This window comes from Myripristis murdjan, chromosome 24, assembly GCF_902150065.1.
Source record: "Myripristis murdjan chromosome 24, fMyrMur1.1, whole genome shotgun sequence".
Classification (NCBI taxonomy): domain Eukaryota; kingdom Metazoa; phylum Chordata; class Actinopteri; order Holocentriformes; family Holocentridae; genus Myripristis; species Myripristis murdjan.
This window is the reverse complement of record NC_044003.1, coordinates 119,761-190,124: the sequence shown is the minus strand read 5'-3', so window position 1 is coordinate 190,124 and position 70,364 is coordinate 119,761. Positions and strand designations below refer to the sequence as shown.

Below are 70,364 nucleotides of genomic sequence, written 5' to 3'. Positions count from 1 at the left end.
CCGTACATGTTACTGTTACTGTTACTGTTACTGCTACTAGTACAGTTACTGATACTGATACAAAGTTACTGTTACTGCTACTGTTACTGTTACAGTTACTGCTACTGCTACTGTTACAGTTACTGTTACTGCTACTGCTACTGCTACTGTTACAGTTACAGTTACAGTTACAATTACTGTTACTGTTATTGTTACAGTTACTGTTACTGCTACTGCTACTGCTACTGCTACTGTTACTGATACTGTTACTGCTACTGTTAGAATAGAATAGAATAGAATAAGACTTTATTAATCCCCCGGAGGGGAAATTCAAATTGTCACAGCGGCAAAAGTAACAGATACATACAAGACACCATATACAAACCGGACACACAATCACAGTAGCACTGTGCATGATAAATAAATAAATGACAACAGTATGGTCACAGACCATAAATAAATAGGTAAAAGCACTACGGTGCTGGGGGCCTGTCCCTGTAATTACGTGTGTACATGTATGTTTGTGTGCGTGCGTGTTCGTGTGTGTGAAGCGAGGGGGTGTTCAGGCACTGTTGTACAGTCTGATGGCTGTGGGTACAAAGGAGCGCCTGAACCGCTCCGTCCTGCACCTGGGGAGAGTGAGCCTCTGGCTGAAGGTGCTCCCCCTCAGCCACAGCTCCTCATAGAGGGGGTGGGAGGGGTTTTCCAGGATGTTGTTCATTTTGTCCCTTATCCTCCTTTCCGCCACCACCTCCAAACTGTCCAGCTGCAGTCCAACCACCCGGCTGGCCTTCCTCACCAGCTTGTTGACCCTGTGCCGCTCTCCCTCCTTGATCCCTCCTCCCCAGCACACCACAGCAAAAAACAGAGTGCTGGCCACCATGGACTGATAAAACATGGCCAGCAGCCTGCTGCATATATTAAAGGACCTGAGCCTCCTCAGGAAGTACATGCGACTCTGGCCCTTCCTATATACAGCATCAGTGTTGTCCCTCCAGTCCAACCTGCTGTTGATGTAGACCCCCAGGAACTTGTAGGAGTCCACTATCTCCACCTCCTCCCCCTGGATGGTAATAGGGGTTGGGGGCTTCCTGCTCCTCCGGAAGTCCATCACCAACTCTTTGGTTTTGGTGATGTTGAGCTTGAGGTGGTTCTTCTCCGACCAGTGGACGAAGCTCCCCACCATCTGTCTGTACTCCTCCTCATTGTCCTCGCTGATACAGCCCACAATGGAGGAGTCGTCAGAGAACTTCTGGAGATGGCACATTCCAGAGTTGTAACTGAAGTCCGAGGTGTAGACTGTGAAGAGGAACGGTGACAGTACTGTTCCCTGGGGGGCACCGGTGCTTCCCATCACCACATCAGACCGTGCGGACTGCAGTCTGACGTACCGTGGCCTGTTGGATAGGTAGTCTGTAATCCAGGCCACCATACTGTGGTCTACCTGCATGGTGTTGAGCTTCTCTGCAAGCAGCAAGGGCTGGATGGTGTCAAACGCACTGGAGAAGTCGAAGAACATCACTCTCACTGTGCTCCCCGACCCCTCCAGGTGCGAGCCCGCCCTGTGCAGCAGGTAGATGATGGCATCGTCCACACCTACTTTGGCCTGGAACGCAAACTGCAGGGGGTCCATGGAGCTGCTCACCTGGGGCCTCAGCTGCTGCAGTACCAGTCTCTCAAAGACCTTCATAACATGTGAGGTCAGCGCCACTGGCCTGTAGTCGCTGAGAGTTCTAGGATGTTTCACCTTTGGTACTGGGATGATGCAGGAGGTCTTCCACAACTGAGGAACCCTCCTCAGTGTCAGTGAGAGGCTGAAAATGTGGTGGAACACCTCTGCAAGCTGTCCTGCACATGCCTTGAGCAGTCTGGGGTGGATGTGGTCTGGGCCCATTGCCTTGTTGGCACGCAGCTTGGATAGCTCCAGTCTCACCTGGCTCGATGTAAAAGCTGGACTGGGGGGGTGGAAGGGGGTCGCCAGGCAGTTTGGGCGGGAGGGGGCTATGCTGCCTCCTGCACTGACCCCTGCAGCAGCTGTGGCAGGTTGGGGAGGAAGAAGGGGAAAGGGGAGAATAGCAGCCGAAGTGTGGGTGGGGACAGGGGGGTTGTGGATTGGGCTGTTAGAGGAGACATGCCCTGCCAATATCCCGGTGGTGTGGGCTGAGTCGAACCTGTTAAAATACTGGTTTAGCTCATTGGCAAGATCATGGCTCCCCTCCACAGCTGGACCAGATGAATTAAGTCCTGTGATCTTCTTCATGCCCTTCCTGTTACTCCCTGTTACTGTTACAATTACTGTTACAGTTACTGTTACTGTTATTGTTACAGTTACTGTTACTGATACTGATACTGTGACAGTTACACTTACAGTTACCGTTTCCGTTTCCGTTACTGCTACTGTTACTGTTACTGCTACTGTTACAGTTACAGTTACAGTTACTGCTACTGTTACTGATACTGTTACAGTTATTGCTACAGTTACTGCTAATCCTACTGCTACTGCTACTGCTACAGTTACTGTTACTGTTACAATTCCTGCTACTGTTACTGTTACTGCTACTGTTACTTTTACTGTTACTGTTACAGTTACTGCTACTGCTACAGTTACTGTTACAGTTACTGCTACTGCTACTGTTACATGTACTGTTACTGTTACATTTACAGTTACAGTTACTGTTACTGATACACAGTAACTGTGCAGTTACTGTTACCGTTAGCACAAGTGGTCTGACCTGGTGGAAGCTGGCAGCGGCACTGCGGCGGACGCTGACTTCAGGATCGCGACATAGACTGGAGAGGGATGGATACAGCTCTGACAGGAAGTGGGCGGAGTCAGCAAAAACAACCATGGCCTAGAGACACACAGGCAGAAAGAAAAACAGAAACAGTAAAACAGAAAGTTACGTACAATGTCTGGTGGGAAAACAAAGCACAACACAACTTAAAGCTGTGGGCTATGGTGTGTGTGTGTGTGTGTGTGTGTGTGTCTGTGTACCGGCAGGTTGAAGCAGCAGTTGCAGCGGATCAGCGTGTACTCGCCGCCTTCTGTGTGGCCGCTGTCGGGCTGCAGGCCGATGACGCAGAGCGCCTTGAACCTCTGCAGCAGCCGCCCTCGCTGCTCGTCTGACAGAGACGCTGCAACACACACACAGTACTCACTGTGTATACACACACACACACACACAGTACTCACTGTGTATACACACACACACACACAGTACTCACTGTGTATACACACACACACACACACACACACAGTACTCACTGTGTATACACACACACACACACACACACACAGTACTCACTGTGTACACACACACACACACACAGTACTCTGTGTATACACACACACACACACAGTACTCACTGTGTATACACACACACACACACACACAGCACTCACTGTGTATGCACACACACACACAGTACTCACTGTGTGTACACACACACACACACACACAGTACTCTGTGTATACACACACACACACACAGTACTCACTGTGTACACACACACACACACACACACACAGTACTCACTGTGTATACACACGCACACACACACAGTGCTCGATCTTTATTTATCACACTCAGTATTCGCTCTGCTTCATTCATCAAGACAACAGTCACACAACTTGAAATCAGTGTCAGATCAGTGTGTATGTTTGTGTGTGTGTGTGTGCGTGCGTGCGTGCGTGTGTGTGTGTGTGCGTGCGTGAGCTGACCTGCCAGTCCGTTGCAGAGTTTCCCAAACTGGAAGGACAGAGACGCCACCAAGACTTCATCAGAGGAGGAGGAGGAGGGTTCACACACCAACATGACCAGAGGAATCAGGACATGAGCTCTGTCATCTGAGGAGGAGGAGGAGGAGGAGGAGGAGGAGGAGGAGGAAGAGGAGGAGAAGGAAGAGGAGGAGGAGGAAGAGGAGGAGGAGGAGGAGGAGAAGGACCTGGACGTCAGTTTATGATCTTCACTCTTTTTGTTTGGTTAGGTGATTTGCTGAATTTGATCACCTTTTCTCCTGCAAGTTAAGGGTTAATTCACCAGACAAAAGGATTATTTGAACATGATGTTTGAATGGGGGCGGGGCATCGGCCAGGTGCTGACACAGCATTAGCAGGGCTTTAGCAGGGCAATGGCGCGTTAACTGGGCGTCGGTGAGCCATTAGCGGGGCGTTGGCGAGGTATGTGCAAGACACTGACGGGGCGTTGATGTGGCGTTGGCAGGTGTTGATGGGGCGTTGGCAGGTGTTGATGTGGCGTGGACAGGTGTTGATGTGGCGTTGGCAGGTGTTGATGTGGCGTGGGCAGGTGTTGATGGGGCGTTGGCAGGTGTTGATGTGGCGTGGACAGGTGTTGATGTGGCGTGGACAGGTGTTGATGGGGCGTTGGCAGGTGTTGATGTGGCGTTGGCAGGTGTTGATGTGGCGTTGGCAGGTGTTGATGTGGCGTGGACAGGTGTTGATGTGGCGTGGACAGGTGTTGATGTGGCGTGGACAGGTGTTGATGTGCCGTTGGCAGGTGTTGATGTGGCGTTGGCAGGTGTTGATGTGCCGTTGGCAGGTGTTGATGTGCCGTTGGCAGGTGTTGATGGGGCGTTGGCAGGTATTGATGTGGCGTGGACAGGTGTTGATGTGGCGTGGGCAGGTGTTGATGTGCCGTTGGCAGGTGTTGATGTGGCGTTGGCAGGTGTTGATGTGGCGTGGGCAGGTGTTGATGGGGCGTTGGCAGGTGTTGATGTGGCGTGGGCAGGTGTTGATGTGGCGTGGACAGGTGTTGATGGGGCGTGGACAGGTGTTGATGGGGCGTGGGCAGGTGTTGATGTGGCGTGGACAGGTGTTGATGGGGCGTGGACAGGTGTTGATGTGGCGTTGATGTGGCGTGGGCAGGTGTTGATGTGGCGTGGACAGGTGTTGATGTGGCGTGGGCAGGTGTTGATGTGGCGTGGGCAGGTGTTGATGTGGCGTTGGCAGGTGTTGATGGGGCGTTGGCAGGTGTTGATGTGGCGCTGGCAGGTGTTGATGTGGCGTGGGCAGGTGTTGATGTGGCGTGGGCAGGTGTTGATGGGGCGTTGGCAGGTGTTGATGTGGCGTTGGCAGGTGTTGATGGGGCGTGGACAGGTGTTGATGTGGCGTGGGCAGGTGTTGATGTGGCGTGGACAGGTGTTGATGGGGCGTGGACAGGTGTTGATGTGGCGTGGGCAGGTGTTAGGTGAACAGCAGGGACAGAGCTGCGCGGCTCCACTCACCGCTGTCGATGATCTCTATCAGGTTGATGATGGTGTCGAAGGCGGCCAGGCGGACGCTGCTCTCCTCATCGGCGGCGAGCTCCACCAGCTCGGGGAGAACCTCGGCCTTGGTGTCCTCGGTGCTGAAAACAGGAAGACAGCATGTAGGTATAGATGTTTGAAAGGGGGCGGGGTCAGATGTGGGCCTGCGTTGAGTTTAGTGAGGTTTACCCAAGTCCCCTGGCGACGTTCTCCAGCTGGCGACACATACAGGAACGCACCTCGTACTCCACATCCTGACACAACGACCTCGCCAGAGGCAGCAGCTCCTTCTTCACTCTGACACACACACACACACACACACACACACACACACACACACACACACACACACACACACCGTGTCAGCAGAGCCCTGCCATGCCATGATACTGTAGTGTCACAGTGTTACTATGTTACATGATGTTGCTGTATTGTGATAATCATGGAATCATGACTTTATGCCACATTAGACAACAGTTAAGTTCCAGTGGCTCAATCTGATTGGACGAGACAGTCCATGTCGCTGCTGTGTGTCGCTCTGCTGTAATGATCACTAATAACATCAACAGTGAATGAGGAGCTGCTGCTCTGTGTGCGGGGGGGCGGTGCCTCCCTCAGCCCAGGTGTACTACACAGCGTACTGTGCTACACAGCATACTGTACTACACAGCGTACTGTACTACACAGCATACTGTACTACACAGCGTACTGTACTACACAGCATACTGTACTACACAGCGTACTGTAATACACAGCATACTGTACTACACAGCATACTGTACTACACAGCGTACTGTACTACACAGCGCACTGTACTACACAGCGCACTGTACTACACAGCGTACTGTACTACACAGCGCACTGTACTACACAGCGTACTGTACTACACAGCGCACTGTACTACACAGCGCACTGTACTACACAGCGTACTGTACTACACAGCGCACTGTACTACACAGCGCACTGTACTACACAGCGTACTGTACTACACAGCGCACTGTACTACACAGCGTACTGTACTACACAGCGTACTGTAATACACAGCGTACTGTACTACACAGCGTACTGTACTACACAGCGCACTGTACTACACAGCGTACTGTACTACACAGCGTACTGTACTACACAGCGCACTGTACTACACAGCGCACTGTACTACACAGCGTACTGTACTACACAGCGTACTGTACAGTTTACTCACATGTGGGAATCAAACTTGCAGGCGACTTTTCCCAGAATGCGGCAGCTGGCCAGACGAGCCTGAACCGACTGAGACAGCTGGGACTTATAGACCAGAGGGTTCAGGACCTGAGAGACAGACAGGCAGAGAGACAGGTCAGAGAGACAGACAGGCATTAATCTTAATACATTTAAATGTTACTGTTGTTTTAATGCTTATATCACTGTTACTGTTTCTGTCCAAATATTTAAACATGTATTTAAATATAACATTTTCCATAAAGAGCCACCACATCTGACCTGATCTGATCTGATCTGATCTGATCTGAACTGATCTGATCTGATCTGAACTGACCTGATGTGATCTGATCTGATCTGATCTGATCTGAACTGATCTGAACTGATCTGAACTGATCTGATCTGATCTGATCTGAACTGATCTGAACTGATCTGATCTGATCTGATCTGAACTGATCTGAACTGATCTGATCTGATCTGATCTGATCTGATCTGATCTGATCTGAACTGACCTGATCTGATCTGATCTGATCTGATCTGACAGGCAGGAGTTAGTGATGGAGCTACTGGGCGGTGCAGACCCGCCCCTCTGAGCGTCTGCGAGCTGCCCTGCAGGTCCCGTGTGGAACGTGCGGTCGCCCCGAACCAAAAACCTACCGTACGTTCTATGTTCTGTGTTCTGTGTTCTATGTTCTGTGTTCTGTGTTGCAGGTGTTCTCTGTATGCTGACAGGCTCTGGTTCTCATCTCCAAGTTAAACTGTGCAGCTGTGCAGGTCAGTGTGTCTGTGCAGGCGAGGCCCCCTGCTGGTCCCTGGTGGAAGTGACCAGCCTCGGCACGACCTGCCGCGAAGCGCCTGAGGTCGGATTCAGGCGCCGCGGTCAGGCTCCGCCTTAACAGCTGTTGGGTTCAAATTTATTGAATGTGTGCTTGTTGTCTGAATTGTCTGATTAATTATTTTGTGCTGATCAGGAGCAGCGCTGCTAATTTCTTTGTACTTGTACAATGACAATAAAGGCTTTCTGTTGTGTTCTGTTCTAACGCTGATAAATCTGTCACTGCTGATCTCACCGTGCAGCTTACTTCTTCACTTGAAGGTACAAATCACACACACACCTGCTGAGTTCACAGACATCTGAAACTCATCTGCTCACACCTTTACCTCCTCTGGCTCTGCAGTGAAACCTGCTTTGCTGTTTTGTTTTGCTGAAGTCAAATGAAAATCATTTTGAGTCCATTAGGGTCGTTTTTCGTTTTCCAGCATCCTGCAGCAGAATCAAACATCAAATGCAGCTTCACTGGATGAAAATGGAAAATCAAGTGAGGGGTCTGCTGCCGTTCTCCGTCTCTAGTTTTACTATAGTTTCCGTCTCTAGTTTCGCAAAACAAAAGACGAGACCAACTTTGTTTTATTTTGCTTTGCTGACGGCCAAAAGAAAATCAATTTTGTTCGTTTTGGTCACTTTTTGTTTTCCAACAGCATCAGGAGGACACGACGCACAGATCAGGCCTCTCTGCATCACAGGGACCTCTGCATCACAGGGACCTGCATCACAGGGACCTCTCTGCATCACAGGGACCTCTGCATCACAGGGACCTCTGCATCACAGGGACCTCTCTGCATCACAGGGACCTCTCTGCATCACAGGGACCTCTCTGCATCACAGGGACCTCTCTGCATCACAGGGACCTCTCTGCATCACAGGGACCTCTGCATCACAGGGACCTCTCTGCATCACAGGGACCTCTGCATCACAGGGACCTCTCTGCATCACAGGGACCTCTGCATCACAGGGACCTCTGCATCACAGGGACCTGCGTGGGAAAGGTGCCGGCCCGCTGGGACCTAACCCTAACCCGGGACGCGGGCGGCTCTGCTGCGGGTAAGAAAGCTCTCTGCAGAGCGGTGAGGACGGCAGAGAGGATCACAGGCTGCCCACTGTCCTCTCTGCAGGACTCTGCTGTCTCACGCTACATCATCAGAGACCCCGCCCACCCCGGCCCCCACCTGTCTGACCTGTCGCCCCCTGGCAGGCACTGCAGGTGGGCCAGGACACGCCCCCACAGCAATCTGCACTTTATGATGCACATTTTATGATTCTGTTCTATGTTTTATTTAATATTGTATTTTAACTGAATGTCCTGTGTTTTCATGCACCTATCTATCTATCCATCTATCTATCCATCTATCTATCTATCTACTGTATCCATCCATCCATCTGTAGTGGTGTTGTGGGCGTGGCTGGACAGCGGGTTAGGGTTAGGGTGTTGGTTTGTGTTTCTCTGTCTGAACGTTGGAATGAGCCGTTTTACACAAAATAAAAAAGATGGACTAACAGCTAACTTCCCCTGTGGGATCAGTGAAGTGGAGGAGGGCATGAGTGGGCGGAGCCAGAGGCCGCAGACACAAACAGGACGTTCATTCATTCACTGATGAACACATGACTGAGACAGGATGTGGGGGGGCAGTACTTCCTGTTTGATGGTCTCCTTGGGCAAGGCGTTGATGGCGGACAGCAGCGTCTCCAGCCAGGCGTTGCTCACCACTGAAACACACACACAGGAAGTCACAAGTCGTCGTCAAGGCAACGCACGCCATGGCTCCGAAAAACATCAAGTCTCACTGTTCATCAACCAAGCCCCCCCCACCCCCCCACCCCCCTCACCCCGTCATCAACAGTCATGATATGCAAAATAGATTTTTCATCTTGATTGTGAGGAAATGCCCTGCAGCCGCAGCTTTTCTACCTTCACAGTTTATCAGATTTTGTTTGTCACTTTAAAGGCGTCATATTTGTACCGCAGCAAAGGGCCTTTTTAAACCAGAGCTAACAAAAACTTTTTAAAGAATATAAGATGCAAACAAACAATTCAATCCCACATGGACTAAATTTTCTGTCTAACTGATTAATCAGCTATTGGTCTCATCAGGCCAATTAAAGAGATAATTCCACTAAAATAAATGACACAGGAAACTGAAATCTGTGATCTGTGTAGAGAAGCGACTTTACCTACAGATTTAATAAAAACCACTCAAGTTGAGAAAAGTCCATTTTCCTGCGAGGTGAAGAGCCCCAACACCTGACAGCTCCATGTTACCACCTCGTATTACAGGTTATTACAGGTTATTACAGGTTATTACAGGTTATTACAGGTTATTACAGGTCCAGAGGTTCCTCTCCTTCACGTTCCTCTGCTCTCCTCCCAGAGCGAGCAGTGGGCTTTCAGAGCTGCCACATCACTCCTCCTCCCTTTCCTCCATTCATTCCACTCTGATATGAACATGAACTTTCAGAGCCTTCACACTTTCTTCACTCCAGTTTTCCATCAGCCCAATAAAGTCCTCCACATGAGTTTTCCTAAAAGCAGCAGCACTGTTGGCTTTTCACGACTTTTTCACACTGAAACGCTCCCTCCTCCTCCTCCTCCTCCTCCTCCTCCTCCTCCTCCTCCTCCTCCTCCTCCTCCAGGGAAAATAGTCCCTAAGTGGGGAAATGTTTTGCTTTCCACAGCCAATCATCAGCTGTGTGGTTTCTGAGTGTTGAGCAGAACATTATGAGGCGGCTGCTTCAAACACAAACTTACAGTCTGACTCTGAGCTCTGGCTCTGGAAATCTTTGGTTCCTGCAGGATCTGATAAACGGTTTGTTGACGTGAGAACAGCCTCACATCCTCTTTAAGGCTCTTACAGGTTTTTCTAAAACTGGTGAACCGAAGAGACTCAGCTGTGAGATTACACACACACACACACACACACACACACACACACAGGGTTTCTGTTCTTCAGATTGGATCCAGCAGCATCAGTCATCAGTTTAATCGTGTTAATTTTTTTTAAACTGCAGAGTTTTTTTTGTTTGTTTGTTTGTTTTTTTAATTTCCTGGAACTTTTCCTGCAAATTCAATTCACCTCTTTCAAAAACACTGGAAAAAGGTGATGAGTAAATGAGCAAGAAATGACCTGAAGCTTACCAAGAAATTTGTAGAAAACTGAAAAGAAAATCAACACAATTTTTAAAATGACAATAACACAATATTTCTAATTATTAAAACGATTAAATCATATTTGGGCGTCAGATCACTGATGCTGCATCAGATTATTCCTCATTTTGCTGTGGATCTCTGGAGGACCCTGCAGGACCCCCGAGGGGCCCCGGACCCACTTTGAAAACCCCTCAACTGCAATATTTGTCTTTTTTTGTGGTAACAGCAGCAGTTCTAGACAGGAAGTGACATCACAAATCAGGGCAGCGGGCAGTGAGAGAAACAGGAAGTACTCACCAATAAAGACTGACAGGAAGTGAAGTCGTAGATTTGAGGGGTTTTTCACAGTAATTTGAGTTTCTGCTGCGTCTCAAACAGCCGAACCTGGTTCCTTCCATGAGAACTCGGCTTTTATTTTGTCGGTGAACGCTTTCTGTCATTTCCAGATTTCAAATTAAAAGAACCTGGTATGAACTTTGTACTGTTAGAATCAAATGGAAAAGATTAAATCAAATTATTGTTTTTAAAAAGAAACTTTCTGGGTGGATCTGACGACTTTACTTCTTCTTGGCTGAAATAATAAACGTTCCGCTCTGTTCTCGCGGCAGAACGTCTGCTTAGCGCTTCGTGTCTCACCTGGTCAAATAAAGGCAGAATAAGGAGGAAAGCGTGTGCTGCCCCCGGTGGCCGGCGTGAGTACCTGCGTCTCTGTGGTTGAGGTTGAGCAGGACGGTCTTCAGGATGGAGAAGGTGTGTGTGTGGATGAGGACGATGTCGTCCTGCAGGATGGTGAGGAAGGAGGCGGCGGCTGCCAGCTGGATCTCCGCCCCGGCCAGGTGAAGCACTTCCTGCACACAGAAACCCCGCCCACTCAGGAAGTGACATCACATTTTAGGGTCCTCACCCTGAGATCCACCAATCACAGCTCAGCACGTTCAGAACCACTAACCCTGTTTTACAGCAGGCTTTTATTTTACAAAGGCCTTTACTGCAGGCTTTTATTTTACAAAGGCCTCAATTTGTAATTCCTTCTATCTGATAAAAATATCTGCTCATGTTTTACTTTGAAGTCTCTTTTTCTGTTAAAGCTGTTTGCTGTTTAATAATTTCCCAGTTTGGGATCAATAAAGTAAATCTATCTATCTAAAGGTTGTTTTGTTGCGTTCTGCTGTTGATTCAAACTCAATTTCTGTATCCATTTCAAATTAAAAGCCCCCAGCCCGATAACAGAGATTTTAACATATGTGGATATTTATTTTACAAATATATTTATATGAAATGAAAACGTTGCATCTGCAGGAGGGCCATAACATTCTGAAGTTCATGTGACGTCCACAGGGGGGCGCAGGAAGGCCAGCAGTCCAAATCAGTGTACATCACGTGGCTGTGGCGACATTAAACTTTATAATAAAAACAATAACTAATAATAACTGAGCTGGCTAGCCCTGATTTTATATCAATCAATCAACCAATCAGATGTTATTTGTGCAGCACTTTTCATACAAAGAAAATGCAACACAAAGTGCTTCACACAAACCCCTCCTCCACCACACACACACACACACACACACACACACACACACACACACACACACGTTTCCCAGCTCGTCTCTGACAGGTCAGATGTGTCCTCAGTTTGTTAAGTGTCTCTTGTTGGCGTGTTGAAAAACATGTTGGCGTGTTTTGGAGGTCACAGGTGATGTCAGGTGGACCGGGTGCTGCTGCTCAGTCGTTGTGTTTCCTGTTGTCTTTGTGTGTCTGTAAGCCCCGCCCACCACCTGCTGCGGCTCATGAGTTTCTCAGGGTACCTACCCGGACCTTGGGCACGACCCGGCGGAACGTCTCGGCCGGGTTCTGGCGGACGAGGCTCGGCAGGTTGCTGATGACGCTGGCTCTCTGCACTTCCTGTCCCAAACTGCAGGAGACAGGAAACAGAGCTGAGACACCCAAGCCTCTTACAAGACGCCTAAATCACATCCTGTGTTAACAGTGTGGTAACCACGGTAACCACAGTTAGGACCTGTGTGTGAATGTGTGTGTGAATATGTGTGAATGTGTGTGAATGTGTGTGTGAATGTGTGTGAATGTGTGTGTGAATGTGTGTGAATGTGTGCGTGAATGTGTGTGAATGTGTGTGAATGTGTGTGTGAATATGTGTGTGAATGTGTGTGTGAATGTGTGTGAATGTGTGTGTGTGAATGTGTGTGAATGTGTGTGTGAATATGTGTGTGAATGTGTGTGTGAATGTGTGTTTGTGAATGTGTGTAAATGTGTGTGAATGTATGTGTGAATGTGTGTGTGAATGTGTGTGAATGTGTGTGTGAATGTGTGTAAATGTGTGTGAATGTATGTGTGAATGTGTGTGTGAATGTGTGTGAATGTGTGTGTGAATGTGTGTGTGAATGTGTGTAAATGTGTGTGAATGTGTGTGTGAATGTGTGTGAATGTGTGTGAATGTGTGTGTGCATGTGTGTGAATGTGTGTGTGAATGTGTGTGAATGTGTGCGTAAATGTGTGTGAATGTGTTTGAATGTGTGTGTGAATGTGCGTGAATGTGTGTGAATGTGAATGTGTGTGTGTGAATGCGTGTGTTGAATGTGAGTGAATGTGAGTGTAAATGTGTGTGAATGTGTGTGTGAATGTGTGTGAATGTGTGTATGAATGTGTGTGTGAATGTCTGTGAATGTGTGTGAATGTGTGTAAATGTGTGTGTGAATGTGTGTGTGAATGTGTGTGAATGTGTGTGAATGTATGTGTGAATGTGTGTGTGAATGTGTGTGAATGTGTGTGTGAATATGTGTTTGAATATGTGTGTGAATGTGTATGAATGTGTGGGAATGTGTGTGTGTGTGTGTGTGTGTGTGTGTGTGTGAATGTGTGTAAATGTGTGTGTGTGTGTGTGTGTGTGTGTGTGTGAATGTGTGTGAATGTGTGTGAATGTGTGTAAATGTGTGTGTGAATGTGTGTGAATGTGTGTGAATGTGTGTGTGAATGTGTGTGAATGTGTGTGAATGTGTGTGAAATGTGTGTGTGAATGTTTGTGAATGTGTGTGTGAATGTTTGTGTAAATGTGTGTGTGAATGTGTGTGAATGTTTGTGTAAATGTGTGTGTGAATGTGTGTGAATGTGTGTGAATGTGTGTGTGAATGTGTGTGAATGTGTGTGAATGTGTGTGTGAATATGTGTGACTGTGTGTGAATGTGTGTGAATGTATGTGAATGTGTGTGAATGTGTGTGTGAATGTGTGTGAATGTGTGTGAATATGTGTGTGTAAATGTGTGTGTGAATGTGTGTGAATGTTTGTGTAAATGTGTGTGTGAATGTGTGTGAATGTGTGTGAATGTGTGTGTGAATGTGTGTGAATGTGTGTGTGAATGTGTGTGAATGTGTGTGTGAATATGTGTGACTGTGTGTGAATGTGTGTGAATGTATGTGAATGTGTGTGAATGTGTGTGTGAATGTGTGTGAATGTGTGTGAACATGTGTGTGAATGTGTGTGAATGTGTGTGTGAATGTATGTGTGAATGTGTGTGAATGTGTGTGTGAATATGTGTGACTGTGTGTGACTGTGTGTGAATGTGTGTGAATGTGTGTGTGAATGTGTGTGAATGTGTGTGTGAATGTATGTGTGAATGTGTGTGAATGTGTGTGAATGTGTGTGTGCATGTGTGTGAATGTGTGTGAATGTATGTGTGAATGTGTGTGAATGTGTGTGTGAATGTGTGTGAATGTGTGTGAATGTGTGTGAATGTGTGTGTGAATGTGTGTGAATGTGTGTGTGAATGTATGTGTGAATGTGTGTGAATGTGTGTGTGAATGTGTGTGAATGTGTGTGTGAATATGTGTGACTGTGTGTGAATGTGTGTGAATGTGTGTGTGAATGTGTGTGAATGTGTGTGAATGTGTGTGTGAATGTGTGTGAATGTGTGTGTGAATGTGTGTGAATGTGTGTGTGACTGTGTGTGAATGTGTGTGTGAATGTGTGTGAATGTGTGTGAATGTGTGTGAATGTGTGTGTGAAAGTGTGTGAATGTGTGTGTGAATGTGTGAATGTGTGTGAATGTGTGTGAATGTGTGTGAATGTGTGTGTGAATGTGTGTGAATGTGTGTGAATGTGTGTGAATGTGTGTGTGAATATGTGTGACTGTGTGTGACTGTGTGTGTGAATATGTGTGACTGTGTGTGAATGTGTGTGAATGTGTGTGAATGTGTGTGAATGTGTGTGTGAAAGTGTGTGAATGTGTGTGTGAATGTGTGAATGTGTGTGAATGTGTGTGAATGTGTGTGAATGTGTGTGTGAATGTGTGTGAATGTGTGTGAATGTGTGTGAATGTGTGTGTGAATATGTGTGACTGTGTGTGACTGTGTGTGAATGTGTGTGTGAATATGTGTGACTGTGTGTGAATGTGTGTGAATGTGTGTGTGAATGTGTGTGAATGTGTGTGTGAATGTGTGTGAATGTGTGTGTGAATGTGTGTGAATGTGAGGTAAACACTGTGAAGCGCTGGGGGTGGTCAGGTACGAAACGCAGCCCATTTACATTCCCGTTAAGTCGCCCTGTTTCACCTTTCCACCAGGTGGCACTAGCTAACTGGTTTAATCTGGTTCAATCTGGTTTTGCACAGCCAGCTGCATGTGCAGAGGCTTCCAGGCGACCCGACCGTGAACGGACCAACAACTGGAACTCATCGTTTTGGTCCGGTCCATTGGAGCAGCGGCGTCGGCGGCGAGGCGACGATAACCTGACACATGACCTGAGATAAATGAAGATCTGCATCTGGAATCCCAAACTGAGAAAAATCTGATCGCTTGAGATTCAGTTCAAGTTTCTGGTCATAAAACGGAGATCTGAATCTAAAACTGCTGATCATCTGGCAGCGAATTTAACCCTTTAAACCACCGAGAATTCACTGGAAGCAAAGAAGATTTGCATATTAGCAAGAAATGACCCGAACATTCCCACGAAAAAATGTGAAAAAATAAAAAATTAGTAAAAGCTTATTGAAAAATGGAAAAATAAATACAAGACAGTGTTTACATGTGGAAACATGAACATACTGTTAGAGCACTTTGACCCGACAGCCGGAAACAGGAGAACACCTGACAAGGTGAGACTCTGCAGGATGTTCTGTTTCCAGGACGGGTGACATGTTTCCAGGTGATTCTGGAAAAACTTTAAACACTTTAATGTGTGTGTGTGTGTGTGTGTGTGTCAGAGTGTGTGTGTCAGAGTGTGTGTCAGGGTGTGTGTCAGGGTGTGTGTCAGTGTGTGTGTCAGAGTGTGTGTATCAGTGTGTGTGTCAGAGTGTGTGTCAGAGTGTGTGTCAGGGTGTGTGTCAGGGTGTGTGTGTCAGGGTGTGTGTCAGGGTGTGTGTGTCAGAGTGTGTGTCAGGGTGTGTGTCAGAGTGTGTGTCAGTGTGTGTGTCAGAGTGTGTGTATCAGTGTGTGTGTCAGAGTGTGTGTCAGAGTGTGTGTCAGGGTGTGTGTCAGGGTGTGTGTGTCAGGGTGTGTGTCAGGGTGTGTGTGTCAGAGTGTGTGTCAGGGTGTGTGTCAGGGTGTGTGTCAGGGTGTGTGTCAGGGTGTGTGTCAGTGTGTGTGTCAGGGTGTGTGTCAGAGTGTGTGTCAGGGTGTGTGTCAGAGTGTGTGTCAGAGTGTGTGTCAGGGTGTGTGTCAGAGTGTGTGTGTGTCAGAGTGTGTGTCAGGGTGTGTGTTCCCACGTCCTCGTCTTCTTGTCTTCTTGCTCGTTACTTTAATTTCATTTTGGTGTTTTTTTTCATATTTTTCTGTCTTTTGCTGTTTGTAATAATAATAATAATAATAATAATAATTAGTATTATTACTATTATTACTATTATTAGTATTGTTAGTAATAGTAGTAGTCGTATTGTTAGTAGTAGTAGTAGTAGTAGTAGCAGAAGTAGTAGTAGTAGTAGTAGTAGTATTGTCAGTAGTAGTATTAGTATTGTTAGTAGTAGTAGTAGTAGTAGTATTGTTAGTAGTAGTAGTAGTAGTAGTAGTAGCAGCAGCAGTAGTAGTAGTAGCAGTAGTATTGTTAGTAGTAGTAGTAGTAGTAGTAGTATTGTTAGTAGTAGTAGTAGTAGTAGTAGTAGCAGCAGCAGTAGTAGTAGTAGCAGTAGTATTGTTAGTAGTAGTAGTAGTAGTAGTAGCAGTAGTAGTAGTATTGTTAGTAGTAGTAGTAGTAGTAGTATTGTTAGTAGTAGTAGTAGTAGTAGTATTGTTAGTAGTTGTACTAGTAGTAGTAGTAGTAGTACTATTGTTAGAAGTAGTAGTAGTATTGTTAGTAGTAGTAGTAGTAGTAGTAGTAGTATTGCTAGTAGTAGTAGTAGTTGTAGTAGTATTGTTAGTGGTAGTAGTAGTAGTAGTAGTATTGTTAGTACTAGTATTGTCAGTAGTAGTAGTAGCAGTAGTAGTAGTATTGTTAGTAGTAGTAGTAGTAGTAGTAGTAATAGTGGTAGTAGTAGTATTATTGTTAGTAGTAGTAATGGTAGTAGTGGTAGTGGTAGTAGTAGTAATATTGTTAGTATTAGTAGTAGTAGTACTAGTAGTAGTAGTAGTATTGTTAGTATTAGTAGTAGTAGTAGTAGTAGTATTGTTAGTAGTAGTAGTAGGAGTAGTAGTAGTAGTAGTGGTAGTAGTAGTAGTATTGTTAGTAGCAGTAGTGGTAGTAGTGGTAGTAGTAGTAGTAGTAGTAGTAGTAATAGTAGTATTGTTAGTAGTAGTAGTAGTAGTAGTATTGTTTGTAGTAGTAGTAGTGGTGGTAGTAGTAGTAGTATTGTTAGTAGCAGTAGTGGTAGTAGTAGTATTGTTTGTAGTAGTAGTAGTAGTAGTAGTAGTATTGTTAGTAGCAGTAGTAGCAGTAGTAGTAGTAGTAGTAGTAGTAGTAGTAGTAGTAGTAGTATTTGCCTTGTCTTCTGTGTTATGACTTGACGTCTTGTTATTTCCATCCAACTTTCCAAGTCATCAGATATGGCACACACACACACACACACACAGGCACACACACACAGGCACACACACACACACACACACAGGCTGACCTGAGCAGGTAGACAGCTCTCTCGATGTCGTTCAGATCCTCGTCGACGGTCAGCTGGTCGATCTCCTCCGCCGTCTGCCAGCAGGACACAGTTAGAGAAGTCAGAGTGGCACTCACCTGTGGCTCACCTGCACACCTGTGGCTCACCTGTGGCTCACCTGCACATCTGTGGCTCACCTGTGGCTCACCTGCACACCTGTGGCTCACCTGTGGCTCACCTGTGGCTCACCTGTGGCTCACCTGTGGCTCACCTGTGGCTCACCTGCACACCTGTGGCTCACCTGTGGCTCACCTGTGGCTCACCTGCACACCTGTGGCTCACCTGTGGCTCACCTGCACACCTGTGGCTCACCTGTGGCTCACCTGTGGCTCACCTGTGGCTCACCTGTGGCTCACCTGCACACCTGTGGCTCACCTGTGGCTCACCTGCACACCTGTGGCTCACCTGTGGCTCACCTGTGGCTCACCTGTGGCTCACCTGTGGCTCACCTGTGGCTCACCTGCACACCTGTGGCTCACCTGTGGCTCACCTGTGGCTCACCTGCACACCTGTGGCTCACCTGTGGCTCACCTGCACACCTGTGGCTCACCTGTGGCTCACCTGTGGCTCACCTGTGGCTCACCTGCACACCTGTGGCTCACCTGTGGCTCACCTGCACACCTGTGGCTCACCTGTGGCTCACCTGTGGCTCACCTGTGGCTCACCTGTGGCTCACCTGTGGCTCACCTGTGGCTTACCTGCACACCTGTGTTCACATCTCACTTTCCTGCTCTATATGCAAATAAACACGCATCATTTCAGAGAGAGAGAGAGAGCGAGAGAGAGAGAGAGAGAGCGAGAGAGAGAGAGAGAGAGAGAGAGAGAGAGACCATAAAATGAAATTCCCCCTTTGCTCGTCCTCCTTCCACATAAAAACTGAAAGTAAGCTGTCCTTTCCAGGCACCAGGTGTGTACCAGCAGGTGTGTGTGTACCAGCAGGTGTGTGTGTACCAGCAGGTGTGTGTGTGTACCAGCAGGTGTGTACCAGCAGGTGTGTGTGTGTACCAGCAGGTGTGTACCAGCAGGTGTGTGTGTGTACCAGCAGGTGTGTGTGTGTACCAGCAGGTGTGTACCAGCAGGTGTGTGTGTACCAGCAGGTGTGTGTGTGTACCAGCAGGTGTGTACCAGCAGGTGTGTGTGTACCAGCAGGTGTGTGTGTGTACCAGCAGGTGTGTACCAGCAGGTGTGTGTGTACCAGCAGGTGTGTGTGTGTACCAGCAGGTGTGTGTGTGTACCAGCAGGTGTGTGTGTACCAGCAGGTGTGTGTGTACCAGCAGGTGTGTGTGTGTACCAGCAGGTGTGTGTGTACCAGCAGGTGTGTGTGTGTGTGTGTGTGTGTGTACCAGCAGGTGTGTACCAGCGGGTGTGTACCAGCAGCAGGTGTGTACCAGCAGGTGTGTACCAGCAGGTGTGTGTGTGTACCAGCAGGTGTGTACCAGCAGGTGTGTGTGTACCAGCAGGTGTGTGTGTGTGTGTACCAGCAGGTGTGTGTGTGTGTGTGTGTGTGTGTGTGTGTACCAGCAGGTGTGTGTGTACCAGCAGGTGTGTACCAGCAGCAGGTGTGTACCAGCAGGTGTGTGTGTACCAGCAGGTGTGTACCAGCAGGTGTGTGTGTGTGTGTGTGTGTGTGTGTGTGTGTACCAGCAGGTGTGTGTGTGTGTGTGTGTGTGTGTGTGTGTGTGTGTGTGTACCAGCAGGTGTGTGTGTGTACCAGCAGCAGTATCTGTCCCCTCAGCTCAGGTGAGTGGATCGTTCCAGCAGCTGAGAGGGTCGGGTTCTCCTCAGGTGGACAAATCCACCTGGAATATTTCTGTAATGTTCCTGCAGCGACTGCAACACACACATTCACACTGCTGCTTGTAGTATTCCTGTAGTATTCTGTAGTATTCTGTAGTATTCCTGTAGTACTCTGTAGTATTCCTGTAGTATTCCTGTAGTATTCCTGTAGTAACTCTATCACATCTGAGGTTAGAGACGACCTGCCACCACCTCCAACTTTTATTTGGAAGAAAAAAACACCTGCAGTTGTTGTCAGTTCATATTTTGGAGACGCCCCAAATGTGTTTAGAGGAGCTCCTCCTGCTCCCCTGCAGCTCCTCCTGCTCCCCTGCAGCTCCTCCTGCTCCCCTGCAGCTCCCCCTGCTCCCCTGCAGCTCCCCCTGCAGCTCCTCCTGCTCCCCTGCAGCTCCCCCTGCAGCTCCTCCTGCTCCCCTGCAGCTCCCCCTGTTCCCCTGCAGCTCCTCCTGCTCCCCTGCAGCTCCTCCTGCAGCTCCCCCTGCAGCTCCTCCTGTTCCCCTGCAGCTCCTCCTGCAGCTCCCCCTGCAGCTCCCCCTGCTCCCCTGCAGCTCCCCCTGCTCCCCTGCAGCTCCTCCTGCTCCCCTGCAGCTCCCCCTGCTCCCCTGCAGCTCCTCCTGCTCCCCTGCAGCTCCCCCTGCTCCCCTGCAGCTCCCCCTGCTCCCCTGCAGCTCCCCCTGCTCCCCTGCAGCGCCCCCTGCAGGCAGACAGTCTCCATGAAGCAGCTGCTCTTCACTCTGATCTGATCAGCTGACAGTCCAGCTGCTGAGAGTCACACAGCAGTTTCTCTGTGTCAGACCACAGCTGAGGACAGAGGACGGCAGGTGAGTGGGCGGGGCTTCAGTCCGTCCTGGATCACCTGTCTGTTGACACCTGTAATGCTCTGATCACTCAGGACACATTGAGAACGCACTGTTGCTGTTTACACCTGAACTGAGAGCTGGGGAGTTTGGATCGCCAGGGGGAAGAGCCTCTCTGTGACAGAGGAGCTGCTGCAGGGCCACACACACACACACACACACACACACACACACACACACACACACACACAGGGTGCAGTCATGCATTGTGTCCCAGCCAGTCCCATTAGCGTGGTCGGGGTGAGCAGGGGTGAGCAAACTCGACCGAATTCAGCAGGAAAATTCAGCCGAGAAATGACTCAGCTGCCGCCTCCTCCTCCTGAGCGTGTGTGTGTGTGTGTGTGTGTGTGTGTGTGTGTGTGTGTGTGTGTGTGTGTGTGTGTGTGTGGGAGGAGAGGGGGTGTGTGTGTGCGTAGTCGTGACGTCGGGGCTTCTCTCGTGAAAGGAGCCCCCCCCCACCCCCCCACCCTTAGGAAAATTCACTCTGGTTTCCTGTGGTCGGCACAGTTTTACTACAGAAGTGACTGATAACATTCATTAAAACTGCTTAACATTCATATCATTTAAAAAAAAATTAAATATGAAGAACTCATTCCCACCACTCACCTCTCCGGTACTGATAATAAAAATAAAGCTAAAAATTGGAAAACTACAGTTCCACTAAATACAAGCAAATGAAAATGAGATGCATCTTGAATCAGTAACATGCCTTTTTTCTAAACGCAGTACTGCTGTGTTTTAAGGTACTTTATGGTTACTAGGATTAATTAGCAGCAAGTAATTCTGTAAGAAAATCATCCGGTGAACCAGTTTCAGTAGGTGTGTGTGTGTGTGTCTGTGTGTGTGTGTGTGTGTGTGTGTGTGTGTGTGTGTGTGTGTGTGTGTGTTGGGGGGGGTGGGGGGCTGGCTGGTTCCTCTCAGAAACGGGTTCTCTCATGGGTTCTCTGAGTCCTTAATGGGTTCTCCTCCCAGGTCCGGGTCTGGTTCCAGGCCTGGGTCCGGCCTCGGGCTCGGGTCCGGGTCCGGGTGTGACTGCAGTGGAAACCCCGCTGCTGTGCCTGCAGTGACAAACTGCGTCACGCCGGCCAGCAGCGGGTCTCCCTCGCTGCCTCTGCCCCTGCAGGCTGCACGGAGGCCGGCCGGGATGTCTCCCAGCCGCCGCCGCCTCACAGCATCTCACCGCTACCTCACCTCCCTCAGCTTCACACAATTTAAAATATTACACAGGAATTCAGACACAGCCGAGCCAGTCGCTGCCTTCATCTTAACCCACAATTACCGTGACACGGTTCCGGTACAAGCGGCGTACTTTTCAGTGTTTCCTGAATCTATTTCATTGCAGAGAAACAGCAAAACCAACATGAATTACCTTGAGGCTCCTGCGGATGGGTCTCTCGATGAAAGCGGAATCCTGCAGATCCTCCACCTGTCCAAACAGACCGGACTGATTCAGAGTCATTTTGCTGACGAACATCTGCTCGGTCCCAGCTCGTTACTGGGGGAGCGGGCAGGAGATCCCGGTCATCCTCCACGGAAACACGGACAGCTCTGGAGGCTGGGAGGGGGCGGCGAGCCGCGGCTACTACCAGCTGAACGGTTTCCAAGGCGAGCCTGGCCGCTGCGCTCCGCTCGGCTCCGCTCGGCTCCGCGGAGGAGACGTCACACCAGGCTCCGTTAGAAAGTCCCGCACGGAGAAGCTGCTGCCCCGTTTGGCAGCGAAGCCCCGAACCCGTCCGAACCCGAAGCCAGACTGCTCACGAACTGATGCGATGCGCTTCGTTTCGGCACCATCCAACACACCGAGGGGCGCTTATGTCAATAAAACATCCACCTTTTGTTTTCCCAGCAGATCAGCGTTACGGCGCGGTGGGCGGAACCCGGCCGGGGGAGCCGGTCTGGAAGTTCAGGAATAAATTCAGTGAAGAGCTGACAAAATGTGGAGCTCCACGGCGGAAGGTTCCTGTGCCGAAAGCAGCCGAACGTCCCGGGCCTCGGTGCTGGGCTCCCAGCCCCGCTCCTCACGCCGCGCCGCCGGCCGACACGCCAGGACACAGCAAGGAGGCGGACTTCTGAATGGCGTGACGTTCACGGACCAGACTGCGGGAGTTCAGACGTTAAAAACACACGGAGGCACTTCACTGACCTGTTGCTGTCAGCTGATCTGAGATCGGACTGGAGGCGAACTGAGCTAACGTTAGCTGCTGGCTAACACCCCGCACTGCAGAAACTAAACTGGTTTCCATGGCAACGGCTGGCCGTGCCGGCCTCATTCACAAACCGCACCGGCAGACTCGGTCACCGCTGATCTGAGATCTGTGATCCGCTTCATCACAGGTGTGATCGCACGGCGGCGGCGTGTCGCTGCGCCGTAACAGGTGGGTCGCTTCGTTTTGTACTCCAAAGTGTGCCGGCGGGGCGGCGGCCGGACCTTCAGCGAGTCACAGCGCCGACAAACCAAACTCCACCCGACCAGGAGAGGAAAACAAACCAACCCAAACCCTAACCCTAACCCAACCAACCCTCACACGACAAGACGCTGCGAGGCGTCGGGCGGCGCAGGGGAGTCAAACAGACGAACACAACGTTTATTCCACCTGACAGCCGAGTCATAACTCCACCAATACTTATAAATATATAAGTAAAATTAAAACCTAAAAACATCCAAATGCAATTAAAAAATAAAATGTAGGCTATGTCTATTAATTTTTGGTGAATATTAAACTGAATACAATAATAAAAAGGAGACACAATTATCAGAGGCCACAGAAAAGGAGGTTTGAATGTTTTAGATTAGAGCCATTAATGATATTTTCCACATTAACTGGAGTAGCCCAAACAACACTAAAACAAATTAAAAACAATATTTACTGAAAGCTGATTTTCAACAGTTGTCCGAGCTCTGGGAGGCCCCCACAGGTGGAGGTGTTCTCAGGGGTTCTGAGGGGTTCTCAGGTGTTCTGAGGGGTTCTGAGGTGTTGGACAAGTCAGATGTAAACAGATGTAAACAGGCTCAAAGCCCAGCAGAAAACACACACATACACACACACACACACACACACACACACACACGTCTGCACAGCTCTCAAGCAAGCCCAGCTGACTTGTGCTGTCACCATAGCAACAGACCATAACCTCCATTTTGTTGTGTAGCCAAACAGCCACAACAAACACAACACACACCTCATTAAAGAGTTTTCACTGTGACTCCTGCGGTGAGAGCTGGGTTTACTGCACTGACGTCACGCTGCTTCTGATTGGCTGTAGACAAACAGGTGGACACATGATGGACCGCCGCCTGTGATTGGCTGTCATGTGACACACCCCCCCCCACCCCCCCCCACCCCCCCCCCCCACCCCCACAGTGAGTGCAACTCTGAAACCTGAAACACCTGCGGCTTTGAACACTCTCTGCTTTACACTAAGACTGTTACACACACACACACACACACACACACACACACACACACACACACACACACACACACATGTATTCTGACCATAACACACACATTAGTGCAAATAAGGTGTTTTACTCTCCAAATGAAATGAGGCTAAATCTCAACCTCATTTTGGGTCTGGACAGACATTTTCCTCCTCCTCCTGTGTGTGTGTGTGTGTGTGTGTGTGTGTGTGTGTGTGTGTGTGTTATAAAATGACAAACTGAGTGTAAAGCAGAGAGGGTGCTCTGGCCCCTTTTAATATTTGCTATTTAACGTAACATCTATTTATTTATTGCCATTTTTTTGTGATTCAGTCAAGTCAAGCTTTATTTATAAAGCACATTTAAAAAGAACTGAGGTTGACCAAAGTGCTTCACAGAGTAAAGAATTAGCAGAATATGCTAAAATAAGATATACTAAGAACAGAATAATTTCAAGTCAAAGTTCTAGCTGCTGCGCAGCGATGGTCCGGGCCGGACGATTTTAGGCAATTCTGAGCAACAAGTGTAGAACTGGAAGATGCCATTCTAATGTGCATTTTGCATCAGCTGAGGTTTGAACTCACAATTTCTGGCATGAAGGACAACGCTCTACCTCACTGAGTTAATTAGGAAGTGACAACACAGTGATATATTTAAAACCTCTTCTAGATTATTATGGGAATTACAGCTGCAACAATAAACTAATCAAGCTAAGGCTTGAACTCACAATTTCTGAGACCAAGGACCATCTTCTAAGAAAGAAAGAAAGAAAGAAAGAAAGAAAGAAAGAAAGAAAGAGGAAGAAGAAGAAAACACAGGAATACAAGAGGGTCCTGGCAGCTTAGGCTGCCCGGCCCATAATAACAATATTTTTATTATATGACAGTGGCGGGCCGGATAAAAATGACGCACGGGCCACATGCAGCCCCTGGGCCACGGGTTGAGTAGACATTATAAGATTCACACCTTTGCTGGGAGGAAATTTTAGTAACTGGAACTCTTTGAATTTTAACTGAATACCCCTGTTATATAGTATAGTATAGTATAGTACAGTATAGTATAGTACAGTACAGCACAGCATAGTATAGTATAGTATAGTATAGTGCAGTATAGTATAGCATAGTATAGTATAGTATAGCATAGTATAGTACAGCACAGCATAGTATAGTATAGTATAGTATAGTACAGTATAGTATAGTACAGCACAGCATAGTATAGTATAGTATAGTATAGTATAGTATAGTACAGCACAGCATAGTATAGCATAGTAAAGTATAGTATAGCATAGTATAGTACAGCACAGCATAGTATAGTATAGTATAGTATAGTACAGTATAGTATAGTACAGCACAGCATAGTATAGTATAGTATAGTATAGTACAGTATAGTATAGTACAGCACAGCATAGTATAGTATAGTATAGTATAGTATAATACAGTATAGTATAGTACAGCACAGCATAGTATAGTATAGTATAGTATAGTCTAGTCTAGTCTAGTATAGTATAGTGTAGTGTAGTATAGTATAGTACAGCACAGTATAGTATAGCATAGTATAGTCTAGTCTAGTATAGTCTAGTCTAGTCTAGTGTAGTATAGTATAGTATAGTATAGTATAGTACAGCACAGCATAGTATAGTATAGTATAGTACAGCACAGCATAGTATAATATAGTATAGTATAGTACAGCACAGTATAGTATAGTACAGCACAGCATAGTATAGTACAGTATAGTATAGTACAGCACAGCATAGTATAGTATAGTATAGTATAGTACAGCACAGCATAGTATAGTATAGTATAGTATAGTACAGCACAGCATAGTATAGTATAGTATAGTATAGTCTAGTCTAGTATAGTATAATATAGTGTAGTGTGGTATAGTATAGTATAGTATAGTACAGCACAGTATAGTATAGCATAGTATAGTCTAGTATAGTATAGTCTAGTCTAGTCTAGTGTAGTATAGTATAGTATAGTACAGCACAGTATAGTATAGTACAGCACAGCATAGTATAGTATAGTATAGTATAGTACAGCACAGCATAGTATAGTATAGTATAGTATAGTACAGCACAGTATAGTATAGTATAGTATAGTATAGTATAGTACAGCACAGCATAGTATAGTATAGTATAGTACAGCACAGCATAGTATAGTATAGTATAGTCTAGTCTAGTCTAGTATAGTATAGTATAGTATAGTACAGCACAGCATAGTATAGTATAGTATAGTATAGTATAGTCTAGTATAGTATAGTGTAGTGTAGTATAGTATAGTATAGTATAGCACAGCACAGTATAGTATAGCATAGTATAGTCTAGTCTAGTATAGTCTAGTCTAGTCTAGTCTAGTGTAGTATAGTATAGTATAGTACAGCACAGTATAGTATAGTACAGCACAGCATAGTATAGTATAGTATAGTATAGTACAGCACAGCATAGTATAGTATAGTATAGTACAGCACAGTATAGTATAGTATAGTATAGTATAGTATAGTATAGTACAGCACAGTATAGTATAATATAGTATAGTATAGTACAGCACAGCATAGTATAGTATAGTATAGTATAGTCTAGTCTAGTCTAGTCTAGTATAGTATAGTATAGTACAGCACAGTATAGTATAGCATAGTATAGTCTAGTCTAGTCTAGTGTAGTATAGTATAGTATAGAACAGCACAGCATAGTATAGTATAGTATAGTACAGCACAGCATAGTATAGTATAGTATAGTATAGTACAGCACAGTATAGTATAGTACAGCACAGCATAGTATAGTACAGTATAGTATAGTATAGTATAGTACAGTATAGTATAGTATAGTATGAGCGTGAGTAACTTTCTCTCGGTCATTCAGAGGGATGTAAGGTTTAGCTTTAGCGATCAGTCTCAGTTGATAAAAGCTTGACTTAACAACAGCAGAGATTTGCTTGTCAAATTTAAAAGCTTGATCTTGAACTTTTTACCAAATCTCTTAAGCTGCACATTCATACAGTTTGGGTTTTCGCTTCCAAATTTCCACAGTAAAGTACCCATTCTGAATTTCACCATACATAAAAAATGCATAAAATTGATAGTATAGTACAGCACAGTATAGTATAGCATAGTATAGTCTAGTCTAGTATAGTCTAGTCTAGTCTAGTGTAGTATAGTATAGTATAGTATAGTATAGTACAGCACAGCATAGTATAGTATAGTATAGTATAGTATAGTACAGCACAGCATAGTATAATATAGTATAGTATAGTACAGCACAGTATAGTATAGTACAGCACAGCATAGTATAGTACAGTATAGTATAGTACAGCACAGCATAGTATAGTATAGTATAGTATAGTACAGCACAGCATAGTATAGTATAGTATAGTATAGTCTAGTCTAGTATAGTATAGTATAGTGTAGTGTGGTATAGTATAGTATAGTATAGTACAGCACAGTATAGTATAGCATAGTATAGTCTAGTATAGTATAGTCTAGTCTAGTCTAGTGTAGTATAGTATAGTATAGTACAGCACAGTATAGTATAGTACAGCACAGCATAGTATAGTATAGTATAGTATAGTACAGCACAGCATAGTATAGTATAGTATAGTATAGTACAGCACAGCATAGTATAGTATAGTATAGTACAGCACAGCATAGTATAGTATAGTATAGTCTAGTCTAGTCTAGTATAGTATAGTATAGTATAGTACAGCACAGCATAGTATAGTATAGTATAGTATAGTATAGTCTAGTATAGTATAGTGTAGTGTAGTATAGTATAGTATAGTATAGCACAGCACAGTATAGTATAGCATAGTATAGTCTAGTCTAGTATAGTCTAGTCTAGTCTAGTCTAGTGTAGTATAGTATAGTATAGTACAGCACAGTATAGTATAGTACAGCACAGCATAGTATAGTATAGTATAGTATAGTACAGCACAGCATAGTATAGTATAGTATAGTACAGCACAGTATAGTATAGTATAGTATAGTATAGTATAGTACAGCACAGTATAGTATAGTATAGTATAGTATAGTACAGCACAGCATAGTATAGTATAGTATAGTCTAGTCTAGTCTAGTCTAGTCTAGTATAGTATAGTATAGTACAGCACAGTATAGTATAGCATAGTATAGTCTAGTCTAGTCTAGTGTAGTATAGTATAGTATAGTACAGCACAGTATAGTATAGAACAGCACAGCATAGTATAGTATAGTATAGTACAGCACAGCATAGTATAGTATAGTATAGTATAGTACAGCACAGTATAGTATAGTACAGCACAGCATAGTATAGTACAGTATAGTATAGTATAGTATAGTACAGTATAGTATAGTATAGTATGAGCGTGAGTAACTTTCTCTCGGTCATTCAGAGGGATGTAAGGTTTAGCTTTAGCGATCAGTCTCAGTTGATAAAAGCTTGACTTAACAACAGCAGAGATTTGCTTGTCAAATTTAAAAGCTTGATCTTGAACTTTTTACCAAATCTCTTAAGCTGCACATTCATACAGTTTGGGTTTTCGCTTCCAAATTTCCACAGTAAAGTACCCATTCTGAATTTCACCATACATAAAAAATGCATAAAATTGACTACAAATTGAGACCATTTTGGTGTGAAGATAATCACACCAAAATGGTCTCAATTTGTAAAGTTTGCAAAATGAAGATTGGGCACAGAATGGGCACTTTACTGTACAGTAAAGTGCAGTAAAGCGCTTTACTTTACTGCACAGTAAAGTGCAGTAAAGCCCTTTACTTTACTGTACAGTAAAGTGCAGTAAAGCCCCAGGATACCCTGCTGTTTCTGTTGTTATCATTTGTCCCAGTTTGTCCTCATCTCCCTGTCTCTGTCTCTTTGTCTCTCTCTCTCTCTCCTCCCCACCCAACCGGCAAAGGTAGATGACCGCCCACCCTGAGTTTGGTTCTACCTGAGGGTTCTTCCTGAGTCTGGGTCTACCTGAGGGTTCTTCCTGAGTCTGGTTCTACCTGAGGGTTCTTCCTGAGTCTGGGTCTACCTGAGGGTTCTTCCTGAGTCTGGTTCTACCTGAGGGTTCTTCCTGAGTCTGGTTCTACCTGAGGGTTCTTCCTGAGTCTGGGTCTACCTGAGGGTTCTTCCCGTTAAAGGGGAGTTTTACCTTGCCACTGTCGTCAAGAGCTCAGGAGGGAATCTGTTGGTGTTTCTTCTCTAATTTGTAGAGTGTGGTCTTTACCTGCTCTTACCTGCTGCTTTGTTGTGATTTTATGCTATATAAATAAAGACTGTTTGATTGATTGATTGATTCATTGATTCATTGACAGTAAAGCGCCCATTCTGTGTGACATTTTACGATTTTTTCAATTTTGAAGATAATCACCCCAAAATGGTTTCAATTTGTAAACTAGTCAATTTTATGCATATTTGGTGAAATTCAGAATGGGTACTTGACTGTGGAAATAGCCATTTGGAAGTGAAAATCTGTACTGTATGAATGTGCAGCTTAAGAGATTTGGTAAAAAGTTCATGAAAATGTTGATGTTGTGACAAATAAATAGTGATTATATTTTAGGTTAATAATGAACAAATAACAAACAGTAAATGAATATAAGACACAGAAGCAAGCTACAATGGTCTAATATTAAGGAATTTCAATATTCATGCGTGGTGAAATAGCCCCATGTTTGGGATTTAAAAAAAAAAAAAAATTAAGACCTTGCATGAAGAAAAAATGTTTTATATCCCAAGAAAGAGCAAGCTTTGAACTTTAAATTAAAACAGAGATGAGATTTTTTTAAGACATTCCCATATGCAGTTATGGGCCAGTGAAAATGTGACATGAAAACCTTTTTTTTTTTTGGATTTGGAGAAGCTGCCATCCAGAAATTGATGCATATATCTGACTAAACATTAATGCTTTGAACAGTCCATGTGTGTATCTCAAAGCTCTGAAAAAATCAAGAAGCTGGGGCAAAAACATTGTTGTTGTCTGAAGGCCCAAACATGGTCGACCACAAAACCCACGTAATTTTTTTTCCATTTTTGAGGGGCTGGCATACCTACCAGTTATGATGTATGACAGATGTTTGTGTATATTCTGAGAGAGTAGGTGGAGGTGTGTTATCGTACCAAATGTCAGCTTCCTATGTGGTGTAGTTCCTGAGATACTGACACCTGAAAATGGAGGTAAAATAAGGATGCACCAAAATCGACACATACCCCCTCACTAAATTGGCTGTATCTCAGAAAGGATCCATCCAAGCAAACTAAAGTTTGACAGTGTGCCTGTTGGATAAATGAGGAACAACTGGGGAATTTTTCAGAATTTTTTGAGATCCAAGTGTGTGGGCCATTTGTTGAAATGACATGGAATGACCCTTGCAGGAACTGATTCTCCATGTTTTTACCAAAATATTTTAATAAGAAAACTTATTATGCAATTTCCATTAATTTTTGCTTTATTTCAGTAATCAGTGTGGCTGTACCAGGGCTGGTTACCATAGGTACTACAAAGTACCACAGTACAACTCTTGTTACTACAGAAAAACCACCAGAGTGAAATTTCAGATTCGTGTCCATTCTACCACATTCTAGTTCTGCGTCTGCTGCCGGCTCTGTGGGCGTGTCGGCACCCCCCGGTGGCCGCATGCGACACAACACAGCTAAAAATACTGAGGCGTGTGCAGCTGCCAGTGGATCAGCTGACAGCTGCAGAAGTAAACAACAGACCGGCCTCGTTTTGCTGAGGGCGACCTCAGGCCGCCCAGAGGTCGCCCAGAGGTCGCCCCGAGGTCGCCCCGAGGTCAGCCTCTTTCCCCTCAGATGATGTCATTTCCTGTCAGCTTCACCTAAACAAAGCTGGAGGAGTTTTGTTCCCGCAGAGCAGCTGCACACATGTAAACACGTCCCTCCACCTGCACAGGTGTGTGTGGGGCTTCTCCTCCTGAAGGTGGACAGGAAATACTGACATTTTATTTTTCAGATGTTTAGTGCATAAAGTTTTGCAGTGATTTGAGACGCTGAGCTCCTGCAGCAGCAGGCAGGGTGAAGCTGCCCCTGGATCACATGATAACATGAGATCACATCTAAACTGGGCCATCCAGCTCAGGCTGACCTGGATTATTTACACACACACACACGCACACACACACACACACACACACACACACACACACACACGCACACACACACACACACACACACACACACACACACACTCACTCAGTGCTGCTTCAGAAACACACTGTGCTCCGAGACGCTTCTGACAAAACCTAAAGAGTTTCACTGCTTCCTCGCTGCCTCCTGATTGGACGGCTCAGGTAGGACTGATCAGTGTTGGTGTGTTGACCTCTGACCTGTGACGCTCCCAGCCAATCACAGCTCACCGCTCGTTCGATGGTTTGTGTTTGTTTAGTCACAAACGTGAAACTCAGATCAGCACCAGCAGCTCGGCTGCAACGTTCAAACACCTCGAGCTCTGTCTTACGTCAGAGTCCCTAAACCCTAATCCCTAAGTTATCTGGGGATTTAGCATTTCGTAAGAGGCGTTCCCCCACAAAAGTTGCTATCTTGCACACCTGCTGTTATCCCTAAAACACCTGCGCTACCTGTTACATTATGCATAGGAGTGGTTTGGGCGTTATGCCAGTTAAACCAATCAGTGTGCCAGGTGTTGCCTTTAAGAGCTGCACAATCCCAAATCCTCAAACTGAAACCTATGATGGAGAGAGGAAGGTCGCGACTTAATGCGATCTCTGCCATTTTCTCAGGGGTTCACCTGAGGCTAAAGCAAGGTGGCTTTTTATTGGGGAGGTGGAGCTGCATGTGCACGTCCACGTGTGCACGTCCACGTGTGCACGTCCACGTGTCCGCTTTCCTTAATGTGTGTGGTCAAGATAGCAATTGTAGGGAAAGCGCATAAACACGCCCGCAGACACACCTGCAGACACACCTGCAGACACACCTCCAGACACACCTGCAGACACACCTGCAGACACACCTCCAGACACACCTGCAGACACACCTCCAGACACACCTGCAGACACACCTGCAGACTCACCTCCAGACTCACCTCCAGGCGCAAATAACGGAGTCGGCATAATGTGTAGCGGGTAGCGTGGACACAAGATACCGTTTAGGGAGAGCGGAAGCTGCTAAATGCCTAACGGGTAGCGGGGAGTGGCAACGGGTAGGGCATTGTGAAAGATAGAGCCCCTCGTGTGTCACCCACCTGGTGCTCACCTGGTGCTCACCTGGTGCTCACCTGCAGCTCACCTGGTGCTCACCTGGTGCTCACCTGCAGCTCACCTGGTGCTCACCTGCAGCTCACCTGGTGCTCACCTGCAGCTCACCTGGTGCTCACCTGGTGCTCAGGTAAACACTGAGGACAGGTTCTGCTGCAACCACCTGACCCTGGTCCGGTTCCACAGATATGGTTTCTCCATTCAAGAACCTCGTGGCGGTCCTGTCGGGTTCCGTCGCCGCAGGTCTGATGATAACGTTATCACGCTGTGATGACGTTACGGCGTGATGATGTCATGTGTTTCAGGTGTGATTCAGCATCATGGATCTGGACGACTACAGTCAGTTCAGTCACCTGTCGGAGGCGGAGCTCCTGCAGCTCGCCATCCAGCGGAGTCTGGCTGATAAAGTCAGCGTCCAAACGGGACTTCCTGTCCCTCTGGCCAATCCGCAGCCTCTGCCGGCAAGCCCCGCCCCCGCTCAGCCGCCTGTTGGTCCGCCTCGATTTTTGCATGCAGCTCTCAAAAAGTAAGTCAGTCAAACATCATCTCTCTCTCACACACACACACACACACACACACACACACACACACATATACACACACACTCACTGTGTTTCCTGGCTCTGACTCTGACATTTTGTTTGTTTGTTTGTTTGTTTGTTTGTTTGTTTGTTTGTTTCCTGTCAGAGACGTCAGCCCTCTGCAGGCGTTGATAAGAAACGGAGACGCAGAAGCTCTGATGCAGCTGGTGAGGAAGAGGAGCAGCAGCCTGACGGAGCCCAGCGACGAAGGCTGGATCGCCCTGCATGAAGCCGCGTATTACGGACAGCTGCAGTGTCTCCGCATCCTCATCAGAGGTGAGACCCTAACCCTGAGCCCTGCAGGCCACCGTCCCGGGGCGGGGGGGAGGGGTGGGGGGGGCATAAACAACTCACAAAACTGATTTTAAACTCCCTGAGGTGAACAATAACAATGACATTTAAAAAATACATGTGAGAAATTATCCAAGAGACAGAATAATAAAAAACAAAAGCCGTGAAAGAAAGAAAGGTTCGGCCGCTCGGCCCTCTGCTGTGACTGTCAGGCAGCAGCAGCTCCAAACAGAACCGTTCTCCTCACAGAACAGAACCAGGAGAACCAGGTGAGCCTCTGACCTCCACTGCAGCGTGAGCTGCAACACCACCAGCAGCCACCGGGGGCAGCACCTCCACAGCTGTGCACCCTCTCTGATTTTAACAGATTCAAACAGTATATTTAATATTTTATACTCAGCATGTGTTAGCATGGGTTAACATGTGTTACCTTACATACATGTTCCCTCTGCCATGTGCTGTGTGTTGATGCTTCATGTGTGATGAGGGCCTCTTTCCATGTTGAACACGATGTGAGCTGAATGGACTGTAGGCGCTCTTTATGTCTTCAGATGATGGGTGATCTTTGACCTGTGTGACGGTTTCAGGCGAGTGTGAGGAAAGAGGCCTTCCAAGTGTTTCTGGGAGTGTGAGCAGCGATGTGGTTTCTCCTCAGCTCAGCCTGACCAGGTGAACAGGTGTGACCTGAGGGGTCAGAGCGCCCTGCTGCTGGCCGCCGCCCGCCAAAACACTTCCTGTGTGGAGTGTCTTCTGGAGCGAGGAGCCGACCCCAACATCGCCGACAAGGAGGGAGACACGCCGCTGTTCAAAGGCACGAACACACACACACACACACACACACACACACACACCAGACCATGCCTATCAACCATCCCGATTTCCCGGGAAACTCCGGTATTTTACCCATCCATCCCGCTGTCTTCCCGTTTAGATGATTTTCCCGTAAATCTCCCGCATTTCCCCTCCAGCCCGGCAGGTGGCAGTACAGCGCGGCACCGCCCCAACATAGTCGCGAGAACGTTCTGCTTTCCACAGCCAATCATCAGCTGTGTGGTTTCTGAATGTTGAGCAGAGCATTATGAGGCGGCTGCTTCAAACACAAACTCACAGTTTGAGCTGTGGAATCTTTGGTTCCTGCAGGATCTGATAAACGGTTTGTTGACGTGGAAAATGAGACCGGGACAAACTTTCAGGAGTTTTAAACAGCGGCGGCAGGTGGCTCCACGATCAGCTGACCTCAGGCTTTTAGGAAAAAATGTCAGTTTAAGGAGCCAGAGAGCTGCTTTATGCTTCACAGGATAAGCTGGTTGTGCGACAGGGTTGGTGTGACTTGGTATGGTATCGATGCTCATTGCCATGGCAACAGTCATGCCTGAACAGAGTGCAGTTTTTAAAGTCTTGCAGTTCAGATTTACCGAACACTGCGACTCGGGTTGCAGTGTTCATATCGACTGTAGAATCCGTTTTTTCCGCAGAGGCGGAACTGCTTGGGGGAGGGTCCCATCGCCATGGTAACAGCTGTAATATCCAGTGATGTAACCAAGTCATCAATAATAATTCTGGAAATCAAACTGTGGCTCTTGTATTTTAATCAAAAAACAAACACACATCATCTGGTGGGTTGGAAACTTGATTTGTCAAATTTGTTGACGAATACGAGCTGACATCTGGCAGCAGGGGCGGAGCAGCGAATTTGAAAGTGTGGAGGATCCACAGGATCCAGGGTTGGGACATGAGCACCGTAACCTCCTACCTGACGTCTGTTCCAGTCTCCACAGCATGCCAAATCAAAATGAATGTCGTGCAATACTACTACTAATTATAATGATGATGATGATGATGACGATAATAATAATAATAATAACAAAAAATTATTGTTGTTATTGTTATTATTATTATAGACATATCTTATAATATACTATATTCACCAGCATTCACATACTATAGTCAATGACTTTCACAAAATTATAAACAGTAAGACTTTAATTGTCTTTTTTCCTTGGATGGTTGAAATTGACAAGCTTCCATTTGCTTCAGGTAAATTTGTTTGCCACCTGCTGTTAACAGTTAACTTTGTGTTCAAGTCTGATGTCAGGTGATATAAGTTATCACAGAAGACAAAGTTACAAAAAAATCAACATTACCAACTAGTTAGCCTAAATAGCCGTTCTCTATCGTGTACTAGATCTAGTCTCTCCAGTCAGAGAACCTGGGTTCCATATGGAACCATCCGTTTCATATCTCTGTTGTTACTGTTGCCTAGCAACCATCGTAAACAAGGAAGGACTGCTGCTGGAAACAGCTGTAAACACTGATGAAGAGCCGCCAAACATTGCATTTGTGAACTTTGTTGTTTTTCAGCGGTGACTAACGTTACCTCAGGAAAAAGTGGGGGGATGAAATCATGTTTCTGTGAAAGTGCGGGTGTCGCAACACCTGCATCCCCCGCGGCTGCGACGCCCATGCCTGGCAGGGAGACACAGCAGCCTCAGATATTTTGTATCTGTGTTCAGATCACCTGTCGATACCATCCATTGCTAATCACTTTACAAACTCGTTTGTCACAATGAAACTGTCAATAAAGTTATTCAGTTCCCCAAACAGGACATATTGGCAGCTTCCCAACACACTGCCAGTTCTACTCAATTCTATTTCTATGAACAACATATGGCGCTTTTCCACTAGTATCGACTCAGCTCGACTGCACTCGGTTTGAGAGCTTTTCCATCACGTGGTAGTTCCTGGTACCAGGTACCATTTTAGGACCTGCTCAGCCGGGGCTCCAAGCGAGCTGAGTCGAGCTGAGTCGAGCCGAAATGTGAAGTAAACCTCGTGCAGGCCACTGATGGGACAGGGAGTGACGACACATGAGGGCGACTCCTTCACGAAAACCAAACCCGACATTTAAAAAAAACAAAACAAAACAAACAGCAGCAGCGACCGTGAGCATTGATCATCACTGAAGTTGGCAAAGTCAGGAAATGGCGAGCAAACCGGCACCGCGGTCAAATGAAGAGGTGGAGACTTTTCTGAGCTCGGTGGCCCAAAGAATCCAGAGGGAGCTGGACGGTGCGCAGCGTTGCTATGACGACTCCACCCACAGTGAGGTGGGACTCAATTATAATGGAAAACCACCGAAACCGAGGCGAGGCGAGTAGGTACTCGTGGAAAAGCGCCAATAGAAAAGCTGCTTCACGCTTCCGGTCTGTCCGCTGTCCGTGTCATCAGTGGCGACGATGATGTCATGCCGCTGAGGTGCAGGTGATGTCAGCTGACTTCCTGTGGGTGTTTCAGCGTGTGACAGGTCAGACGAGCGTGGCGTGGAGCTCCTGCTGAGGTTCGGCGCTTCGGTCAACAGATCGTGCAGTCAGCGAGCGACGGCGCTGCACGAAGCCGCCAGACACGGCCAGGTGAAGGTGTGCGGCATGTTGCTGCAGGCCGGAGCCGACCTGAGCGCCACCAACATCTACGGCATCCGGCCGCTCTTCACCGCCGCGCAGACCGGCGGCGTTGACATTCTCAACTTCCTCATTAGAAAAGGTGAGTTCTGCTCAGGTTGCGGCAGAGGAGGCGGGGCCTCGGCCTCAGCGGGAGTTTCTAAACGCTCTCTCGTGTTTCAGGCGCAGACGTGAACGGGCAGGCGGCGGACGGAGCCACGCCGCTGTACGAGGCCTCTAAGAACGGCCATGTTTCCGCCGTGGAGACGCTGCTGTCGCACAAAGCCGACGCAAACCGAGCCAGCAAGGCCGGCCTGCTGCCGCTTCACATCGCCGCCCAGAAAGGACGCACACGGTGGGAGCGCACCCGGCGGCGGTGACGTCACTCTGCTGACCTGCTGCACCTGCATGTGCTGACGTGCGCTACCTACTTAGCTTAGCATTAGCTTAGCACTACCGAGCTTAGGGTTAGCCTAGCAATATCTTGCTTAGGATTAATCTAGCACTAGCTATCTTAGCATTAACCTAGCACTATCTAGTTTAATCTAGTTTAGCATTAGCTTAGCACTACCTTGCTTAGCATTAACCTAGCAATAGCTAGCTTAGTATTATTGTTGCACTCCCAATCTTAGCATTATCTTAGCAATACCTAGCTTAGCCTTAGCTGAGCACTACTTAGCTTATTATTAAGTTAGCACTAGGAAGCGTAGCATCACAGTAGCGAACAGTGATGTTAAGGTGCTGAGACAGAAAGCTAACGTGTAACAGGTTCAAACTGTGCTTTAACATTTTTAACGTGTTGAACATTTTTCATGTGTTTTAAGGACAAAGTCTTTGCACATCAGATGTTTATTTTCACCATGTGTGCTGTTGTTCGCAGCATCGTGTCCGCGCTGCTTCCTGTCACCAGTCAGGTGCGAGTGCGGCGCAGTGGCGTCAGCCCCCTGCACCTCGCGGCCGAGAGGAACCGGGACGACATCCTGGAGCTGCTGATCGAGGCGAGTTACGACGTCAACGCCCAGCTGTCGGAGGAGCGCTCCAAGATGTACGAGGACCGCCGCAGCACGGCGCTCTACTTCTCTGTTTACAACAGGAACCTGGAGGCCACAGAGATGCTGCTGGAGGCCGGCGCCGACGCCAACCTGGACTTCTTCAACCCGCTGCTGGTGGCGGTGAGGCGTGGCTCTATGGAGATGGTGACGCTGCTGCTGAGGTTTGGCGCAGACGTGAACGCCCAGATCTCCACCCGGCCCTCGTCCTTCCCCTCGGCGCTGCTGCTCAGTCTGGACCAGCTGCCCATGATGAAGCTGCTGCTGGACCACGGCTGCGACGCCGCTTCCTGTTTCCGCTGCGTGTACGGAAACCGCCCGCATGGTGACACCGCACCACCGCACCGCGGCGACGGGCCGCCTCAACGCTGCGTCCAGGTCAGTCCACAGGGCTCATCGAGCTGCTATATCATGTAACAAATTATTATTATAAACATTTAAATCAAAATATATCTGTTAAACTGTTATTGTCCAGCTGGTGGGCGGGGTCTAAGGATCGCCATGTCCATCCGTCTGTCTAACACATCACTTCAAGCCAACGTGTCTTGGAATTAGGAAAGCAGATCCCTTCCCAGGTGACCTTTCCTCTAACGCCACCCTCAGGACAAAATGTGCAGCGTTTCTTTCTCCCAGGCCTGCAGCGAGGCCGCAGCCAAGAGCCAATTCCGGTTATTTGATGAATCAAACTTATCGCTGATTAATTTCCTGTCAGTTACCTTCAGCAGGACGTCCTGCATGACTCTGCATCAGGAGCTGATCACAGAGCAGCAGGTGTGTTTTCTGTCCCGCTGCAGTTCTGCGAGGCGATCTCCGGCCCCTCGGCCTCCCGCCGGGCCGGTCCCGTCATCTCGGTGCTGCTGGACTACGTCGGCCACGTCCGCCTCTGCTGCCGCCTGCTGGAGCACCTGGACAGCTACAGCGCCTGGGCCGACGTCCGCAGGAAGGCAGGTGAGGAGGAAACCACGGGGGACGAGCCGTGACTCCAAAACATAATAATCTGTAATCTGTTAAAGACATAACACAGAGTGAAACAAACAAAAAACAAAAACTACATCAGGAACAACATGAAAGGCAAAATAAAGAGCTAGAGTGAAGATGGAGCGAGACTCAGGTGTGTGTCAGGTGTGTGTGTGTGTGTGTGTCAGGTCTGCCAGGTGTGTGTCAGGTCTGACAGGTGTGTGTCAGGTCTGCCAGGTGTGTGTCAGGTGTGTGTGTGTGTGTGTCAGGTCTGACAGGTGTGTGTCAGGTGTGTGTCAGGTCTGACAGGTGTGTGTGAGGTGTGTCAGGTCTGCCAGGTGTGTGTGGGGTGTGTGTGTGTGTGTGTATGTGTGTGTCAGGTCTGCCAGGTGTGTGTGTGTGTGTCAGGTGTGTGTGTGTGTGTCAGGTCTGACAGGTGTGTGTGAGGTGTGTCAGGTCTGCCAGGTGTGTGTGGGGTGTGTGTGTGTGTGTGTGTGTATGTGTGTGTCAGGTCTGACAGGTGTGTGTCAGGTTTGCCAGGTGTGTGTCAGGTCTGACAGGTGTGTGTCAGGTGTGTGTGTGTGTGTGTGTGTGTCAGGTCTTCCAGGTGTGTGTCAGGTCTTCCAGGTGTGTGTCAGGTCTTCCAGGTGTGTGTCAGGTCTGCCAGGTGTGTGTCAGGTGTGTGTGTGTGTGTGTGTCAGGTCTTCCAGGTGTGTGTCAGGTGTGTGTGTGTGTGTGTGTGTGTGTGTGTGTGTGTGTGTGTGTGTTTGTGTGTCAGGTCTTCCAGGTGTGTGTCAGGTCTTCCAGGTGTGTGTCAGGTCTTCCAGGTGTGTGTCAGGTGTGTGTGAGGCAGGTTCAGGTGTGTCAGATGGCTGACCTGGTCTCCTCTCTGTGTCTTCCTCAGCTCCTCCTCGTCCTCTGCTGCAGCTCTGCAGGCTGCACATCCGCCAGCAGCTCGGCGTCGGCAGACTCAAACACCTGCGTCACCTGCCGCTGCCTCCCAGAATGCTCAGCTTCCTCTGCTACGACCCTCCCTGCCACCTTTAACACACACTGCTTCACCTGCCATTAAGTATTATTTCTGTTATATTATCATAGAGGAGTCACATCCTGCAGCAGTCAGACCAGAATCTGTGTGTGCACCTGCAGGGGGCGCTGCAGAGGCTGAGCAGAGTGTCGGCTCTGTAGATGATAATCCTGCTCCTCCTGCAGGGGGCGCTGCAGAGGCCGAGCAGAGTGTCGGCTCTGTAGATGATAATCCTGCTCCTCCTGCAGGGGGCGCTGCAGAGGCTGAGCAGAGTGTCGGCTCTGTAGATGATAATCCTGCTCCTCCTGCAGGGGGCGCTGCAGAGGCTGAGCAGAGTGTCGGCTCTGTAGATGATAATCTGCTCCTCCGCTGCTTCAGAAGCTCCACATTTCTCTGAGCTCAGAGGAAGGAAATGTGGAACATTTAGGAAGCAGATGATTGGTTCTCCTGTGGTTCTGCAGCCAGTCAGCAGCACAGAGCCTCAATGCCAGTGCTAATCTGCTCACACTCACAGCATTTTACAGCCATGGATTATAATCTCAGTTTATAATCCTGTGTGCAGCAGAAATATGGACAGGAACAGTCCAGTTACTGATCAATATCTGGATCAATGGACTGATCACTTTAGAGCATTGAGCCCCACTGACCCACACAGATTCTGCTCTGTTTAGCTCAGTGCTGCCCCCGCTGGACACAACACTGACCTGCAGGCTGTTTAGCTCAGTGCTGCCCCCGCTGGACACAACACTGACCTGCAGGCTGTTTAGCTCAGTGCTGCCCCCGCTGGACACAACACTGACCTGCAGGCTGTTTAGCTCAGTGCTGCCCCCGCTGGACACAACACTGACCTGCAGGCTGTTTAGCTCAGTGCTGCCCCCGCTGGACACAACACTGACCTGCAGGCTGTTTAGCTCAGTGCTGCCCCCGCTGGACACAACACTGACCTGCAGGCTGTTTTGTGTTTTGGTCAGACTGAGGCAATAAACTAATGTTTCTTTATTAAAATACACACAGTTAAATAGTTGTTGTGGTGCCCCCTTTAGGCCAGCTGGAGCATGACTTGCCAAAGTTTATTAAACTGTAAGAGGAGAAAAAGAATAAAGCTAAAGGTCAAACAGCAGGCTGGCTCTGATGTCCTCCTGTGGAAACAGCTGAGCTTTGTGAAAATAAACATTTTTCACTTTAAGAGCTTTTAAATGTGTGACTATGTGTGTGTGTGTGTGTGTGTGTGTGTGTGTGTGTTGGGGAGGTGTAGCTCAGTTAGGTGCTTGAGTTTCAGCCGACCTTTGACCTCTTCATGTAACAGTGTGACATAACATGACTTTTTAAAGCCTCATCACGAAGAAAAAAAGTTTCAGTCCAGGTTTCATTTAATTTATTTTTATTTACATTTTAGGAATCTATTTTTTTTTAAATTAAAAAACATCTTTTGTCTCCACCCTAAGCAGCACAGGTGGTCCTGATGTGTGTTCATTTAGTCTGTCACTTAATTAGTGAGTTAGTTAATTAATTAGTCAGTTTATTAGTTAGTTAGTTAATTAGTCAGTCAGCCCTTCCTCACTCTCGCTGTGAATCCTGGGACATCCTCTTCATCTAACATAACTATGCATATTTTTATTCAGGTTTTGTTTTTGTTTTTTTTTTTGTTTTTTTTAATTTAAAGGACAACATACATTAATCAACACTTCTGTAAATGTACCAGTGTTAGCCAGCTGGCTGAGTTTCAACCACAGCCACCCCCATCCTAAGAAAAAAAATCAAATTTTAAATATAAAACCTACCAAAAAAAAAAAAAATCAATAAAATACAACTTTTCTAAAAGTTTTCTAAATTTTACAATTTAGAAAACTCCACGATATATTAATTGCATGCAAATTAAATATTAATATAAAATCCATTACAGTGCAAAAAAGGAAAAGAAAAGAAAAACAAAATTTGTTAAATAATGCAATAAGAAGAATCTGATCAAAATATAATAAATGCATAAGGCATGTACAAATATAAATATGACAGAGTCATGTTGAAATATATTATAAGTATGACAGAGTCATGTTGAAATATAAATATAGCCGAGCTCCAGCAGGCAGAGGACGTGTCTCCTGTCACCTGTCCACAGTTCTCATGTGTCTCCATGACCTTCATCATTTCTGCAGCCTCGTCTTCATCAGGTTTGGAGTCAACAGATGATGTCACTGCTTAGCTCCGCCCCCCCGGGTCAAGGAAACCCTGACAGACTGTCGAGGAAGGAGCGAGGGGGGAGAGGGGGGCTGACCAACTGCTGCCATGTGCACAAATACATTATAAACAGACAGAGAGAGAGACAGAGAGAGAGAGACCTTCAGAGACAGACAGAGAGAGAGACAGACCTGCAGACAGACAGACAGACAGACCTGCAGACAGACAGACAGACCTGCAGACAGACAGACAGGGAGAGGGAGACGGGTCCAGCTGAGGGAGCCGGTGGATTCTCAGGAGCGTCTGGAGGTGAGTTGGCTTCCTGCTCGGCGCTTCGCCTGCAGCTCCTCGCTGTTTGATTCTCTGACTTCCTGTCGGTCCTCAGGTCAAACCCACAGAACTTTATTGACAAACAGGAGCTGATGTGTCTAAAATGCTGCACATGACATGGAGATCTTTTCTATTTGATATGATTCTGCAGCCATAAAACAGCAGCATCTTGCCTTTGAATATTTCACTGTGTGTGTGTGTGTGTGTGTGTGTGTGTGTGTGTGTGTGTGTGTGTGTGTGTGTGCTGTACAGAAACATGGAGAATCAGGTATTAAAGGGTTAAACTCTGCAGCTGCAGGTTCCTGCTCGATGTGACTTAGTTTGCTGCCCCAGCTGCTGCTTCTTCTTCATCCTCCTCCTCCTCACAGGCAGCTCACCAGGCAGAGCAGCTCTCTCTAATGAGGCCTGAGGAAAGTAAAATTATAGATGTCAAATTAAAGTAATAAAAACAATAAAAGCAGTGGAGTTTTGTTACTGTATTTTTAATACCAAACAAAATAGGCGGTAGCCGTGGTAACAGCAACAATAATAATCATCATGAGGATAATAATAGTAATAATAGTAATAATAAAAGTGATAAGACTGACAGTCTGGTTCTGTCAGTTTGACCTCATTCACATAAGAGTCTGACCTGGCAAATCTATTTATACACCTGCAGTGCATGCTGGGAGATACGAGTGAGTGTTGTGTGACAGGACCCTCTGCTGTCAGTGGCTTAAAGGTCAAAGGTCAGTTCTGTAAGAGCGGCTGAATCAGCAGGTTGAAAGCACTTTGCTGTTTCCTCTCATCTCATTAGCAGATCATTTTCTCATAACTGAGTTTTTTTATCCTGATCTCCTCCTGAGCAGCTCCGCCTGCTTCGCTTCGGCTGTTTTCCTTCACAAAGACGACCGACGACTTTTCCGCCTCATTTTTTCTGTATTTCTTGTAAACGTGCGGCCACTTTCACGCTCTTTAATCTCTGCTGCTTTTGTGCTGCAGGTTCGACCGGCAGACCACAGATCAGCTGCTGCTTCTGTCAGATCCGTCATGGCAACAGCCCGAGTCTCCCTGCCTCGTTCTGCCGGTTCTGCCGGTTCTGATGGTCCCGTGACGCCCGGCCTGGACCTGGAGGACTATTCTCTCTACAGTAACCTGTCTGATGATGAGCTGATCCAGCTCGCCATCGAGCGCAGTCTGACCGAAAACCAGGGCTCCGCCCCTCCTGCTGAGCACCTCACAGGCAGCCCGAGAGCGCCCCACCCCCCTGCCGCAAACTACAACTCCCAGAATCCCCCTGCTGCACACTTCAGCTCCCAGAATCCCCCTGCCGCACACTCCAGCTCCCAGAATCCCCCTGCCGCACACTCCAGCTCCCAGAATCCCCCTGCCGCACACTCCAGCTCCCAGAATCCCCCTGCCGCAAACTCCAGCTCCCAGAATCCCCCTGCCGCACACTCCAGCTCCCAGAATCCTCCTGCTGTACACTACAGCTCCCATAATCCTCCTCCAGGCATGAGCAGCTGGCACTTCAGTTCCCACAATCCTCCGAGTGAAAAGCCTCCTGACCTGTAAGTTCTCGCTGTACAAACGTTTCAAACAAACAATCACCTCACGGAAGCGCCGCCATCTCTGTCCAATCAGGTCTTGCACACACACACGTGCACTGCTGCTGTGCGCGCACACACACACACACACACACACACACACCAGGCAGTGAAGCCTCGGTCTTGTTTTGATGTAACGTGAGCTGAGAAACGTCGCCACCCTCCCAAACACACTCACCTCAGAAAACCTCTCCTCAGGGTGTGTGTGTGTGTGTGTGTGTGTGTGTGTGTGTGTTTGGAGGGGGGTCCGAAAGTGTGTGTGTGTGTGTGTGTGTGGAGGGGGGGGGGGGGGGGGGGGCAGAAAGTGTGTATCCTCGGTGTGTGTGTGTGTGTGTGGGGGGTACCCCAGTGTGAACACCAGGTCTCAGGTGTGGGCATTAAGCTGCGGCTGAGCTGGTTCACATGTTGGGGTGTGTGTGTGTGTGTGTGTGTGTGTGTGTGTGTGTGTGTCAGTTTATGGCTGAGGTCATTTGGTTCAGAGGATCTCAGATCAGTTTCTGTCATGTGACCTCACACCTGTCTCTCTGGCTGTCAGCCAATAAACACCAGCCTCACCTGACAGACGGCGGCTGCCGGCCAATAGCGGTGTCCGCTGTCGGGTCTGGAAGGCGGCCCAGTGGAGCAGAAGTGCAGCGAGCCGGTCAGGAAAACATTCCTCCTGAACAGCGAGGCAGCCGGCTGCTGTGCACATTTTATTATCGAGCCTTTACACAGAAACACAACCAGAACAGAACAAACCCAAACCCAAACCTGAACCTGAACCCGAACCCAGGAATACTAACCCGAACCAAAACAGAATAAAACCAAACCCGAATCCGAACCTGAACCTGAACCTGAACCTGAACCTGAACCAAATTAAAAATTAAGAAAACTGAAAATTAAGGAAGTAAAATAATTAGGGCTGTGAAAATAATGTGTAAATTTCAATTAATTAATTATAGAAAAAATAACGCATTAAAAAAATTAACGCAGATTAACTGCGCTTCATTTCCCACTGCTGAAGAAGAAGGAGGAGAAGAAGAAGAAGAAGAAGAAGAAAAAGACGCTGCTTGGCCCCATGAAGGAAAATTTACATTCAAAAAACGCTCCAACTGTTGGTAGAAGCACCGCTCTGAGAAATTTCTGTAGCGAGGACTTTTCGTACCATCGCAGTTCTTCAAGCCTGAAATGTCACCTGAACGCAAAGCGAGGTCAGAGGTCAGAGGTCGGAGCTAGCACAGCACCTGATGCTAGCACTAGTAGCAGCTAACTACTTACCAACTTTCACGCAGACAAATAAGAAATGTCTGTCCTATTTTGGACGTTTAAACAATAATTTTGTCACAGGCTATACCAGTGGTTCCCAACCCAGTCCTCAAGTACCTGCTGTCCTGGAGGTCTTTGTTTCAGCTCTACTCTTTCACACCTGATCCAATTAAGGCCCTTGCACCTTCATGCACACCCTCTTCAAGTAGATCTGTTTCAGCCAATCAGCATGAAGCCCTTAAATGGATCAGGTGTGAAAGAGTAGAGCTGAAACAAAAACCTCCAGGACAGGGGGGCCTTGAGGACTGGGTTGGGAACCACTGGGCTATACGACTAGTCTAAAAATGAATGAAACACAGAAAACAGCTGCATTTCCATCTAAGGCCAAAGCTCACTGAATCAAAGATCGTTATGCAAAGATTCATGAGGAAATGATCAAGTTACAACAAAATGAGGCTTCATTCCCAAAATGTGAACAGAATGGGCAGCCTGCTCAGAGGTTAGTAGTGAAATGAGGCCATAACACATATCACATAAAATAAACAGGCTTCATTCACAAAATGTGAACAGTGATATGCACTGACGGTAACACTGCAAAGATTCATTATTTGTTTAAGGGGCTTTCACATAGCGTGCGGTTTGGGCCGCGCTCTGAGCTGTAGCAGCGCGTGTTTCGTGCACATATTTGGTATTTAATTGCAGATAAAAAAAAAAATCTCGCCTACAGTGGAAAACAAAAACATAATATATCTCTGCCAGTTTTTAAACAATTTGGTTTTCCCAAATTGGGCCAGACTCTCAAAAATAAGGGACAAAGTGCGTCCCTTATTGGTTCAATATGAGACGTGTGTTTTGGCTGCCAAACACGGGACGATCCCGTATTTCAAGGGACGGTTGAAACCCCAGTCCAGGCACAAGCTGAGTAAGTCTACCTGCGACCGATTAACTAACTCTGGCAAAACGGATGGCAATGGACTGCAGGCCAGTTTCTGTGGTAGAGGCCGGGGGTTAGCGGAGGCTTTACAGACAGCATCCTCTGACACAACTTAGAGCCGTTTCACTTTAAAGTTATACAGTTTATTACTGACTGATTCCATCCATCCAGAGGAATTTAAATATTTTAATGTCATTCACAGCAAAAAAATTATATATGTGATTAATTTAGATTAATTAATCACAGATTATGTAATTAATTAGAGTAATTTTTTAAATTGCTTAACAACCCTAAAAATAATACAAAGTGAAGTCAGTTTTTAAACTAGAATACTGCACCGATATGACCAGTCATTCAATCACAGTGCTCTGTTTTCTGATTGTTAATGTCCATGTTTAGTTATTATTTTAAAAAAAAATCAAAATGCAAAGTTACAAACAAAACAAAACAAAATTACTCTTTATGTGTTTACTGTCACAAATAGATTTTCAGTTTTTCTCTTTTTTTCAAATTTGTTTTCTTTGACTCTCAAGAGAAATTTTGGATATCTTGGATAATATCTAGCGGCCCCTGGTTTGCGGTTTGTTCCAGCAGCCATTTCGTCCTGTATCGGTCTCTTCTTCAACATACATTATATCACATATTAATTATATGTATCTGATGAATGAATGAACCTGAAATAGCAGCAAGAAGAAATTCCCAAAAAGCCAATAGGAGAAAAATGTTAAATTCTTCCAACAGAGTTCCTCCATATGTTTGACTGTGTAGAAGTAAATTACTGGGGGTCATTTCTGCTTTTTGGAGCGTGACAGCAGATACATGCTGCCTCAGCTGTAAAGCAGTTCATGGTGCATGTGGGTTGATTTGGTGAAGACGGACAGATCTGACTGACGTCTTGCTGTTTCTCTGACAGGAAGGACTTCAAAGGGACGGTCAGTCGCTTCATGACTGGTTATGGGAAACGCATGGTGGCGTATCGCAGCGTCGACGGGACTCTGGTCCACATCTGCCCAGAAACTGAAGAGTAAGGCCAAATCTGCGCTGCTGCACAGAAATCCCATTGAATTGTTGCACCAACAACGATTTGTCTTGCTTTTGTTTTTGTTTTTAAAGTCTGCAGTCCACATCAAAACACGGAAAACACTTCAGTTTCTTTAACAGGCATGTGAGAACAACACTTGCATTTGTTCTCCTGTCATGTAGTTGGTTGGTTCGGACGTTACACACACTAACTTTGGCTCTTGACCTCTCCAGATTTGTGTGTACGTTCTTGTTAGATCAGTTACACATGACATAAAGCCAGAGCAGTTCTAGTCAGACCTTCCAAAACTCCAGCTTCCCAGTGGCTGAACAAAAGATTCAAAGCACTCACATAACACATGGCAAGACAGGTGGCTGATGGGTATTTTCCCGCAGGAAGGAGGAGCCTCTGTTCGAGGCAATAAAGTCGGGCGATGCCAGCAGGGTGAAGGCCCTGGCCGGCCTGACCAGCACCAACCTGATGATGCCCAGCAAACCCGGCTGGCTGGCACTGCACCAGGCCGCCTTCTACGGCCAGGAGGCCTGCCTGCGTGTCCTGCTGGCAGGTAACAGTCCCTTGGCCCCGCCCATCACAGTAACACCTGAACACACGAAAACACAGGAAGAAGCACACCTGAGACACGCCCAGGGTGATCTGATCTGCTGGTTACACAGGGCAACCTTAGGAAGACTGACTCACCCTCCTTTAACCCGACACACTGCACTTCCTGTTGGGATCCCCACTCTTGTGTGTGTGTGTGTGTGTGTGTGTGTGTGTGTGTGTGTGTGTGTGAGACAGAGAATTGCAGAAGGGATTTTTTTCAATCTCTTGTTCCCCAAACAAGGAACTGGAATGTCCGCCCTTACAAACCACATCTGGACTAGAATTCTCAAAGAACCCACACAAGACGCAGCTGTGCTTTTTGGGTTCCGTCAGGTACATGAACTCTACTCCAGAGGGTTCTGTTTCATTAGAGAACTCTACTCCAGAGGGTTCTGTTTCATTAGAGAACTGTAGAGGACTCCAGAGGGTCCCGTCGGGTCTGTTAGGGTTTGAGAACTGTACTCAGGAGGGTTCTGTCAGGAACACATCATGACCTGACTGCAGTACTGCGCAGACAGACAGACGGTCACATCTTCACAGCACAGCTCACTGGGATCAGTGGGATTGGGATTGGGATTACAGTTGAATGTGAATGCAGGCACTGGAGATGCAGATTAAATCCAGGTCTACACGTAATCCAGCAAAAGGATACGTGTGGATGCGCGTCGGCTCCAGGTGATCTAACCGCGGGTGTGTTTTGTTTGATGGATGTTCCAGCCAAACCGGGGATGATCAATAAGAAAACCGGGAAGGACCAGACGGCGCTGCTCATCGCCGTCAGCAGGGATCACGTGGGCTGCGCCACCGCGCTGCTGCAGGACGGCGCTGACCCCGACCTGATGAACAAAGACGGCGAGACGCCGCTGTACAAAGGTAACCCTAACCAGCTGTTAGCTCCGCCCACTAACGCCCTGCCAGGAACACTGTGAAACACCACTGACCGAGCAGAACACTACAGAACCCCACAGAACACAGCAGAACAAAACTGAAAACAACAGAACACAAGAAAACAGAACAGAACTCGCAGCTGCACTCTGGTTCTGAAGGTTCTCTAGTGTGTTCACCACATTACTGGTGTTTGGGAATTTAAAAAAACCCTTGCAGACGTTTTTCTTGGGTGGGTTAGTGTTGGCCAGAGAGGAGGGGGTGATGACTGATGGGACGTTCCTGTGCTGAGTTCTAGAGGTCTAACGGGTTTTATGTTCCCTGCTGCCTGAAGCATCCCGGTCAGCTCGTCCATCTTCCTGTCCTCACCAGGTCGAGATGTTAAAAACCAGGAGTGTCTGCCTGAGACCGAGCCCTAACCCCCAGGTTCCCCTTACCCTGGCCCAGACCTGGACCCAGACCCAGACCCGGACCCTGTCCCTGTCCCTGTCCCTGTCCCTAAACCTGACCCAGACCTGGACCCAGACACGGACCTGGACCCTGACCCTGACCCTGACCCGGACCCAGACCCTAAACCCGACCCTAACACGGACATGGACCCGGACCCGGACCCGGACCCTGACCCTGACCCAGACCCGGACCCGGATCCGGATCCTGACCCTAACACAGACACGGACCCTGACCCGGACCCTGACCCTGACCCAGACCCGGACCCGGATCCGGATCCTGACCCTAACACAGACACGGACCCTGACCCTGACATGGACCCTGACCCTGACCCGGACCCGGACCCGGACCCGGACCCGAACTCTAAACCTGACCCTGACATGGACCCTGACCCGGACCCGGACCCTGACCCTAACACAGACACAGACCCTGACCCTGACATGGACCCTGACCCGGACCCAGACCTGGACCCGGACCCTGACCCTAACACAGACACAGACCCTGACCCTGACATGGACCCTGACCCTGACCCGGACCCGGACCCGGACCCTGACCCTAACACAGACACGGACCCTGACCCTGACATGGACCCTGACCCGGACCCGGACCCGGACCCGGACCCTGACCCTAACACAGACACGGACCCTGACCCTGACATGGACCCTGACCCGGACCCGGACCCGGACCCGGACCCAGACCCGGACCCTGACCCGAACTCTAAACCTGACCCTGACCCTGACCCTGACCCTGACCCTGACCCGTCCCCAGCTGGTGTCCTTACAAAGTCAACATTGTCCATGAAATTCATTTTGTCGTGTGTGTGTGTGTGTGTGTGTGTGTGTCTGTGTGTGTGTGTTCCCGGTTTGGTTGGGTTTCATTTTGGATTTTGTTGCTTCTTGTCATATTTGACATGTGGGAGCAGATTTGCTTGTTCAGCTACTGATCCTGTTGGAGTAGAACTGACCGGCACCTTTTCCTCACAATTCCTGAGAGTCCATGGAGCTCCGGCCGCAGGACAAAACGTTCCTCCGGTTACCAGCTGGAAGAAATCTGGCACATGTGTGAAAGTGGTAAAATGACATGTCATGTTATAACCAAACTCTGATCCCGGATCTGTCTTTACTTCCCCGCGGAACTGAACTGTGTTAAAGCCAGTCACAAATGAACCGACAGGGTGGTTTACATAATCCCTGGCAAAGCATTAGCATGGCTAGGCAAATAACAGGCTAGCTGTTAGCATGTCCTGACATCCAGCTCCCATGATACAGTGTGTGCTGAGTGTGTAACTGGCCTGCTGGTTGTGTGCAGCATGTGAGCGGGACAATCCGGAGATGGTGGCCCTGCTGCTGAACCACGGAGCCGCCGTGAACATGCACTGCGTCCTGGGCTGGACAGCGCTGCAGGAGGCCGTGTGCCGCAACAACATCGAGATCTGTGAGATGCTGGTGAGGGCCGGTGCCAAGCTAAGTCTCGCCAACAATTATGGAATCATGCCGCTGTTCACTGCAGCTCAGAGCGGCCAGCTGGAGGCGCTGCGCTTCCTCCTCAAACATGGTAGGTGGGATTGATAATCCATCGTGTCTAAAGATAATCTAAGTTATAGCAGTAATATTAATATTTCTAACAAAATAATAAAATTGTATAGCACCTTTTAAAATGTGGTGACAAATGAAAGAAAGTGGAAACACTTTGAAAAATGGAAAAGTAGCATCAAAACTTAGACGCAGTGCAGGATGGGTAATGAAGAACATATGAAGGCTATAAATAAACATGCAGATGTGTGTGTTGCTCTTCCTCAGGCAGCAGGATGTGTCTCCAGAAGCAGCAGGTGAAAGGAAGGCTGCCTTTGACTTGCTGTTAGTGAAGTGCTTTACACAAATATCTGGTCGAGCCGGTTCCTGGAGTCCTTGCAGCAACGTGGGCTCGATTGGGTCTGGGCTCTCCTCTGAACCTAAATCACACAAAGCACAAACTCCCCCAAAATATCTTTAAAAAAAATCAAGTCTGATTGGCACAAAACAACAAACCCAGAGGCTGCAAAATAGGAGCATAACTGAAAATCAAATATCTGACATTCTGAAGAAAGATCTGAGGTGTCCCGGTTCCTGAACTCATTGTCTTGGACCAAAGATCTGTGTTCGGATGAGCCAATCTATAGCAGCATGTTGTAAGAGGAAATTTAAGACAAAAACACCAGCCATATGTCCTCAGGCAGTGAGCACTAACAGTGAAGTGCTGATGAAGCAGCTGATGATGATGATGACTCTGGATATGTCTCTGTGCTGCAGGTGCAGACATTAACAGCCAGGCCACCGACGGGGCCACAGCTCTCTATGAAGCTACTAAAAATGGACACGTGGAGATCGTGGAGTTCCTTCTCTCCCAGAACGCCGACGCCAACAAACCTGGCAAGACGGGATTATTGCCACTTCACATCGCCGCCCAGCGAGGAACTGATATGTAGGTCACAGCTTCATTTCCCTTCACATGGCAGCCAGTCAAAGAGCACAGGTGTCGGAATGTCTGCCAGGACTCAGACGCTCCGCTGTAGATGTTTGTGCTGGAGATAAACAGCAGCTGTTCTCACCTTCTTACCTGAGGTGGAACCTAAATTTCACATAAGGAGCTCAGTAGCTTCTAGTTGTTGATTGACTGATGGATTTGCTAGCAATTGATTATGCTGCAAATCAGTTAAATTTCTGTCTTAATTACCCACCAACTGCGTTCATTTGCCTCAGGTGTTCTGGAGATGTTTCGACACCTTGCAGGTGGTTGAGGGTTCCTGACCCCGACCCTGTCTGCACCACCCACTTTTTTTTTTCCAAAGATGGTGACTGTCTGTTTTACTTGTGTATTTGCTGTATGTGGATTAGAGACACATCTACCTAAATTAATCCAATCAAAACAGTAAACAGGAAGTAAGACTGAACCAGTTATTTTCAAACATAATGACACATTGATCTTTGTATTGTATGTAGCTAACTGTATTTTCATAGTTTTTATCAAATGTATTTTATTTATCAAATGATTTTTTTCTGAAAAGAGGTGTTGACCAAAATAATATAATTTGGCAGAATTATATAATAATCCAAATTGATGGCTTGATTGTTCTACTGTTTTTGAATTTAAATAAAAGTAGCCTTCCTCATGCTGTCGCTCTTGCAGCAGAGGAGGCAGAAGTGAGGACGAGTCGCTGTAAACTGATCCGGGTCAAGCAGCTTCTGTAAACGATGTGTTTACCCGTCAGCTTGTGTGTTGACTTTCTGTTGTGGTACAAATCCATGATGTTGATTGGTCAGTTCTGACGTCTGCACAGCTGCAGCGACTCTGTGTGAAGAACTGATGTGTGTGATGATGGTTTCCAGGAAATCTCTGCTGAGATATGAGTCCTACAGCTATGACAAGTCGGTTCAGTAAGTTAGTGTGGCTCTCTGCACCGAGCAGCACTTTAATGCTGGAGACGTTCTGCTTAACACACAAACCTAACCTCTGCCTCTGACTCCAGTCATTTAACAAGTTCCCATGATCCTCTTTGAATATTTCAGTAATGCTTCAGCAGCCGCTTCGTCCGCTCAGCGTTTTCACACAAACCTGTGGATGTTGAACGGATGGAGTCCATAATCACAGTTTTTCTTTTCTAAAAATGCAGAGAAGCTTCAGCGTTTATTTATTTAATTTTATTTTATTTTACTTATGTTTAAGTTTTACATCCCCTGCTGGTGGCTGTAAGGCTTATGGCTTCTCGATTCTTATGCACGTGCTATATGTTTGATATCTGTGTTTTCTGTATGAACAAACCCATTTAATGCCTACAAACTACATGAACATTTCAATTAAAGAAAAAAAAAGCCATTAAAGATGGTGGAGTCTGAATTATGTTTGGATGCTGGGCAGTAATTATATCTCAATATAACATCTTAATGAGCATTCAGATAAATACAGTTACAGATATCAAATGACCAGAGTGGCAAACAGCCAATCAAATCAAATCAAATCAAACCAAACCAAACCAAATCAAATCAAACCAAATCAAATCAAATCAAATCAAATCAAATCAGATCAGATCAGATCAGATCAGATCAGATCAAATCAAATCAAATCAAACAAAACCAAATCAGATCAAATCAAATCAAATCAAATCAAATCAAATCAAATCAAATCAAATCAAATCAAATCAAATCAAATCAAATCAAATCAAACCAAATCAAATCAAATCGAATTAATTCAAATCAAATGAAATGATTTGTAACAGCCCCCTTTCAACTGAGGGTTGCCAGCTTTCTTCATAGTGCATTCAAGTGCGTGTGTGTGTGTGTGTGTGTGTGTATGTGTGTGTGTGTGTGCGTGCGTGTGTGCGTGCGTGCGTGCGTGCGTGCGTGCGTGCGTGCGTGTGTGTGTGTGTGCATGCATGCGTGTGTGTGTGTGCGCGCGTGTGTTCACATGTACACAGTGAGTATGGGTAGGGATTTGAGGTGTGATGTTATTAAGGCTGAATAATTAAAGGAAATATCAAAATCACAATATGGCCGACTGCAGTGTCACAGGAGCTGCAGTTTAAAGGTAAAATGTAATAAAACCTTGTTGTAAATAAAGTTTTATGGTGCAACAGAGATGACCTGGACTACAAATAGGTTTTTTTTCCAGATGTAGAGTAGAAAGAATTTTATTGTCCCTGAGGGAAGTTTGTCTTCTCTGTTGCTTCACACATAAAAGGGTCAGGAACATAAGGAGCATTTGGCAGGAACATCAGAACATCAGAACATCAGAACATCTGCAAAACACAGAGACATGAACACTGACACGGTGGCCTAAAGAGAAACTGCAACAGGTACAAATTCTTACAGTTTCTCTTTAAGGATGTAAGAAAACATCACACCATCATTATTTTAATAGATTTGTCTGTTAAAATAAGAATTACAGTCCAAAATGATGATTCCTCTGCGGATCATGAATCAGATCCCAGGCAGCAGATCTGACGGCGTGTCGGACGGTTCAGGCAGTTTGCAGGCAGAATCAGCTCGATGTTGGTGCTTCATTATGGAGTTTGATGTTGGCATGTTTCCGTTTCAGAATCGTGTCTCTTCTGATCCCGGCGACCAGCAAGGCCCGGGTCAGGCGGAGCGGCATCAGCCCCCTCCACCTGGCTGCCGAGCACAACCGGGACGAGGTGCTGGAGGTTCTGATTGAGGCGGGTTTCGACATCAACGCCAAGCTATCCGAGCAGCGCTCCATGATGTATGAAGACCGCAGGAGCACGGCGCTCTACTTTGCCGTCTTCAACAACAACATTGAAGCCGCCAGGATGCTGCTGGAGGCCGGCGCCGACCCCAACCTGGACATCTTCAACCCGCTGCTGGTGGCGGTGAGGCAGGGCTGCATCGAGACCGTCACCCTGCTGGTGGAGCACGGCGCCAACGTCAACGCCTACATCCCCACCTATCCCGCCACCTTCCCGGCCACCATGATGTTCTGCATGAAGTACCTGAGCATGCTCAAGTACCTGCTGGACAACGGCTGCGACGCCCTGTCCTGCTTCACCTGCAGGTACGGCAGCGGCCCGCACCCACCCGTCAAAAGCAGCCGCTCGGGGAGGCAGGACCTGCGCTACACAGAGAGAGGCCTGATAGAATCCACCGGCGACAGCATTCAGGTGCTGTGTGTGTGTGTGTGTGTGTGTGTGTGTGTGTACCAGGTATTACAAATGTTCTCTCCTCAGTGAAAAAGGTGAGCTAACTTCAGTGTTAAGGTTAGGGTTAGTTTCCAGGAAATTAATGTAAGTCAATGTAATGTCCTTTGAAGTGATGGACACGACTTTGTTTGTGTGTGTGTGTGTGTGTGTGTGCGTGTGTGTTAAAGTCACAGAAACCTCCTGCCTTACACCTAAAGACAGGAAGAGTCAAACATGTTCCCCAGTTTCATGATCACAGAATCACCACAGTAACAAGAGCCATCCTAACTGAGGACAGGACTCGTATGTTACAGCAGCTCCCAACTCCCCAAAATCTTTAAAAACAAAAAATGTGTGAAGCCGTCTTGACCGTTTCGCTTTTTCACCAGGTGGCACTAGCTAACCTGTTGAATCCACTTTTAAACAACCAATTAAATGTGAAAGGTTCATGGGATGCTGAACCATGTGTCACCGTTTGATGACAAAACACTCATTAGTACATAGAGACGCCCCCGCGGTGTGATTTCCTAACGTGAGACAGAATAAAGATGAGACAGGTTCCACAAGTCAGCCAGGACAGAACTGAGGCTGAGTATTCAGTCCTGGTTCCTCTGCAGGTTCCAGAACGTTCCTCTGCTCTCCTCCCAGAGCGAGCAGTGGGCTTTCAGAGCTGCCACATCACTCCTCCTCCCTTTCCTCCATTCATTCCACTACGATATGAACATGAACTTTCAGAGCCTTCACACTTTCTTCACTCCAGTTTTCCATCAGCCCAATAAAGTCCTCCACATGAGTTTTCCTAAAAGCAGCAGCACTGTTGGCTTTTCAGGACTTTTTCACACTGAAACGCTCCCTCCTCCTCCTCCTCCTCCTCCCCCTCCTCCTCCTCCTCCTCCTCTTCCTCCTCCTCCTCCTCCTCCAGGGAAAATAGTCAGCAGGGAAACGTTTTGCTTTCCACAGCCAATCATCAGCTGTGTGGTTTCTGAATGGCCACACCCTGATGCAGATTGCAGTAAACCCTCAGGACGTCTCTGCTGTACGGCCTGAAACTGTCTCACCTCTGATCTCCTGTGTGTTGACAGTTCTGTGACGTGATCTCCACGCCCAGTATCTGTCGGTGGGCGGGGCCAATCATCGACGTCCTGCTGGACTACGTTGGTCATGTGAAGCTGTGCTCCAGGCTGCTGGAGCACCTGGAGAGCTACCCTGACTGGCACGACATCAAGGACAAAGCAGGTGAGTCTGCTCTGACATCATCATCATCATCATCACACTTACCACATCTCATGGTTTTGTTAACTGGCCTGCTTTATTCATCAATAAAGCTCATTTTGACATCTTCTAGGGTGAGCAGGGTGTTTCCTAAAAATAAATGAAGACCTGGGCCCATAACGAGGTGGGGCTCGTGACAAGTCAGGGTTCATAACGAGGTGGGGCTTGTGATGAGGTGGGGTAATAAGGCGCGTGGTTAAACTGCCAGAAAAACAGAAAGCATCTGTAATTTAACGATGCTTTTGATCGTTTGGCAGCAAGGCTTTTATTTTGTGTGAAACCATAACCAACAACCCAGCAGGAAGACAAAGAATGTAAAACAATTAGCAATGAGCAATACACACACACAACAAAACAAACTGAGCAACAATGAACGGGCCCCAAGGCATGCTGGGAAACTCCGCCCACCTCGCCCAACATGATATAAACTTGAATTTCCTGAACGTCATTGGAGCCGGGGTGTAATAAACAGAAGTATAGTTTTCTTGTCTTGATTTATTTATTTTGGAATTTATTTATTTTCAATTCCCCCACCAATGAAATTCAAGTTCTGAACCTTGTTTACATGTTCATGTGATGTTTTTCTTGAAGATACACTTGAAGATATCTAATAATAATAATAATAATAATAATAATGCTAGTCTTTATGTAGCACTTTTCCAAAAACAAGGTTTACAAGGTGCTTTACAGGATAAAACATCAAAATAACAGGTGGCGTTAAAGTGTTAATCATAAAACCTTAAGAATAAGAGTTTAGAAAACCTGTGTCAGATTCTTCCTCCGGATGCTACCGGAGGAAGAAGAAATCTTCCTGCGGTAGCAGAATGTCATTATGTTGACAAAGTTTTCAGTCTTTTTAAAAACATGTTTTTAGATGTCTTAAGTAGAGTGGCTCCTATCAAAACAGTTAGAACCAAACAGAGATCTAAAAAATGGATAAATGATGATACTAATGGTCATCAGGGTATGAAACACTACTTGTGTAGAATTTAAGTGATGCAAAGACCAGGCATGTTTTCAAAAGTTTAAGAGGTTGAGGACTGAAGCAAACAGAATGGTCACTCAGGTTAGGAAAGACTTTTTTGAGTGACGAAGTCTTGTAGAAAACAGCCAAGGAAGCTTTGGAAACCAGAGGACGGTTAGACCAGTATCTGTGTTTCCAACAATCGGGACAACTCCTGCTGAAGGAGTAAAAGTTTAAAATCAAAAGCTATCATCAGGCTGAACATTCACAGAAACAGCACTTCTGACAACAAGGAAGTGGCTGATCACAGAATAATTTGAATTCACATTTTGCTGCCATTGCTAACAAACTTCCACAGCTGTCAGGTATTCCTGCTGAAAAACACTCTCCATGTGAGAGCTGCTCCCAGAAAACACAATCAAGCCTAATGCCTTCGCGTTCTCCAAGGCTTCTGATGCCACTCTTTTAAGAATGCTTTGTGATTTGAATCATACTAAAGGCACTGGCTCAGATCACTTAATGGCAAGATATTTAAAGAAGCTCCCTCTGTTGCTCATATCATCAATAATAGTCAGGGAGAGTAATTCCCCTAAATAAAAGGGAGGGAAATGTGACCAAAGCAACTGTGGAGCAGTATCCATTCACTTTGCTCTCTCAAAGATAATCAAAAGAATTACAGAGGAACAGATAAATGAATGTAGAATTCAAACTGTCACCTTTTATATGAGCTGCTATCAGGTTTTAGAAAAGCCCTGATACTGAATCATGGCTGCTGTATCTACCAGACCTTATCAGAGGAGAAGAGAAGCTTTGTGGTGTGCACATGATGATGATGACAATGATGATGATGATGATGATGATGATGAGTACTTCATTAATCCTTCACAGGAAATTACATTGTCTTAGCAACTATCTCAACACACATTCATACACAAATTAAATTAAAAAACAATCTAAGAACATACATGCAGACCGTTAAACAAAAGTGCTTATGCATTGAAGACCTAGTCCAAGTCCAAGTGCTCATTAAAAAGTTGAATTGCAGCAGGGAGAAAAGACCTCCTGCAGCGTTCCAACTTGCACTTCAATCAGTCTGTCACTGAAGGTGCTCCTTCTGATCACCCCAAGCATGGAGTGGGTGGGAGGTATTATTCAATACTGCCCTCGGCTTGGACAGCATCCTTCCCTCTGCCACCTGCTGGGCAGTGTCCAGTTCAGTGTTGACATCAGAGCTGGCCTTTTTGATGAATTTATTTACTCTGTTCTTGTTCGCTGTGTGTGCCCCCTCTCCCCAGCACGCCACAGCAAAGAATAGAGCACTGGCCACCACAGAGTGATAGACACTGTGCAGTAGGGGCTGGCAGATGTTAAAAGACCTCAATGTCCTTAAGAAGTAGAGTCGCCTTTGCCCCTTTTTGCACACCGTCTCTGCATGGATCCTCCAGTCCAACACATGAGTTTGATTCAGGAGAGCATTTTATGAATGAAATTAAGAGCCATGTACATGAAGATAAAACTGTGGTTGAGAACACTCAGTGAGGAACTTCAGTCATCAGATAATAAATTATCCCTACACCTGGGAAAAACTCAAGCCATTCTATTTGGTTTTCAAATAAAATGAGCAAAGTCACCAGGCTTTAGGGTCAAATTGTTGATTTCTATATAAGTGCACAAGACAAGCAAAATTATCTTGGCTACATTTAGGTCAGGTGAAGATATGGCTTTAACAGCCCTCACCAAGAGAGACTCAGCTCCTAACTCCAGCTGGAGCCCTAGTTCAACATTATTTTGATTACGCTGCCATCTACTGGCACACAGGAATATCATAACACCTTGAAAACAAACTACAAAAGGCTCAAAATAAATGGAAATGGTTCTATTACAGACATCTTAATCCTGCACATTTTAAAAAACTCAACTTGATGACTGGAGGAAAGGACTATTTATATTAAGATACTGCTTACCTACAAACTTATTAAAAATGTGGTACCAAAGTAGTTCATTAATTAACTTTAATTACGAAGAGACAGTCAGAGCTGCTTCACAGGAGGCAGCTGGACAGAATTCATACCTTATTGATTCAGTCATGTAACGGGTAAAATGGAATAAAAGGTTAAAGTCTGTTTAAAGAAACAATCACAAAGTTCCATGCAGCAAATTCAGTTTAAATTTAGAATTTGTGATGGAGGTTACAGGAGCTGCTGCTGTGATCTCAGGTTGCTTCATGTGTCAAACGACACATGAGGTGGGGGTGTACTATTTACCTGTTTTTAATGAAGGCAAAATTTAAAGCCACATTTAAGCTGTTTTAAGGCATTAAGGGACATTAAGGAAAAAACTCAACTCAATACTGAATATTGATTAACAGGGATAACTTTTAAGTACTTGTGAGGCTGCATTCAGTTGGGTCAGGGGTTAAGACCTTTGTCAGGGTCAGGGTCAAGGGTAAGGCCCAGGGTCAGGGTCAGGGGTCAGGGGTAAGAACTGAGGTCAGGTCAGAGTCAGGGTCAGGGGTAAGGCCCAGGGTCAGGGTCAGGGGTCAGGGGTAAGAACTGGGGTCGGGTCAGGGTCAGGTGTCAGGGGTAAGGCCCGGGGTCAGGGGCAGGGGTCAGGGGTAAGGACTGGGGTTGGGTCAGGGGTAAGGACTGGGGTTGGGTCAGGGGTCAGGGTCAGGTGTAAGGCCCGGGGTCAGGGGTAAGGACTGGGGTCAGGTCAGGGTCAGTGGTAAGGCCCGGGGTCAGGGACAGGGGTCAGGTGTAAGGACTGGGGTCAGGGGTCTTGGTAAGGACTGGGGTTGGGTCAGGGGTCAGGGGTAAGGCCCGGTGTCAAGGTCAGGATCAGGAGTAAGGACTGGGGTCGGGTCAGGGTTGGGGTCAGGGGTAAGGACTGGGGTCACGTCAGGGTCAGGGGTAATGACTGGGGTCGGATCAGCGTCAGGGGTAACGATGGTATTGATGAGAATTGATCCGAGGGAGGTGATTGACAGCTTGTCATGAGGTTCAGTTAAGTTGTGTAGCTGTGCTCTGTGTTTTTGGTCAGCTGTGGTTAGGCTTAGGGTTAGCCAGCTGTGGTTAGGATTAACCAGTTGTGGTACATAATCCCTGCGAGTGGAACAGATCTTCCAGTTTGACCCATCAGCTCCTCCCTGTGGAGAGAATGAGCACTGCACCACCACTGTTCTTTTGAACCATTTTTGGATATTTATTGAAAATCTTTGTCACATTTAGGGATGTTTAATAGTTTGGTTCCCATCATGTCTTGCAGCTCCGCCGCGGTCGCTGATGCAGTTGTGCAGGCTGAAGATCCACCAGCTGCTGGGAGTCCAGCGTCTCAAACATCTGCACACCTTGCCGCTTCCTGGAGGCCTGATCCGGTTCCTCCAACACAACGAAGGCTCTGTGGACTTGTGCTGAGTTCTCCTGAGATCCACCAGGAACTAACAAGCCAAACTCCCAGCATGCAGTGCATCAGTTTGGTATTGAACAGCATCAGGAAGTCTCATGCAGGGACAGCACTCCATTCTTCCAAAAGATCCTGTACATAGGCAGAGATATAGTGCATTGAGACATATCATTACTATTATTATTATTATTATTATTATTATTATTGTTGTTGTTGTTGTTGTTGTTGTATATGATGTTATTAGATATTATATCGGGACTGCAGGGGCTCTGCTGCTGGCTCTGTTCTGTCATTGGTCTCCTTAGAACAGTGGTTCTCAAACAGGAGTCCTCATACCCATAGGGGTACGTTGGAGCACTGCAGGGAGTATATGACGTTTTTTTTAGAAATGTGAATTTAAAAAAATATCAGCAAAATTCCCAAATAATTAGCCTATGCTGTAATAAGGTTGATAACAAACTGTAAATGTGAGTTTGATAAATCACGTTATCTTCAGCTCTCCCTCGGACGTTTGTTCACTCTGACCAGGAAGATGAGACAAAACAAATCCAGAAAGTGGATCAGTGGTTGAAGCTGGAAACAAGGAGGAAGAAGAGAAGAAGAAGCAGAAACACAAACAAGAGAATCTGCTCAGCATCAGGTTGTTGGTTCACACTGATGGAGCTGGACTGACCCTCTGACCACAGGAGGCTCAACTGGTCAGGACCAGCTGGACTGGAAATATTTCAAATGTTATTGAACATTATTGAAAAAGGTTTGAGAACCACTGAGTTAGAGGGAGGGTTCACTGCTGATCAGTACACACTTATTGTTACTCATCGTCTTCATCCTGCTGAAACAGGAGCCTGTGTGAAGGTTTTGTTCACTTTCTTTCACTGTATGTTGACTTTGTTTGGTTCAGGTTTTGTTCAGCTGAAATAGTTTAAAGTAGCAGATGACAGGTTGGGACATTTGACTTGTGGATGTTGATTTGTTTCATTATCAAACCATAAAAATGGCCACTGTGACATTTTGACTGAAATCCTAATTTTCTTGTAGATTCAGTGTTTTAATGCAGAATTCAGCCGCAGGGTTTCTGTTGTACTGTTAACCAATAATCAGCTTGAAACATTGATCCTTTATTGATTTATCTGTTAGCTTTGGGCTGGTGTGTGTGTGTGTGTGTGTGTGTGTGTGTGTGAGAGAGAGAGTGTGTGAGTGTGTGTGTGTGTGTGTGTGTGTGCTCATCACTTCTCACAGTTATTTGGCTGTTCTTGTGATAAAATGAGTTTCTGGAAAGAGTCATAATTCTTATTGAATGTACATAATTTGCTTTCTTGTAAATAGCTGCTTTTCTACTGCCTGGCCTCTTTTTGAATATCGTCAGTCGCCTGGTGTGGATCTCAGGTCATGTGACCGCAGTGTGTATTAGAACACCTGTCCTCACTCTGCTGTGGCCATCTAATAAAACCCTGTTACATTTAAATACTTCAGGTGTGTTTGATCTGAGACTGACAGGGTGGGAAGGTGAGTGACACAATGAAGGTAGACGCCGCCTCGGGTTCCACCGCACGCACTACCTGTTCAGGCTGAGTCCTGATTGCAGTGTCGTGGGTTCAAATCCGACCTCAGGCCCTTTGCTGCAGATCGGCCTGTCTCTCTCCACTGTCACTGTAAAATGAAGCAGAGATTACAGAAAAATTGCATATTAGCTGAATGTTTAGTTTCACCTGTGACATTTAGATTTAACATTAACATTTTACATTTTTCATTTAGGTTCATCATTTGATGGATGTAACAATGACAGTGTATGTAATATATATAGAGTTACGGTTGGACTGGAAAATGGACTAAAGTAAAAAATAAAAAATAAAGAAAATGCTGGATTGTAAATTCAATTTCTTTTCCTTTTTTCTGTGACCTCAAATTCAGTTCATGTGTGTGTAAATATTTCATACAAGTATTTTTTTTTGCTCAAGTTCTCACATTAAGTCTACAAACTGTCACATTTGACCTTCATGCAGCGGGCACAGAGAACCCTGGTGTACAGATAATCACCTGACCCATCAGGCATGTTGAATCAAACAGCAAAGGATTTTTAAATGTTTTATTTTTAAAATTTGCTCTTCAGAGCTCTTCCCAGACCGGATCAGCCTCCTGCAGGGGGCGCCACACTCCTGCACAGGAAACGCAGCAGGAAGCTGAAGTTTGGTTCACAGTTTTTTTCCATGGTGGAACTTTTTGAAAGAACATATTTGTATTTAAGTTTAGGGTTCTGCAACAGGGAGTTTTGCAACAGGGGTTTCATAGCAGAGGTTCTATAATGGTTCTGCATCAGCTTTTCCATATCAGGGGTTCTGCAACAGAGGTTCTGTGTCAGGAGTTCTGCATCGGGAGTTCTATAGCAGGGGGTTGTATAGCAGAGGTTCTTCAGCAGGGGGTTCTGCACCAGGGGTTCTGAAGCAGGGGGTTCTATAACAGGGGTTCTGCAGCAGGAGTTCTGCAGCAGTGGGTTCTAAACAGGTGTTCCGCAGCAGGGGTTCTGCAGAGCCTCGTGAGGTGACGTCATGCTGCAGAGCTGGAACCCTCACAGACTTGGTTTGTGTTCAGGATCTGACCTGGAATCAGTTCTGACACTGACTGCCTATCAATCACCAAACTATCAATCACCTGTATCAAACTACCGATCGACTCCATCTCCACAGGAACTGGATAAAAGTTGTGGTGAAATGATCCGGCTGGAGGAAGTGAGCGTGCCACCCCTGGCCCCGCCCCCTGCACCGGCCCCGCCCCCTACATGTGATTGGCAGGTGTGAAGGTGACCTCGGGGCTCAGAGAGCGCAGAGTGGCCGGCACGGTGAGTCGCACGCTGAAATCTGATGTGTGTTTCTGTTGGATGATGATTTTCTTTGATTAGTGATCGATGATGCTGATGGAGAAACTGTCATGGTGCTGAGGTCTTGTATTATTTAAGAAAAAGAACCATCACTTCTGGTTCTGGTTCATTACAGTTTGTTTTGGTCATTTTTTTGTGATTTTCTAATGGCTTCTGCCATGTTTTGAAAGAAATGAAGTGAATTTGATTGGGGGAAAAGGTGAAATCAGCCAAAAAAATTACTAATTACTAAAAGTAAATAAATTATTTAAAAAAAATTAAATCACACAAAAACTATTTTTATGATCACTTCAGAGGCTGAAAGCCATTTATTTTTGTGTGCACCTCATTTCCTCCATGACTAAATTTATCAGCACAAAGACTCACAGGATGCCACACACGCGTGTGTCTCTGTGTGTGTGTGTGTGTGTGTGTGTGTGTGTGTGTGTGTGTGTGTGTGTGCGTGCGTGTGTTTGTCCAGTTGTTAAGTTGCTCGTTAGATGCTGACCTGCAGGATGTGACTTCATTAGCTGCTCATTAACATGAAACCAGAGAACAGAACACACACACTCTGCTGAAGGTCAGAGCAGGGATGTGTGTTCATGTCTTAGCTTAGCATAAAGACTTGAAGTCTATGGGAGTCGTTAGCCTGGCTCTGAAGCTGTCTGATTCACACAGTGGATCATGTAGATCTGAAATCCACGTCTTGGAAAGTTTTTTAACATAAACCTGGGTTGGTTTGAGAGGTCAGATGGTGGCGCTGTAACCTCTGAACTCACTCCTCCCTCCGTCTGCTGCAGTGATCCTCACGCCGCTGAAGGTTCAGGAAGATCCACCACTGATGAGCTTTGTGTTTTTAAATTTCAGATCCACATGATCCACTGTGTGAATCAGACAGCTGCAGAGCCAGGCTAACGACTCCCATAGACTTCAAGACTTTATGCTAAGCTAACAGCAAACGCTACCCATAGGAGCTGAACCACTGGCCTGACCTGGAGGATCTATTTTATTTGTACGGTGGAAGGATACAACTGGTAAATAACATGTTCCTGATGGTCTTTACAGCAGAAAATGAAAGTGGGTTCTCTGGGGAAACGGCCGACTTCAGACGCCACCAGGAGCTACAGCTTCACCCGGAGCGATGGCCGGCATTGCGTCACCTGGAGACGATACGATGGCTCTTTCTATGTTACCATGGAAACTGAAGAGTGAGTCGGTCCCCCCGTAGAAACATGTTGTGTTTGAACAGGTGTGTGTGTTAGCTGAAGAAGCTGTTTCGTCCTCAGGCCGGCGGAGCCGCTGCTCGCCGCCGTCAGGGGCGGAGCCTCGGGCCGGCTGAGGCAGTTGATGACGATGATGAAGATGACGGGAGGCGACGTGATGAAGACAAACTGCCTGGGATGGACGCTGCTACATGAAGCGGCCGCCGGCGGGCAGGCGGAGTGTGTCGACGTCTTAGTGGAAGGTGAACGGGGTGGGGTGGTGGTGGTTGGGGGGCAGTGTCTCACCTGGGAGACAGGTGAGGTCCATCAGACTTTAACCCTTTGAAAACAGACATTTAATGCAAAAGAAAAAGAAAAGAAAAATATAAAATAAAGCAAAGAAATGAAATTAAGCAACAAAAAAACTGAAAAAATAAAAACAAAGACAAAGTGCTGGACAGACTGTCCCTTTAAAAGGCGCTACGGGAACAAGCCCTCTTTAACTGTTAACTTTAATTTAAACATTGCTGATCTCTAATCCTGTCCTTTCACTTTTGAAATTGACATTCAGCTTATTCAAATATTTCAGCTTCACTTCAGTTTTGCTCATCTGAAGGTTTCTGAACGTTTTAGACCCTGTAGCAGCCGCACAGTCTGAAACTAAACTGCAGAGGCTGAGCTCCTCCTGCAGGGGGCGCTACAGAGGCTGAGCAGAGTGTCGGCTCTGTAGATGATAATCCTGCTCCTCCTGCAGGGGGCGCTGCAGAGGCTGAGCAGAGTGTCGGCTCTGTAGATGATAATCCTGCTCCTCCTGCAGGGGGCGCTGCAGAGGCCGAGCAGAGTGTCGGCTCTGTAGATGATAATCCTGCTCCTCCGCTGCTTCAGAAGCTCCACATTTCTCTGAGCTCAGAGGAAGGAAATGTGGAACATTTAGGAAGCAGATGATTGGTTCTCCTGTGGTTCTGCAGCCAGTCAGCAGCACAGAGCCTCAATGCCAGTGCTAATCTGCTCACACTCACAGCATTTTACAGCCATGGATTATAATCTCAGTTTATAATCCTGTGTGCAGCAGAAATATGGACAGGAACAGTCCAGTTACTGATCAATATCTGGATCAAATGGACTGATCAGTTTAGAGCATTGAGCCCCACTGACCCACACAGATTCTGCTGTTTAGCTCAGTGCTGCCCCCGCTGGACACAACACTGACCTGCAGGCTGTTTAGCTCAGTGCTGCCCCCGCTGGACACAACACTGACCTGCAGGCTGTTTAGCTCAGTGCTGCCCCCGCTGGACACAACACTGACCTGCAGGCTGTGTAGCTCAGTGCTGCCCCCGCTGGACACAACACTGACCTGCAGGCTGTTTAGCTCAGTGCTGCCCCCGCTGGACACAACACTGACCTGCAGGCTGTTTAGCTCAGTGCTGCCCCCGCTGGACACAACACTGACCTGCAGGCTGTTTAGCTCAGTGCTGCCCCCGCTGGACACAACACTGACCTGCAGGCTGTTTAGCTCAGTGCTGCCCCCGCTGGACACAACACTGACCTGCAGGCTGCGTGTCAGATTTAAGTCTCTTAGCCAACATGCAGGATGATGTTTATAAATCTTCTGTTTTCCTGACAATTTGATGTTTTATCAATAAAATAATTAATGAGGAAGCTGAAGGCTGTAAGCACAAAGGTACAGACTGATGACATCACACTAACTCCGCCTCCAGCTGAGCCACAGATGATTGACAGGAGGACGCTGAAGGGTCAGACTCCTCTCCTACTGGCCGTCCTGGCCGATCATCCCTCCTGCGTTCGCCGCTTGCTCCGCCGCGGAGCTGACCCCAACATCCCCGACCGGGACGGGGAGACACCCCTCCACAAGGGTAGGTGTTCCTGAACATAAACACTGAGCATGATGGGAAACGTGGTTGTTGGCCTCATGCTGTCTGCTGCCTGCAGCCTGTGAAGCAGAGAGCCCGGAGCTCGTGTCCATGCTGCTGGGTTTCGGAGCGGCGGTGCAGCGGCGATGCCTTCAGGCCTGGACCGCTCTTCATGAAGCCGCCAGTCGTGACCAGCGGCAGATCTGCCGGCTGCTGCTGGGAGCCGGAGCCGACGTCGACGCCGCCAACATCTACGGCATCACGCCTCTGTTTGTGGCGGCACAGAGCGGACACCACAAGGCTCTCAGCTTCCTCCTCAGCAATGGTAGCCCCCGCCATCACCCTGCTGACATATCACCTCCATTAACAGGAAGTGAAACCTTCCCCGTGTGTGTGTGTGTGTGTGTGTGTGTGCACTTCAGGAGCTGATATCAACCGGCAGGCTGCTGATGGAGCCACGCCCCTCTATGAAGCCTGTAAGAATGGCCACGACAGCATGGTGGCGCTGCTGCTGTCACACCAAGCGGACGCCAACAAAGCCACAACGTCTGGATTCCTGCCCATCCACATCGCCGCTCAGAGGGGGCATGATGGGTAACTAACCTGGGCATCATGGGTAACTAACCTGGGCATGATGGGTAACTAACCTGGGCATCATGGGTAAATAATCTGGGCATGATGGGTAAATAATCTCTCTCTCTCTCCCCCAGCATTGTGGGTGTGTTGCTGTCCGTCACCAGCAGGTTGTTGGTTCGTCGTCTGGGTGTCAGTCCTCTTCATGTCGCTGCAGAACACGACCAGGTAGAAACTCTGCAGGTTTTGATCCGGGCGGGCTTCGATGTCAACACGCCGCTGTCGGCCGAACGCTCCGCCCTGTACCGCGACGGCCGCCGCAGCGCGCTCTTCTTCTCTGTCGTCAATAACAGCTGTGAGGCAGCCAGCGCCCTCCTGCGGGCCGGGGCCGACCCCGGCCTCGACCCCGTCAGCCCCCTGCTGGTCGCGGCCGGGCGGGGCGCCGCCGCCATGGTGCGTCTGTTAGCGGAGCACGGCGCCGACGTGAACGCTGACACCCCCGGACGTCCCACCGCCTTCCCCCCCCTGCTGCTGCTCTGCATGAAGAACACCTCCATGCTGAGGCTCCTGCTGGACCGCGGCTGTGACGCCGCCGCCTGTTTCCAGTGTGAGCACAGAGCCGACACCCACCTTGCCGCCAAACACCTGAGCCCAGACCAGCCAGGAATACAGGTGAACAGACCACAGGTGAATTGACCACAGGTGAATTGACCACAGGTGAACAGACTACAGGTGCACTGACCACAGGTGAACAGACTACAGGTGAACTGACCACAGGTGAACTGACCACAGGTGAATTGACCACAGGTGAACAGACCACAGGTAAACAGACTACAGGTGAACAGACTACAGGTGAACAGACTACAGGTGAACAGACTACAGGTGAACTGACTACAGGTGCACTGACCACAGGTAAACAGACTACAGGTGAACTGACCACAGGTGAACTGACCACAGGTGAACAGACTACAGGTGCACTGACCACAGGTGAACAGACTACAGGTGCACTGACCACAGGTGAACAGACTACAGGTGAACAGACTACAGGTGAACAGACTACAGGTGCACTGACCACAGGTGAACAGACTACAGGTGCACTGACCACAGGTGAACAGACTACAGGTGAACAGACTACAGGTGAACTGCCCATTCGGTGAGCCCTCCTGCCCAGTGGATGGGGGTGTGGCCGTGGGGGAGAGGCCACAGTGTGTATTGAACAGCAGTTTGTATTGATCCAGTGATTGTGAAGGTGCTGATCAGTTGCCGATCTCTGCGTTCTTCTGTCAGTTCTGTGACGTTCTCTCCAGTCTGGCGCCGGGTGGCTGTGCAGAACCCGTCCTCCGTGTTCTCTTGGACTACGTGGAGAATGTGCGGCTGTGCTCCAGACTGACGGAGCTGCTGGACGCTCAGGGCTGGACGCACATCAAGGACAGAGCCAGTGAGTTCAACTTCTGTTTAAAGGGATGTTACACCCATTAAAAAACGTAGTGTCTCTATTTGATGTATGTCGGTGTTCTGATGTGGAACGTAGTGGATGTGGATGTGGATGTGGAACGTAGTGGTTGTGGATGTGGATGTGGATGTGGATGTAGATGTGGATGTGGATGTGGATGTGGATGTAGATGTGGATGTGGATGTGGATGTGGACGTGGATGTGGATGTGGATGTGGATGTAGATGTGGATGTGGATGTGGGTGTGGATGTGGATGTGGACGTGGATGTGGATGTGGATGTGGAACGTAGTGGATGTGGATGTAGATGTGGATGTGGATGTGGATGTAGATGTGGATGTGGATGTGGACGTGGATGTGGATGTGGATGTGGACGTGGATGTGGATGTGGAACGTAGTGGATGTGGATGTAGATGTGGATGTGGATGTGGATGTAGATGTGGATGTGGATGTGGGTGTGGATGTGGATGTGGATGTGGACGTGGATGTGGATGTGGATGTGGAACGTAGTGGATGTGGATGTAGATGTGGATGTGGATGTGGATGCTCCTGTTCCTGTCTGAGTTTGTGTTTGCTGGTCAGAGGCTCCTCGCAGTCTGAAGCATCTGTCCAGACTTCAGATTCGACGGCAGCTCGGTGTCCGACGCCTCAGCCTCATGGAGACTCTGCCTCTGCCACGCTGCCTCGTCACCTACCTGAACCACCTGGAGCACCTGGACTGACACCTCGTCAGCTACCTGGACCACCTGGAGCACCTGGACTGACACCTCGTCAGCTACCTGGACCACCTGGAGCACCTGGACTGACACCTCGTCACCTACCTGGACCACCTGGACCACCTGGACCACCTGGACTGACACCTCATCACCTACCTGGACCACCTGGTCCACCTGGAACACCTGGACTGACACCTCGTCACCTACCTGGACCACCTGGACCACCTGGAGCACCTGGACTGACACCTCGTCACCTACCTGGACCACCTGGACCACCTGGAGCACCTGGACTGACACCTCGTCACCTACCTGGACCACCTGGTCCACCTGGAACACTTCACTGACCCAAGTTCAAGAAAATGTATTCTTCAACCCCCTGGATTCTTCATGCATTCATCAGTCGTAGTATCACTTTAGTTTAAATGTATTATTATTATTATTATTATTGTTGTTGTTGTTGTTGTTGTTGTTATCATTATTATTATTATTTGTAGTCGTAGTAGTAGTCGTAGTAGTAGTAGTAGTCATAGCAGCAGCAGCAGCAGTATTAGTCGTATTATAGTGTGTTAATGGAAAAAAGTTTTTCCAAGTTGTGCTAACTTGTTGCTTTTCCTCTTTTAGTGAAAAAGAGTGAAACTCTTTTAGAAGTAATAGAGTAAGTATTTTGTAATGATGGTATAATTATAGCAAAGCTAAATTCTGGGGAATTAACAATTTTGCAATAATGAGGAACTTGTTGAATGGTTATGGTGTAAATACAGTTTTTATTATTTTCCAGTCATGCACTGCCTACAGACACACTGAACACGCTGTAAAATAAAGTAAAGACAATCAGGAACATGAAAACCCATCTTCAGGTTTCAGAGGCTGATTACAAACCATTTTAATAAATATCACAGGTATTTTGTTCTTTTTAGCCACACTGTGTGTGTGTGTGTGTGTGTGTGTGTGTGTGTGTGTGTGTGTTTTATGATTTGAAGATTTGGAACTTATGGCGACTTCCAGGTGTTTCCTCTCTGAACAAGAAGCATCAGATTTCTTGTGTTTAAATGTGTTCGCCTTTCTCAAACATTTAACCCTTTGAAACCTGAACAGACTGGCTTGATTTCTTTTCAAAAACATTCAGCAACTTAGCAAAAAATGACCTGAAATTTTGCAAGAATTTTGTAAAAACATACAGAAATATCCCTGGAAATTAGCTAAAAAGAAAGAGAGAGGGAGAGAGAGAGAGAGAGAGAGAGAGAGAGAGAGAGAGAGGTGGGGGTCATTTTCTTATGAAGTTGCTCATGACCTTTTTCTTATGTTTTTCAAAGAAATCAAATTTGCTCAGAGAGAATTTTAGACCTGTGTGTGTGTGTGTGTGTGTGTGTGTGTGTGTGTGTGTGTGTGTGTGTGTGTTTGGGAGGTGAAAGGTTAAAAATAAAGCAGTGACAGTGTGCAGACAGCAGGGGCCAGCGCCGCTCAACCTTTGTTTCCATCCTGTTTCTGTTGTAATGCACTGTGGGAAATGAGCTTCTGTCCTCAGGCATCTCATCAAACTGAGTCACTCAGATCAAATCTTGTTTTTATGTCAACATTTTTATTATCATTCCAACTTATTTGTACTCTTTCCAGAAAAATCCCTCAAAGCAGTAAAATCGCTTTAGAAATAAGATGAGGATTATTTTGCAGATTTTTTGTATTTGGAGCTGATGAAGAAAATCCTTCCCAAATGCCCAAAAGAGATCAAATGAATGTATGTCTGTGGAGATTCTCAGTCATCCAGGTCACGATATGCAAGTAAAGTTAAAATCAAGGTCAGCTGGCCTGGTTTTTGAAGACGTTTCGCTTCTCCTCCAAGAAGCTTCTTCAGTTCTGACTGACTGGCAGGGAATCCCAGGTGTCTCACCTGTGTGGTCGTTGTCACCTGGTGTTTGAGGCCTCCTCCTCTGTTGACTGATGGTTTGGCCTCTTTCACTCTTTCCAACCACCTGTCCTCCCTGTCCAGAATATGGATGTTGTGGTCTTCAGGTGTGCCCCTT

The 70,364-nt window shown here is 47.1% G+C and overlaps 4 protein-coding genes across 5 annotated transcripts in view; 3 read left to right on the top strand and 1 right to left on the bottom strand.

Moving 5' to 3' along the window:
* Positions 1-21,750, bottom strand: part of ppp4r4 (protein phosphatase 4, regulatory subunit 4) — a 32,421-nt gene extending 10,671 nt beyond the window's left edge. For both annotated transcript variants that reach the window (XM_030047548.1, XM_030047549.1), the window contains exons 1-11: positions 21,546-21,750; positions 17,484-17,557; positions 12,238-12,340; positions 11,126-11,273; positions 8,914-8,987; positions 6,447-6,553; positions 5,435-5,542; positions 5,225-5,346; positions 3,702-3,827; positions 2,975-3,114; positions 2,712-2,831 (exon numbers count right to left, since the gene is read on the bottom strand). In XM_030047548.1, coding sequence (XP_029903408.1) covers positions 2,712-2,831; positions 2,975-3,114; positions 3,702-3,827; positions 5,225-5,346; positions 5,435-5,542; positions 6,447-6,553; positions 8,914-8,987; positions 11,126-11,273; positions 12,238-12,340; positions 17,484-17,557; positions 21,546-21,650 — 1,227 coding nt within the window. In that variant the 5' untranslated portion in view covers positions 21,651-21,750. The remainder of the gene's footprint in view (positions 1-2,711; positions 2,832-2,974; positions 3,115-3,701; positions 3,828-5,224; positions 5,347-5,434; positions 5,543-6,446; positions 6,554-8,913; positions 8,988-11,125; positions 11,274-12,237; positions 12,341-17,483; positions 17,558-21,545) is intronic.
* Positions 21,751-30,205: 8,455 nt separating this feature from the next.
* On the top strand, positions 30,206-39,164 carry LOC115356548 (ankyrin repeat and SOCS box protein 2-like). Its single transcript, XM_030047762.1, has 10 exons — positions 30,206-30,361; positions 31,829-31,932; positions 32,113-32,328; positions 32,490-32,659; positions 33,330-33,485; positions 35,969-36,214; positions 36,295-36,466; positions 36,992-37,538; positions 37,955-38,108; positions 39,022-39,164. Exons 1-10 carry the CDS (start codon positions 30,206-30,208, stop codon positions 39,162-39,164), a joined length of 2,064 nt encoding a protein of 687 aa, XP_029903622.1.
* A 3,514-nt stretch (positions 39,165-42,678) lies between these two features.
* Positions 42,679-59,687, top strand: asb2a.1 (ankyrin repeat and SOCS box containing 2a, tandem duplicate 1). Its single transcript, XM_030047761.1, has 9 exons — positions 42,679-43,199; positions 46,328-46,438; positions 46,831-47,000; positions 47,756-47,911; positions 49,679-49,924; positions 50,659-50,830; positions 53,441-54,020; positions 55,121-55,274; positions 59,539-59,687. Exons 1-9 carry the CDS (start codon positions 42,679-42,681, stop codon positions 59,685-59,687), a joined length of 2,259 nt encoding a protein of 752 aa, XP_029903621.1.
* A 2,697-nt stretch (positions 59,688-62,384) lies between these two features.
* LOC115356546 (ankyrin repeat and SOCS box protein 2-like) lies at positions 62,385-69,115 on the top strand. The gene is made up of 9 exons (XM_030047760.1): positions 62,385-62,465; positions 63,596-63,738; positions 63,817-64,049; positions 65,451-65,606; positions 65,683-65,928; positions 66,026-66,197; positions 66,314-66,848; positions 67,464-67,614; positions 68,210-69,115. The coding sequence occupies exons 1-9, from the start codon at positions 62,385-62,387 to the stop codon at positions 68,347-68,349; spliced, it is 1,857 nt and encodes a 618-aa protein (XP_029903620.1). The 3' UTR covers positions 68,350-69,115.
* The last annotated feature ends 1,249 nt before the right edge of the window (positions 69,116-70,364 follow it).

Bases quoted from the DNA above. Each gene is read 5' to 3' on its own strand.
- LOC115356546 (XM_030047760.1), top strand. From the start codon at position 62,385: ATGATCCGGCTGGAGGAAGTGAGCGTGCCACCCCTGGCCCCGCCCCCT. The intron at 66,849-67,463 runs GTGAACAGACCA...TTCTTCTGTCAG, and splicing joins CAGACCAGCCAGGAATACAG to TTCTGTGACGTTCTCTCCAG. The intron at 67,615-68,209 runs GTGAGTTCAACT...TTTGCTGGTCAG, and splicing joins GCACATCAAGGACAGAGCCA to AGGCTCCTCGCAGTCTGAAG.
- LOC115356548 (XM_030047762.1), top strand. From the start codon at position 30,206: ATGCGACACAACACAGCTAAAAATACTGAGGCGTGTGCAGCTGCCAGT. The intron at 31,933-32,112 runs GTAAACACTGAG...GTTTCAGGTGTG, and splicing joins GGTGCTCACCTGGTGCTCAG to ATTCAGCATCATGGATCTGG. The intron at 33,486-35,968 runs GCACGAACACAC...TGGGTGTTTCAG, and splicing joins AGACACGCCGCTGTTCAAAG to CGTGTGACAGGTCAGACGAG.
- asb2a.1 (XM_030047761.1), top strand. From the start codon at position 42,679: ATGGCAACAGCCCGAGTCTCCCTGCCTCGTTCTGCCGGTTCTGCCGGT. The intron at 47,001-47,755 runs GTAACAGTCCCT...TGGATGTTCCAG, and splicing joins CCTGCGTGTCCTGCTGGCAG to CCAAACCGGGGATGATCAAT. The intron at 49,925-50,658 runs GTAGGTGGGATT...TCTGTGCTGCAG, and splicing joins GCGCTTCCTCCTCAAACATG to GTGCAGACATTAACAGCCAG.